General features: G+C 42.6%; 5 protein-coding genes across 19 annotated transcripts; 3 read left to right on the forward strand and 2 right to left on the reverse strand.

Moving 5' to 3' along the window:
* The first annotated feature begins 2,732 nt into the window (after nt 1–2,732).
* LOC136530284 (vacuolar cation/proton exchanger 2) lies at nt 2,733–6,912 on the forward strand. Of its 2 annotated transcripts, none has more exons than XM_066523059.1 (11): nt 2,733–3,412; nt 3,625–3,695; nt 3,827–3,855; nt 3,964–4,160; nt 4,250–4,462; nt 4,919–5,044; nt 5,191–5,307; nt 5,394–5,447; nt 5,590–5,706; nt 5,828–5,921; nt 6,333–6,912. In XM_066523059.1, exons 1-11 carry the CDS (start codon nt 3,065–3,067, stop codon nt 6,344–6,346), a joined length of 1,380 nt encoding a protein of 459 aa, XP_066379156.1. In that variant the 5' UTR covers nt 2,733–3,064; the 3' UTR covers nt 6,347–6,912. The 2 variants fall into 2 exon arrangements, with proteins under 2 accessions (XP_066379156.1, XP_066379163.1); XM_066523066.1 differs by having other exon boundaries at nt 2,734–3,412; nt 6,336–6,911.
* A 1,322-nt stretch (nt 6,913–8,234) lies between these two features.
* Nucleotides 8,235–12,228, forward strand: LOC136539712 (uncharacterized). The gene is made up of 2 exons (XM_066531685.1): nt 8,235–10,044; nt 11,715–12,228. Exons 1-2 carry the CDS (start codon nt 8,333–8,335, stop codon nt 11,719–11,721), a joined length of 1,719 nt encoding a protein of 572 aa, XP_066387782.1. The 5' UTR covers nt 8,235–8,332; the 3' UTR covers nt 11,722–12,228.
* Nucleotides 12,229–12,994: 766 nt separating this feature from the next.
* Nucleotides 12,995–14,949, forward strand: LOC136530268 (glucan endo-1,3-beta-glucosidase 5-like). Its single transcript, XM_066523058.1, has one exon. The coding sequence runs from the start codon at nt 13,123–13,125 to the stop codon at nt 14,635–14,637; it is 1,515 nt and encodes a 504-aa protein (XP_066379155.1). The 5' UTR covers nt 12,995–13,122; the 3' UTR covers nt 14,638–14,949.
* Nucleotides 14,950–14,994: 45 nt separating this feature from the next.
* LOC136530242 (protein STRUBBELIG-RECEPTOR FAMILY 6-like) lies at nt 14,995–20,694 on the reverse strand. 2 transcript variants are annotated; one of them, XM_066523056.1, is made up of 16 exons: nt 20,440–20,694; nt 19,158–19,290; nt 19,012–19,083; nt 18,858–18,926; nt 18,693–18,764; nt 18,528–18,596; nt 18,361–18,432; nt 18,189–18,254; nt 18,042–18,107; nt 17,638–17,972; nt 17,254–17,540; nt 16,497–16,765; nt 16,285–16,420; nt 15,784–15,914; nt 15,529–15,685; nt 14,995–15,442 (listed from the first exon to the last, which is right to left on the reverse strand). In XM_066523056.1, exons 1-16 carry the CDS (start codon nt 20,522–20,524, stop codon nt 15,302–15,304), a joined length of 2,160 nt encoding a protein of 719 aa, XP_066379153.1. In that variant the 5' UTR covers nt 20,525–20,694; the 3' UTR covers nt 14,995–15,301. The 2 variants fall into 2 exon arrangements, with proteins under 2 accessions (XP_066379153.1, XP_066379154.1); XM_066523057.1 differs by having other exon boundaries at nt 19,153–19,290.
* A 33,274-nt stretch (nt 20,695–53,968) lies between these two features.
* On the reverse strand, nt 53,969–57,990 carry LOC136539713 (uncharacterized). 13 transcript variants are annotated; one of them, XM_066531690.1, is made up of 6 exons: nt 57,706–57,990; nt 57,346–57,417; nt 56,626–56,689; nt 56,065–56,101; nt 55,058–55,942; nt 53,969–54,324 (listed from the first exon to the last, which is right to left on the reverse strand). In XM_066531690.1, exons 1-4 carry the CDS (start codon nt 57,971–57,973, stop codon nt 56,092–56,094), a joined length of 414 nt encoding a protein of 137 aa, XP_066387787.1. In that variant the 5' UTR covers nt 57,974–57,990; the 3' UTR covers nt 53,969–54,324; nt 55,058–55,942; nt 56,065–56,091. The 13 variants fall into 13 exon arrangements, 5 of the variants coding, with proteins under 5 accessions (XP_066387787.1, XP_066387785.1, XP_066387786.1 ...); XM_066531688.1 differs by having other exon boundaries at nt 57,346–57,463; XR_010779743.1 differs by adding an exon at nt 57,073–57,167 and having other exon boundaries at nt 55,058–56,101; nt 57,346–57,982.
* Between the last annotated feature and the right edge of the window lie 13,030 nt (nt 57,991–71,020).

A 71,020-nucleotide genomic window follows, 5' to 3' on the forward strand; every position in this document is an offset into this window, starting at 1 on the left:
AAAAAGATTCTACATGGTTTTTTTGAGTTCTAGACATGTGTTGAGAATGAGATAGCAGATTATCATGCGTAATTTTACATCTTTACTAGTGTGGCCTTGAAAAGCATGTTTTATGGGACGGAGGGAGTAGATTTCAACAAACTTTTTAGCCCCCGGTCTTCTTTACTTTTCCGAGGGGCCAGGGCAGAGGGCATCGTCAATCATGTGCACTAGTGTGACATCCCCATGTGATGACCCCTGCCCATCATCAATCAATCCTCTCGCTTAAATAACTAAAGTAGTAATGGCATTGTTCAATTCAGCCTGAGTCATGGATCATTTTAGACATCTAACTCTGAGTGTGGGCCACTAATAATATTTTGATATACAGCATATGTGTGGAACTCAGGGTCTGATTGGTTACCAATTTTTACCCAATCAAAATTATGGTAAGCCAAAACTTAGATTTGCCAAAATCAAGGCTACCAAAGTTAGGACAAAAAACATAGACGTGCATTTGGTTGGCTACCAAAGTTAAGGCTTGCCAATTTTCTCTTTTATGCACTTTAAGAACTTTCTAGAGACTTGCCAAAACTTTGGCTATAAATATTGGTGTGTCAATTCTTTGGCAATGATCCAATTGATGACTATAAATTTTGGCATGCCATGGTTTTGGCTGGGCAAGAATTTGGAAGCCAACCGATCAGCACCTCAGTATTATGGACGGTGGGTGCTCTTGGTGACAAATCTACTCATTGGTCAACTTCACGCTACATGTCTAAGGACTTGTTTGACTTCTTTGGAGGAGTTGGAGCACTTAGACTGTCTCCAATAGCCCCAATCTAAATACGAGACGCATTCAATTGTTTGGGTCACAGACAGCAAAAGAGTGTGTGGCCCAAAACTTTCCTTTTCCAATAGCGGATGCATCCTCCATCGCGAGGCCCGACTTCTGACTCTCATCTGCCCGGGCGGCACTCCCATGGAGCTCCCCCCCATCCCAATGTCTGATGAGTCTGCCGCCCTGGGCACCCCGGCCTCGGTTGCTCCCATCCTCGCGCCCGCCTCTGCCCTTGCGGCGGCGACCCCCTGTCCTCGGCAAAGCGCCCCTTGGTCCGTCGCCTCTAGCTCCGGCGGATCGATGGCCCCGCGGTCCTCCGCCCCCGCGCTGGCTCGAGCTTCGGCAACCCCATGGTAGCGACGACGATCGTCCCTCCACCTCCCCTCGCAGATCCACCGCAAAGGCCTGTCCCCTTCGTCACCAATGGCGGCGCCCGTCCTCCTTCAATCACGATGGCGCCACCGCCATGGCTACGCCTCCTCTCCCAGCGACGATGGGAGCCTCCAGAAGTTCGGTCGAGGAGAGAGACGACGGGGAGAGGACGCTAATTTAGGCTTCCTCTCTCCTTCTACGCAAAATAGGTGTTTCTTTTGCCTACTCTGTTAGACGCCATTTTTTCACTGTGCACGACGCATTTTTTGTTTGGGTAGTGGTATGCCTAGACCGTCAGAGACAGTCTTAAGAAGAAGCCACAAAACATTAGCTCTTCTCCAAACCTAAAATAACTTTAACTTCTTCACTATTCACCAGAAAATGACTTGTTCTCTCCTGCGACTCTTTCGTATAAGTTGCTATCTGAGTGGAAGCTGAAGCCAGAATAGAGCCTTACCAAATAACCCGATATTATATGGTTTCATGGATGTATTGTAGAAAGCTAATTTTTAAAAGGGTCAGTATCTAGGGACGGGGTGACCGAAACTAGGGTGTGTTTAGTTCGCGAAATAAAAATTTTGGGTGTCACATTGATGTGTCGGAAGGATGTTGGGAGAGGTTTTTGGATACTAATAAAAAAATAAATTACAGAACCCATCAGAAAACTGCGAGACGAATCTAATGATACTAATTAATCGGTCATTAGCACATGTGGGTTACTGTATCACTTAAGGCTTTTCATGGACTAATTAGGCTTAAAAGATTCGTCTCGCGATTTTGTCGAGAACGGTGCAATTAGTTTTTTTTTTCGTCTACATTTAGTACTCTATGCATGTGCCGCAAGATTTGATGTGACATTTTGGGGTGAAAATTTTTGGAAACTAAACAGGCCTAGGCCTTGTTTAGATCACCTCCAAATTCCAAGTTTTTTCACTCTCTCTCCATCACATCAATTTTTAGCCGCTTGCATGGAGCATTAAATGTAGGTAAAAAAAATAACTAATTACACAGTTTAGTTGGAAATCACGAGATGAATCTTTTGAGCTTAGTTGGTTCACGATTGGACAATATTTACCAAATAAGACGAAAGCGCTACTATTCATCGGGTTGTAATTTTTTACGATCTAAACATGGCCCTAGCTTTCAGCGTTTCACTCTGTGGGGCTAGAGTGGGCATTAGTGGAGGTGTGGAACACCACCAAACTGAGATGCAGGCATCATTGTCAGGAGCATATTTATCATTGATCAGATCCGCTCATCATCGGCGCCCCTCCATCATTTTTCACTTCTCACCGGGCTAACCCCAGTACACAACTACAGGATCCGCTCGCCACGTCATCGAGATACTGGGGCCCCGCGAGGGTACGCCTGCGGGTACGAAGAGAAAGAGAGAACCCCCGTGCTGGCCACGGCACCTTCTTCTCACCTTCTGCCCACGAACGAAAGAGCGGCGCGAGCAGGGCCGTCGGCTTTCCGCCCTGATACGTGGGCCCAGCAAGATCCGGGCCCGCCCACCTGGCGTACGGCCGGGGCCCCACCCCCGAAGCACCCAGGCAGCTTCGTCGTGCTCGTGCTCGTGCCGTGCCCGGCGCATCGGCGTCTCCTCGCGCATTTCTCCTCCTCCTCGCTCCTGCCTCGCCGAGCGCATTTCTCCCTGCCGTGAACGGAAGATTCGATCACCAGTTCGGCGCCGCGCGTCCGACCCCAACCCAACCGCGCTGTCCACCCGCCGCCTCCTGCCCTCCTCCTCCTCTCCGCATTTGGTGTGGTGATCCTGATCGAACCGCCTTCACCACCCAAGTACGTGCTCGTCGCGTACTCCGCTCTGCGGAGGAAGGCCGCCCGCCCGCCCGGCCGTCTCTGCGTTGCTGCATGCGCGGATCCGCCGGCGCGGTCCTTGATTCGAGCCGGGCCGCGGCCTCGCAGATGATGGTGGCGGAGAAGCCGGCGCTGGGGTTCCAGCAGGCGCACGCGGAGGGGGAGGACGAGCTGGAGCTGGCGTCGCCGGCGGGCTCGCCGGCGCCGCCGCCCCGGAAGATGCACTCGCTGGACTTCGAGCACATCGGCTCGCTCGCCGCCGTGGCCGAGTCGCTCGCCCCCGGGAGCAGGTGGCGGAGGGCGCTCACCAGCGTGCGCGTCGTCATCTTCCAGGCCAAGATCAACGTGCTCCTCCCCTTCGGCCCGCTCGCCATCATGCTCCACTATCTCTCCGGAACGCACGTAAGAGCTAGCCCCCGGCCCCGCACTTCGTTTCCAAATCTTACATTTTTTTTTCTTTTCGCCAACGAAGTGCACGTACATTTTCTACTTTCGGCGGCGCGTTTGAATCTTTACTGTCAAGTTCATTGTTCTTCCGCTGCATTTAAGTTGCAGTACGCATAAGCTGACGCCTTCCCTTTTCTGTTTGCTTCCATCAAATGCGGGCTCCACAGCAAGGATGGGTTTTCCTTTTCAGCTTAATCGGCATTACCCCGTTGGCCGAGAGATTGGGATACGCAACTGAGTAAGTGTCAACAAAAATGGTAACTTTAGTTCCCAGTTACTTCTTATGCTAGTAGCAATTAAGATTCAATTCTCCCGTCCTATATACATTTTCTATGTCCTAATGGATGCTACTTTATTGCTCATGTGCAGGCAACTTGCTTGCTACACTGGCCCAACTGGTATGTTCTTCGGTCCCATACTGTGTTATCTTTCCTACGCGAATCTTAGCTTTAGCATCTGCTTAGTATTCAGTAAAGATGTAACCTTTTCTTTTCATCTAATTGCAGTTGGGGGGCTACTGAATGCTACATTTGGAAATGCAACGGAAATGATTATATCAATATATGCACTGAAAAATGGGATGATTCGAGTCGTCCAGCAGTCACTCCTAGGATCAATATTGTCAAATATGCTGCTGGTTCTTGGGTGTGCTTTCTTTGCTGGTGGTCTTGTACATTCTAACAGGGACCAGGTCTTCAACAAGGTAGTCTATTTCACAAATCTGGTTTTCCTAAACAATTTTTATATTAAAGACTTGCTGTAGTTTCTATTGACTTGAATTTATCATTGCAGGCATCAGCTGTTGTAAACTCAGGACTACTGTTGATGGCTGTCTTAGGCCTTATGTTCCCAGCAGTGCTTCACTTCACACATTCAGAAGCACAGTATGGAAAATCTGAAGTAACTCTCTCAAGGTTTAGTAGCTGCATCATGCTTGTGGCCTATGCTAGCTATCTATTTTTTCAACTAAAGAGCCACCGCAGTATGTACAGCCCAATTGGTGATGTAAGTAGCTTAACACTAAATCTTTGCAAACATTGGAAACTGGAAAACCAAAAAAAAATGCATGCATAAGGATATGAGTTCATTGACTGCACAAAAAAACCTGGGTCACTTCTCTTTGTAATAAAATGATTATATTTGTCGGGGACTATGCTTTGTTAGAAGTCTGGATCAGGTTGATGTAGGTAAGCTGTAAAGGATGGAACATGATAAATGTAATAATGCAGTTAACAAGAAAGACTAGCAAGATATTTGGTTCTCCTGATTTTTCTTTTACTATGGGCACATCCATTTACAAAATGCAATCATCAGAAACATTTTAGTTTATCTTTATCTAGGACATTTATAACTACATCCTAGCAAGTGAGAACATCAAACATAAATATAATCATTTCATATATTTCATTACACTTTTGTGATATTCACACTTCAAATTCGAATTTCTACTTGCCACAACAGGAAGAAGAAGCCACTGAGGAGGAGGAGGATGAAAAGGAGATAACACAATGGGAGGCTATCTGCTGGCTTTTTATATTGACTATTTGGATTTCAATACTCTCAGGGTACCTGGTTGATGCCATCCAGGTACTGAAGAGCTTGCTGACAATTGCATTCCTCTGTTCTCTCCCTCTTGTTAGTAATAACTAGAAAAGAGGACCAAATATATCTCTATTTTACCTCTATATAAATTTCTATTTCTTGAACCATGCTTCTTCAACATGTCATAACAGGGTGCGTCTGAATCATTAAACTTGCCAGTAGCCTTTATTAGTGTTATTCTGCTTCCTATTGTGGGGAATGCTGCTGAACATGCGAGTGCCATTATGTTTGCCATGAAAAACAAATTGGTAATTGTTACTCCTTTCTTTTCACCTTTTGCAATTTTTGACAATAATGTGAATTCGTCTTTAGCCTCATTTTCCCATAATGACAGGACATTACATTGGGAGTTGCGATAGGATCATCAACACAGATCTCCATGTTTGTGGTAATAATACTTACTGCACCAGATACTACTACCCAGCTCTGGTTTTATAAATTCTTTTGTCATTAGCCAGATCGTGTTTTTAGTCAGTAGATATCATCTTTTTTTAATAATTTCCTCTGTTATTTTTTTCCACGATCGGCAGATTCCATTCTGTGTGGTAATTGGCTGGATGATGGGGCAAGAAATGGACTTGAATTTTCAACTGTTTGAGACAGCGACTCTCTTTATAACTGTACTAGTGGTGGCATTCATGCTACAGGTATGCTTACAGAAAAAATCAACATCTATTTCCCTTTATATATGAAGTTACTACCACGGGCTGTTTTGCATCCTATTTTTTAGTTCTAATATTTTACATTTTATTATATATGTTTTTCCAGGAAGGCACATCAAACTATTTTAAAGGCCTTATGCTCATCTTGTGCTACCTCATAGTTGCTGCAAGCTTCTTCGTCCATGTAGATCCTGATGCAAGTAAGTATATTGTTTATTGCTTTGTTAGATGCATGAGAGCAAATTGGATCAAAATTGATGGGTTGGTGGAAATGCAAGAACTTAACCATTTGGATTAAAAAAAAACAGTCAGACTATTGCTTTATTTCCTTACCATAAAGGACCATAACTGTGGAAGTTAATTATCCCATTTGTAACTAACATATTCAATATATGATATCGCTGTCAATAGACATGATCGTTTCAAATTAGGATGCTTTCGTTCAAATTCTGCTATCTATAACACAAACTCATCAGACTGAACTAAGACAAACCTTCAATTGCATCTGGTGGATTGTCTAGAAAACAAAATGCTTAATTTCAAGCATCTGGGTTATTTGCTTTGCATTTATTCATCTGCATCCCCTAACAATCTGCTTGGTTGGCCTGAAGCAGGTGAGAACTAAGTGACAAATCTACAGACAGTATATCTGTGAACTGAATGGAGAGGCTACGACCTAACTGCAGAGTTAGCAAATAGCATTGCCTGCGTAGATGAGGACCTGCCAGAGCCCTGAGTTTGGAAGCAACTTGTGCACCAAAGGGTTTAACTTGGGGCTCAAGATTACAAGGAGCTGATGCAGCTTTTTTAGGATAGCAACAGCATCCCAGTTGAGGAACTGTAACTTTATGTGATGATCACAAAAATTACCATTGCATTTGTTCAAGCTTCATGTGCCACAGTTTTTATGTTGTTGTGATGTTACTGCTGGTAGGTACAACGATATTAGACCTATCGGTAAGGTCGTTGATCTGATCGAGAAGCTTGCTAATGTACATTTTCAGGGTATGGGTCAGTAAACACTGAACTGTCTGGCAGGAAATTTTTGATTTTACATTGTATTTTTTGTTTTCTACAAAAAAGGTTTTTATTATGGCCGAGTCAACCGATGGTAACGTGTCGACCGCCTTTTGAAACAGCAGGATGTGTAAAAACGCCAGGTGCCTCTTGTCTTTTACAATGTGTAAACCAAAATGTTGTGCTTGTTCTAGAAGATTTATTTTTTATGCACGGTTCGTAGTCGATATTTTTACTAAGAAATGTTTGATCTTCTACAGTATTTGTTTGCGTAACTTTTATGCAGGGTACCTTTCATATACGCATGAAATAAAGTTGTGTTTACCAAAAAAAAAAAAAACTTTTGCGGTTATAGTATTTGGTTATGAGATAAGAGGCAAACAAATATGTTACTGCCCATATATCATTTTGACATGACGCGATTACGAAATTGCTTGGCTTGTATTCTTTTCTTTACAATAATCCATGTAACTTGTGTGTGTTAAATTTGTTTGTGGTTTGAGGTTGCAGCTTGCATAGAATAAACATGTCATTGTAATACCGAGTACACATAGCTAGCTCAGCCGCTCAGGTATAATTTCACTGGATGGAGAAGGAGAAAGCAGCGTGCTAGCGAGTATGCATGCAATAGAGAGTCTCGCACATGTCCCAAGAAAACTCCTCTCTCAACCCACATGACTCAGGCCCTATTTAGTTCCACCAAATTCCTAACTTTGACACTATACAAAAAGAAAATTTTCCGTCACATCAAACTTGTGGTAAGTACTAAATATTGACGAAATCAAAAACTAATTGCAAAGACGAACGTTTTGAGCCTAATTAGTCAACGATTAAACAACTATTACCAAATAAAAATAAAATGATACTGTAGCTATACTGTTGCTACAGTGTTTCAGGCGGCGCCAACTCGGTGCAACTAAACGTGGCCTCAGCCATCAAGTATTGTTTTTTTATTGTTTTTGGAGATGACCTCGCCTGGCGATCTTCTCCCGTTGAGGACGCCCTACGTACAAACATGTTTCCACAACTTTGCACGACCATAACGTGAGATGTTACCGTCATGAATGCAACATACATTAATGCTATGCATTTGTGCTGGTTTCATATTATGTTTTATGTTGCGAAAAGTTTTTAAAACCTTTGGACAATTTCTATATTTTTCTGGTTATTTTTTTTCCTTTTTGATGAAGCTAGATCTATCTTTTAAGCACCTAAAGATATTTTTATGAGCTCTAAATATATTATAAAGTATATCTCTAGATTTTAAAAAAAACCATTATCAAGTATTTATCATATTGTTTAACTAAAAATGATAAACAGCTCTTCAAAATCACTTCAAACCAATTGAATCGTTTTGATAGTTCATGCGTAAGATAGTTTTAAGAAAAAAAATCAGACTATAAATAATGGTTCAGAGCTCTAAAATAGATTGTTTTCCCCAAACATATAGAACGGCCCATCTGACCTCCTTGGCCCAGCTCGCTCGCTCTTGCGGTCTTGCCTTCGCGAGGAGTCGCGGCAGTCTCGTCATCAACGATTCCAAATACAAACCTCCCACAACTTCAGCAGAAACCCTAGCCCTAGATCCCCCACCATGGATCTGCTCCAGTCCTCTTACGCGCCGGACGACGCCTCGTCTCCGGAGGACTCGGCGGCCGCGTCCTCGCCGGAATCCTCGCCGCTCCGCCTTCCGTCCAAGTCCGCCGCCCCCGCCGTCGACGACACCGCGCTCGCGCTCTCCTCCGCCGCGTCCGCCGCCCGCCCGCTCGACCCCTCGCTCCACCTCGTCGCCTTCAACCCCACCGCCGACCAGCTCTGGGCTCCTATCCTCGGGCCCCAGCATCCCCACGCCCCAATATCCTCCGCCTCCGGCAACCGCAACCACAAGCTCGGCCACGTTGAGGACGCCGCGGTCCTGCCATTCCTATTCGACGAGCAATACAACACCTTCCACCGGTTCGGCTACGCCGCCGACCCCTCGGGCCTCCACATCGTCGGCGACGCCCAGCCGCAGGCGCCCGAGCCCGACACCGTCTACAACCTCGCCCCCTCCGAGCACAAGCGCCGCCGCCTACTGGCCAAGGCGGACAACCAGGACGAGCCCGCGCCCCCGGAGGCCAAGAACCCTGCCTCCGAGGAATGGATCCTCCACAACAAGCAGAGTCCCTGGGTTGGGAAGAAGGAAGCGCCTCCCGCGGAGCTCACCGAGGAGCAGAGGCAGTATGCGGAGGCGCACGCTGCCAAGAAGGCCGAGAAGGAGGCCCGCGGCGAAGGAAAGAGCGAGAGGACAGAGGTTGTGGTCAAGACCACCTTCCACGGCAAGGAGGAGAAGGACTACCAGGGACGCTCCTGGATCACGCCGCCCAAGGATGCCAAGGCCACCAACGACCACTGCTACATCCCTAAGAGGTGTGTGCACGAGTGGGTCGGCCACACCAAGGGGGTCTCAGCTATCAGGTTTTTCCCAAAGTATGGACATTTGCTGCTGTCTGCAAGTATGGATTGCAAGATTAAGATCTGGGATGTTCTTGGGTCACGGAACTGTATGCGTACTTATATGGGGCACTCAAAGGCGGTAAGGGATATATCATTCTCCAATGATGGAACTAAATTCTTGAGTGCTGGGTATGACAGGAATATACAGTACTGGGATACTGAGACAGGGCAGGTGATCTCGACCTTCTCAACTGGGAAGGTCCCATACGTTGTGAAGCTCAATCCTGATGAGGATAAGCAGCATATTCTCCTTGCCGGAATGAGTGATAAGAAGATTGTGCAATGGGATATGAAGTCAGGGCAGATTACGCAAGAGTACGATCAGCATTTAGGGGCTGTGAACACCATAACTTTTGTGGATAACAACAGGAGATTTGTGACCTCGAGTGATGACAAGTCTCTTCGTGTGTGGGAGTTTGGCATCCCTGTGGTGATTAAGTATATCAGTGAGCCGCACATGCACTCAATGCCATCGATTGCACTGCATCCCAACTCCAATTGGCTGGCAGCGCAGAGTTTGGACAATCAGATACTGATATACAGCACCAAGGAGAGGTTTCAGCTTAATAAGAAGAAGAGATTTGCTGGCCATATTGTGGCAGGTTATGCTTGTCAGGTGAACTTCTCACCTGATGGGAGGTTTGTGATGTCTGGTGATGGTGAGGGTAGCTGCTGGTTCTGGGACTGGAAAAGCTGCAGGAGATTTAAGACTTTGAAGTGCCACAATGGAGTTTGCATTGGATGCGAGTGGCATCCATTGGAAACTAGCAAGGTTGCAACCTGTGGTTGGGATGGTGTAATTAAATACTGGTAAGTTGATCACACAACCATGGATGCTCCTTTAAATTGGAACCGCTGCTTTTAATTGCTTTGTAACTATTCAGAGGTCTTTCTTCTTGTTATTAAGAGTAGTATTTTCTGTTAAGTACTTACTGAAACTCTCAGGCTCACAATGCATTTAGAGAATTAAGGTTTTACTGACTTAATCTCATGCATGGTGCCCTTGCAAAAATTGTGCTAAGATTTTTATGAACTTAGAGCATTTGATTTTGTTTCATATTACAGGTTATGATAAATATACACTCTTTTGTATATGTTTGATTTGATACTATATTAGTTTTGCTTTCATAAGAATTGCTTTAGTTAGTCACAAACACTGTAAAGTAGTAGGATACATACTTGATTATGGTTTACATGCAAAACTTGCACCCAGAGGCTAGATTACGTATGGTGGTGTTTTTATTTTTGTGTGCTCTAAATGTGGTTTCAAACACTGTTCTTCCATAAACTGTATAATTTCTTGTCTTATTGCTGATACTCGTGGTTGCCCTGCACTCTTTTGCCCAATACTTTATTTTCTAAGAGGTGTGAATATCTGTAGTTTCATGTGCTAGTGAAGTTGTGATGGTGGTTAATTGGTTGTAGTGTTATTTCTACTTATGCTATCATATTTCTTCTCAAAGGTGTGATAAACCTGGCCATGCATTTAGGGTTTACCCCTTGTAATATCTATTGCTGTTGCAGTGTGGTGTTGGTACAATTGACCAAAGGGATCACTTTTATGTTCCATATATTCTACTGAAAATAAATACATGTTATTTTCCATGATGTTTACAAGAATGGGAAGGGCGGGCCTGGTGCAAGCGGTAGAGTCTTACCGCCTGTGACCGGAAGGTCCCGGGTTCGAGTCGCGGTCTCCTCGCATTGCACAGGCGAGGGTGAGGCTTGCCACTTACACCCTTCCCCAGACCCCGCACATAGCGGGAGCTCTCTGCACTGGGTACGCCCTTATGTTTACAAGAATGGGTTAAATGGAAATTGAGCTAATGATGTGTAGTTGTTCCTATATTTACTTGGCCCTATGGCAGTTGATACTTACATCAAACTGTATGTTATTCATTGTTTGTTTCCTATGAGTGTGCTGACATGTAGAATTCAGCATGAATAATTTTATGGTTGAATTTATTATGTGTGAAAAATACATGTTTTATGTGACCTGCTTTTGTTACCGCTATAGAAAATATTTGCTTAAATGCCATATTTGCCAAAATTGTGGAATTAAGAAGTTGCGAAAATGCTTTGTTATCTACTCCCTCCGTCCCTAAATAACTGTTGTTTTCGTTTCCCGAGAAACAACTTTGACTGAATATATATAAAAAAATATTAATATTTATGGTACAAAATTAATATCATTAGGTAGATCGTTGAATCTATTTTCATAATAAATTTATTTGGAGATACAAATGTTGCACAGATTTTCTAAAAATACAGTCAAACTTATGGCACGGAAACCAAAAGCCACAGTTATTTAGGGACGGAGGGAGTATTGAGTAAGCTGTATCTCATTTGATGTGTTTGCCTGATCAACTTTGCTATCTTGTTGAACCTTTAAAACACTCTTAGGTTGCCATCTTTTTTTTTCTCTGTTGTCTTCTGTATATTTATGATATAGCACTGACATTCCTCTGAACAACTTTCAGGGACTGAAGTTTGGCAGAGAGATTGCTTGAGCTCCTGGGAAAGGTTTTGTAACAATCCAATTCACAAGGGCTGAATGTCATGAGATACTGTAAGTCAACATGCTCGACGAGAGAATCCCGGTTCGATGCAGGAGAAAAATGTTGTGTTTTTGAGGATACATATCTGGGAGAAGAAGGTGGTGCTTTTCTGCTACCTTTGGGTTGGTTCTGCCCTGCTAGATGTTCAAATGTACAATACTCGCACCAGATTCAAATTTTGAGTTGTATCTTTGCCACTAGCAACTTGTTTGCGGTTTCTGGTAATCCTGTTGGTTCCAACTTTTGTAGCATCTGAGGAAGTGTGTGTTGTGTAGTACTCCCTCCGGGCCATTTTATAAATTAGATCCCTTTTTAATAGCTGCAGCCAAGTGAACAGAAAAATAAATAGAGATTGAGCTGAGTCAAGTAACCTACAGATCCATGTTAAATGCTTGACGCCTTGATTCCTGAACAATTAAATAGATTGTAATTGATTCTGAATGTGCAGATATACATATATACTAAAAGTAGAGTATTAAAGTTCATAGTAAGATCTAGGGTGCACCATTGGATTAGAAAAAAGCTCTTTGATTCATTGACGTAATCATATTTTGACCATTTACTTGTTTTCTATTACTTTTTTTTAGAATATAAACTTATAATAATTAGGTAGTACATTTGAATACAAATGTAACCGTATTAAGTTTGTATTATAATAGCTAAATGTTATTGGTTAAAGACTGAAGTATGAACATGTGCTTGATATGCGTGGTTTTCGGTTGGTTAGTGCACGAATAAGGTCAAGGCCCTGTTATACATAAATCAGGTAGGTATAAAATTAGCTGGTTCAGGAACTGTTGAACTTGGGCCAGAAAGGTGACAAAACAGAAGCTCCTCCACCGTTGTTGCACTTGTACGTCGATGTGTTGGACTGTTGGTGTCTGTCTGGGCGGGCATGGCACCACGCAATCCCGCTGCTAAGACGTGGGAGGGGACCCGCTATCTCCGTCGTCGTTTCCTATCCTAGTAGAGATGCAAAAGAATGATTCCCTCCTTTTCCTAGCTTCCAAGGTCAAAAACCACGCGGGCTTACACTTGTCCATCTCCTTCCGGTATCTGATCCCTTCTTTTCCTTGTCCTCCTCCAAACTCATCATCGTCTTCCATCTTCACATCCATCAGTCCTCTTCTTGACACAAACACCATTTGTGTATATGCTTTCCCTTCTCGGTGCAAACACCATCTGGCGGTTCCGGCCGCCAACCCTATATCTTCGTCGTCATCAGTTCAGACCTGCAAACCCACCGGTGGCCGGTGCACATAACATACAGACAAACGCGGCACTGCGCAGCGCAGCACGTACGGTGGTGTGCCGGCCAGTGATCAATAAGATGGCGGCGGCGCTGCGTGCGCTGGCGGTGCTGCTGTGGGTGGCGGCGGCGTACCCGGTGGTGTTCCGGGCGCGGCCCGTGCAGGCGCTGGCGGCCAACTGGGGCACCCGCGTGCTGCACCCGCTGCCGGGGGACATCACCGTGCGCCTCCTGCGGGACAACGGCTTCGACAAGGTGAAGCTGTTCGAGGCGGACCCGAACGCGCTCCGGGCGCTGGGCCACTCGGGGATCCAGGTCATGCTGGGCCTCCCCAACGAGCTGCTCGCCTCCGTGGCCGCCAGCGTGAACGCCGCCGAGCAGTGGGTGATCCAGAACGTCTCCACCTACGTCTCCAAGTACGGCGTGGACATCCGCTACGTGGCCGTGGGCAACGAGCCCTTCCTCAAGTCGTACAAGGGCAAGTTCGAGGCCGCCACGCTGCCCGCCGTGCAGAACGTGCAGGCGGCGCTCGTCAAGGCGGGCCTCGCCAGGCAGGTGCACGTCACCGTCCCGCTCAACGCCGACGTCTACGAGTCCGGCGACGGCCGCCCGTCCACGGGCGACTTCAGGCCCGACATCGCGGGCCTCATGGTTAGCCTCGTCCGCTTCCTCCTCGACAGCGGCGGCGTGTTCACCATCAACATCTACCCGTTCCTCTCCCTCTACGCCGACCCAAACTTCCCCGTCGACTACGCCTACTTCCCGTCCCCGGGGGCGCCGCCCTCGCAGGCCAGCGTGCAGGACGGCGGCGTGCTCTACACCAACGTCTTCGACGCCAACTACGACACCCTCATCGCCGCGCTCGAGAAGCACGGCCTCGGCGCCATCCCCGTCGTCGTCGGGGAGATCGGCTGGCCCACCGACGGCGACAAGAACGCCAACGTCGCCAACGCGCAGCGGTTCAACCAGGGACTCTTCGACCGCATCGTCGCCGGCAAGGGCACCCCGCGACGCCCGCGGATGCCCGACGTCTACGTCTTCGCGCTGCTGGACGAGGACAACAAGAGCGTTGACCCCGGAAACTTCGAGCGCCACTGGGGTGTCTTCAACTACGACGGCTCGCCCAAGTACCCGCTCAGGCTCGCCAACGGCAGGGCCATCGTGCCGGCCAAGGGCGTCCGCTACCTCTCCAAGCAGTGGTGCGTGCTCCGCCCGGACGCCAGCGCCACCAACCCGGCCATCGCCGGCGCCGTCGGCTACGCCTGCGAGTACTCCGACTGCACAAGCCTCGGCGCCGGATCCTCCTGCGGGAACCTCGACGCGCGCGCCAACGTCTCCTACGCCTTCAACCAGTTCTTCCAGGCGGCCAACCAGCAGAAGGCCGCCTGCAACTTTAACAACCTCTCCGTCATCACAACCACCAACCCGTCCCAGGGGACCTGCCGCTTCGAGATCATGATCGACACCGGCCGCCACGAGCTGACTGGCAAGTCGCCGTCCGCCGCCCCCAGGGTGGCTCTGGCTTCATCTTCATCATCTTGGAGCGCCGTGCTACTGCTCGCCTTGGTCGGCCTTACTACTCTGGTCGCCTGGTGAGCGTGACACTGCAACGCAACGGCTAGAAACTAGTAGCTAGAAAGGCCGGCCCAATTCTTTAATTTTTCCAACTAAACGCTGATGGTAAATGTGCATTTGCCGTTGGGATTATTGGCGAAGGGTAGCTTCTGACCTTCTGTTACTAGCAAAGGGGATTCTTTCTGATGTACATATGCATGACAGAGATGTTGATATGCAATTTGGTTGGAATATGTGGACGTGTCCTCTGTTGATGTTTCCTGGATATATGGTTCGGATTTCAGAGGATATATATACATAAGACTAATTCTGTGGCAGTAGTAGTGCTACATCTTCCCTGATAATTTTTGGACAACGATCAGAGACGAAATCAGAAAGTTGGTTGTCTTCAAAAGATATCCATATACACGGCTGAATGAACCATATACTATATATTTTTTTTAAAAAAGGAACTTTCTTTTCACCCCTGCTTCAGGTTGCAGCAGCATTGCAGAAAGGTCTGGCATTGCTTTTATATACAAAACACACAATGACTCATAGTAAAATGGCATAGGTAAAAGTCACATTTCACCTGACACCGCCACATGTCACACCATCACAACTCACAACAATGCTAAGCTGCAAGTTTCTATGACCTGTGTGTCTTCTATAGTTCCTCATCGAACTCTAGGTACATCATTTTCCCCTAGAACGTGTGATCACCAGATTCATCGAACCGGCAAGAATTCCACTCGTTGCTTAGTGCTGTCCCCATGCTTGCTCGCTGCACAAGACAGACCAGTGACTGGACGACCTCCGACATTGGTGGCCTGAATTCTGGCTCAGGCTGTGCAATTGGAAATTGATCAGTCAGCAACACTGTACAAATCGCTGGAGATGCGAATAATAGCAACTAAACTTGAGATGGTTTACCTGGACACAGAGGGCGATTGCGTCTGCGAACCGAGAGAGTGATTTCGCATGGTACAGCCCCTCTAATGTTGGATCAACCATCTGATCTAGCGAGTCGATGTCGTGCAGCTGCGGTGAAGCCCACCAGACTAATGATTGCTGGGACCTTGGCCGAGAGCTGAAATAGTTTCAGTCAACAGTTATCATTCAGTCTAAACTCACTGTCTCATCTTGTTACAGTGTAAGTAACAGCGCTGTAGTCCTTAGCTTGCTCACCTGTCAAATGCTTTCCGTCCAGTCAGTAGCTCAAGCATGACGACACCAAAGCTGTAAACGTCGCTCTTTTGAGAATACTGACCGGACATGGTCACCTCAGGAGCTCTATATCCCGAGTTATCATCTGATTCCTGAAGATGTCAACATGTAAGGAAATTTTTAGATAAAGTTTGCTCATTATATATTCAATGCTAACTTCAGAACTTTTTTTTAAAAAAAATACTAACTTCAGAATGCATACTATAAGAATGATAAAAAAACTTCATGAATAGAAACTGAAATCGTCTGCTTTGTAAGGCAGCAAACACTGTCCGTTTATCAGAATAAGGTCTGATAGTCTGCTTTTAACACTGATTTATCTTCCACAATCTATTCCAACCACTGTGAACAAACAATAACATTAAATTGTAACTTCAAAATACTTGCATCAGAGGACATTTATCAGATTCACATATTTTTTACACCTGTCACCTGTAAAACAAAAAATGAACAGACTGATACCTGGAGTTCCTGGTTGGGAATTAGGTCTGCAAACCCGCAGTCTGAAATATGTGGGTTAAGATCATCATCCAACAGTATGTTAGATGATTTGAAATTCTTGTGGATGATAGACGGCGAACAAGTTTCATGTAGATACCTGAAAACAGCACATATTCAGTTCAAGACTCCCACCCCCACCACCAAAAGACACATGATGAGTCTGTCTGACTTACTCTAATGCCCTCGCCGATCCTAGAGCAATCTTTACACGGTTATTCCAAGATAATGGTTTGCTGTACCCATCCGACAGGTGAAGGAGGTCATAAAGAGATCCATTCTTGTAGAATTCATATGCCAGCAAGCACTGTCCGTGCTCCGAGCAGTAGCCATCCAGCTCTGAGAGGTTTGGATGATTTAGCTTTGCAATGCTGCCAACCAGCTCGACGAAGAAGTCAGATGGGCCTGGTATGGCAGAGAAATTGATTTTCTTCACAGCCAGAATCTGGTGGAACAAGTACAGACCAAAAACTGAGGCTAGGATGGTTTAATAGAAACATCAAGGTAAATTTACAGTCTCTGTTACTATAACATGATAAAGTATGAGCCAAAATTGTAGGAAAAAATATCAAATTTATCTTGAGATAAGAAATTAGAAACCCTAAATCCTATAACCAATCCCGTGAAGTTTTTGTACTATGTTAGCGCTTGCATACAGATTTGCATGGTGTGTACAGTTTGTGAACTCCAGTCTGAATATGGGTATGCTACTGCTTACATGAGCTTAAGATAATCAATTTTAGTTAAGAGCATAATCACTGATACTTCAAAGTTATAAAGTAGTATGGATTAAGAATCAATGCTGTTAGGTTTGGTAAAATAAACAAATTCTTTGATAATGAAGGTTGAAAATGTGTTCTTCACTCTGGAAAGAAAATGGTCAAACAAAGGTTACTGAGCATAGGTTTTAGAAAAAAAGGTTACTGAACATACCTTCTGATCACAAAGCTGTGCTCTGTAAACACGGCCAAAACGGCCTTCACTGACCAGATTGTCAGCACTGAAGCTCTTCGTTGCTATCTGCAGGTCTGCCACTGTGTATGCAGTTGCCCTGATGCAAGAGACGTTTACTTTCTCTGCGGCAGGCTTGTTAGTGGGATCATTTTCGTCAAAGGACTTGTGAAGCTCAATTTTTGACGGTGGTTTCAAGTTCATCGAGACATTCTTCTTCAGTTCCTTTGCAGTGGGCGAGAGTGAGATAGCACGGATGGGCCTCAGCTCTGAACAGCAACCATTGTTCAGAGAAAACAAATAAGCAACACCTAGATTCTATGTTAAATATTTTTTTCTTACTAGTACATGGTATGGTAGACTTACGTTTAATTTTCCTGGAAGCAAGAGGGCTGAGATGCTCATTCTTTTCAGGATCACATCCCTTTTGACGCCTCACAGATTTCCTCTTGATCAGAAAGAAGGCAACCAATGCACCGACAACCACCAGAGAGATCACAATTCCAGCAACTGCAGCACCTCCTACTTTGGAGCTTTTGCCATCACCACCACCATTATTGGTATCACTTTCTCTCGATGGACTATTGTTATTGTTACTATGACTAGGAGTTCTAGAAGGTGATGGTTTCGAAGGTGGATTGTATGACGGAGGTGCTGTTGCAGCTGATGCAGGACTGTTGCTAAAGGAGTTGCCACTTGTCCTACAATAGAAAGACTGAATTACAATACCAATCCGGTAACCTGGAACTGTGGTAGCGAAAATTACTTACTGGAGATTGCTTATGCTCTTCAGCTTATCAGGAATCGACCCACTGAATTGGTTATTTGCAACATTTCTGCACGTGATATTGATAATTGGATCACTAATAAAAAGATATTTGTGTAAACAGCAGCATGTGGTAATTGTACCAACTTACAGGTCCGTCAGAGGGAGATCAGTGAGGACATCTATCGTACCAGTAAATTGGTTGTCCTGCAAATAACTGAGGATATAGCATGTCATCATTGTACTTTGAGTTTTCCGTACTTATTTGGATTGTGGACAACAGATTTATAATGATTAATGAAGAACAAGGAGAATGTCCTCACAGTGTGCTCAAACTTGTCAAGGAGTCGAAGCTTTCAGGAAGATTTCCAGAAAATGAGTTGTATGAGAAGTCCCTACAATAATTTTACCAATTATTATGGAAGAGATAATATCATATGGTAGCTCACTAGTAAAATTTCTGTTCAGATATAACTAAAAAGGCACTCACAGTGTTGTTAAGTTGGTGAGTTGGTCGAACATAACATTGATGTCTGACAGCTGATTATGACCAAGATTTCTGAACCAAATAGGGTGGTATAACATTATATTGTGAGATATAGTCAATGTCCTAGAAAGAGACAGTACGAAAGACCTGTAAACATAACCTACTTACAAATATTTAAGTGCAGCCATTTGGGAAATGGAGTAAGGTAAAGTTCCAATGAAGTTGTTATTCTCAAGATTTCTGCAGGCCAAGTGTTCTGTCAGCACTTAAAGAATGATTGACAAAGGAAAAGAAAGGCAGTCCTAGAGCTGTGAAGGTCAAATAATAGCTTACAGTCTCTCAAGATTTGGTGGGAGATTATAAGGGATATCACTTCCTCCAAGATTATTGTTGCTCACGTCACTGCAAAAATTATAACAGATCAAAATTACAGCGCTGTGTACCATCAAAACACTGAAAGTGTGTGAGAGATGATGATTCCACTAACAGCTCAGACAGTTCAGTGAGGAGATTCATGTTGTATCCCAGGGTCCCTTTTAGTCTCATACCAGGCAGTTTTCTGAAGGAAATTAGCATGTCAGATGAAACGGAATTTTATGTCAGAATCAAGTCGACTTCTCTGTGTCACCTCACATTGTTGTCACTCTGGAACCGGAACAAGTAACCCCGAGCCAAGACTGGCCACATGGGTCGCCGTTCTGTGGTACCCAGTTTGTCAGCTGCGACGACGAGTTCACGGTTGTGTAGAATGTGTTGAGGGCACTCACTGAGTAGGCAGAAACATCAACTCAGATAGCGTGACAACAATAATTCCGGTGGAAATATCATGATTAGTGTTTATTCGTCAACAAGTTGTCAGTTTTCAGCAATCAATCAACAGTACAGCCTCTTGACAATGAATATGAAAATTATTAATACTAGGTTTTCCTTTCAAAAAAGTAAATGAAACTAATACAAGTATTATCCTAGTTGTACCTTTTCATCATCTGAGACTCCTAACAAGCATATACAGCCAGTACTACTCTGAAGTCAAAAGTAGCAGTCCTACTTGCAGTACCAAGAAAAAAGGTGCCTTGAATAACCGCAACATTCGCAAAATTAAATAAACAATTGGGCATGTTTCTTTCTTCCGGGTTAGCCGGATAGGGCAAACAAAGCTACTAAAACGCCGAGGACAAAATGGAGAAACACTCGGCCAAACCTGTGACACGGTATGTATCAGTCCAAGACCAAATTCCCAATCATCCGAAGCTTAATGAAACTTAGGCCCCGTTTGGCTTACCCCAGAATCCGGCTTGTTTGGTTTTTTTTCTCAGCCTTCTCTCACGACAATTCAGCCAAAAGCGTGTTTTTCAAACAGTTTCAGCCAAAATTCAGCAAGCCAACCTAACCTATAGAAGTTTGGCCTTCTGAAGCGGAGAAGTCAAAGAAAAGGAATTGGAAAGAACATTAAGAAGACAAGAACTGAACAGGTCAGCAATAATTTGGCGTTCCCATGGGCCCAAGGTTGGATAAAGAATTCGTCACAGTGATTTTAAACGCTAGAGTAACTCGAAATGACCGTGTTTTCCCCGGTCCGTAGCAAAGAAAGGGGATGCTCTCAGAACAAGCTGTAGCAGAAACGTCTGTGGCATACTCGCATCGCATATGAGATAGAAAACGAGCAACGTTTATGCACAACACTGCTACTGCCTCCAAACCAGAAGCAGATTTTTCTAGCAGTCTGACGGCAGACTGAAGAGGAAGAAGCATCACGAACAGTCCCATCCATTGATGCCCTAAGAAACATATAGAGAGAAGTCCGAACAGAACAGAACCAAGGGGGCAAAGGCAGTGTTCTTGGCATGCTAAACCGAACACATATATGCTTCAGTTGAGGAGAGATGGGAGAACTAGGGGAGCATGAATCGCGAACCGTCGTCGGAGTTGGTGTCGGCGGTGGCCCCGGTGAAGACGGAGAGCGAGAGTAGCGCCGCCACTCCGGCCACGCCCAACGCCATGCCTGGAGCTGCTCTGCACTCAGTGGTGTTCTCGCTGGAGTATCCAAGGAAGAAGGTGAAGGGAAAAAAAAAAGTTATCTGCCTCTGTTCACTTCCCTTCTCTCTTCTCCCCTCCTCTGTCCGCTCTTCCCCTGTTTGTTTGTCAGTGTGACAGTGTGTGTTTTGTTTTCTCCTCGCTTTCCCTCAGCGCGCTCCCGTATATATATACGTCCACAATCTTGTCAGCGTCAGAGAGGTAATCAGGACGACAGAGGTGCCCTTGGAAAGGACTTGTTTCACGGACGTTTTTAACTTTTTTTTTTGGTCACGGACGTTTTTAACTTGTATTTACTGCTTTTCCAAAAGTACAGTACAGTATAATCTGGGTCAATTTAGAAATATATTTGAAAAAAAATATAGTTCCATCGGCTTCGAGTTCATTTAAGGTGAAGAGGACAGAAAAGCTTCTAAACAGGTAGCTAAACAAGCTCTAAACGAAACAGGGAGCGCGTAGTATTTTGGAATGCGGCTCGCACATGTTTCCCCTGTGCTGTCACGTTGTGCGCGCATTGTCACTGCTAGCCTACGGCTACACATGGAGATGGAGGCCGGCTGGTGGAGTGGCGGTGGTGGAGATGCATGGATGACTCTCTGCCGTCGGCTGGATCATGTCCGGACGAACACGGACCCGGTGGCTGCTAGTAGCAAGATTGCTATAGCCAAGGGAGTGTACTACTACATGTAGGAATGAATGCCTTTCGGCGACCTGAGGCGGTCACGATGTTTGTGATGACGAAAAAACAAGAGCAGATGCATCAGTCAGATTTGCGTTTGTGTTGCTTGTGTTGTGTGTGACTGTAACATCACCAACACACCACCAGCAGTATTTCTGCACCATGCCCATGGACCATGCATGGTATGGGCCGGCGTAAGGACGTAGCGTAGGTCCCGAATTACGAGTCATTCTAATTTTTTTAAGAGTCGAAACATCTTAATTTTTATCAAATTTATATAAATAATAAAATAATAATAGCATTTATAATATCAAATAAGTTTCATTAGATTCTTCATTAATTATATTTTCATAGTACCTATTTAATGTCATAAATCTTTGTAATTCTTTCTATATAAATTTGATTAAACTTAAGATGTTTTAACTCTAAAAAAAAAAAGTTAGAATAACTTATAATTTGATGGAGGGAGTACTACTCAAGGTCACACTAAAAGCAGTATCTCTGCCTAAACGGCCGCTTAAACCGGCCATATAACTTATGATCATAATTAATCAAAATCTATGTATATTAAGTGCACAAAAGACACCCCGGACCTTATTTGGTTACACTAGAATCCACGTCAATCCATGTGTGTGGGACTGAATTAAGATCGAACTTAGTTTAATTTATACTCCAATTCACCCTAACACACATGAATTAAGGTGGATACAAGTGTACCAGAACAAGCTCTTTAAGGATTTGTATTCCACGTCTTTAGGTAAGATGTTGCCATTATAGTAATTGGTAATATGTGTGGCATAAATTAGCGGTTTAAGGATACCTTTTGGCTTTGAGGGGGCACAAAACTTTTTTCCCTTTCATTCATCCGCTTATCGTGTTACTTCGAGGTAGGGAAATGGGAAAAGTTTTTTTTTTTTTTTTTTTTTTTTTTTGCTAAAAGACGTCCATTATTGGACATTGCAATAGCTAGTGACGACTAAAGCCAAGTGAAACGACGGCAGCATATAGCACGTCGGCGGCCTTTTCGTTCTTGGTGACTTTTTGCCTCTGCTCTGGCTATGATCCACCGACAGTGTTATTTAGCTCACTCTTGTCCTTGGTTAGATTCAAGAGTGACGCGTCCATGCGAGACAGTAAAGGCAGAATAACCGTTTTGGTTTCTGAACTATTACTCAGTTTTATTCTTGAACTTTTAAAACGATCGTTTTAGTCATTAAATTCTACTTTTAGGCTCCATTTCATCCTAGAACTATGAAGATGATTATTTCAATCCTCAAATTTTATATTTTGGGCTCAATTTCATCCATAAACTACAAAAGTACATTTTGGTCTTTAAACTTTTATTTTTCAACTCGGTTTTATCTATCCAAAAAGAAAAAAAAATTATATTTTAGGCAAAATTTCATCCATAAATTATCAAAATACATTTTGGCACAACTTCGTCCTTTATCCAACACCACCCACAGTTTGAGATGGACAGTCATCGTTAGGTACTATTGTTCCTAGCGTCGTCCCAGCTACCAAATCGGATTTATATTCATATTCTAAGATGAATATAAATATAGATCTAAATATTCTTAAATATGAATTATTTTTAGCCAATGGATAAAAATATTATTTTATACACAAATGGTTATTAGTTGAGCCTAATGCTAGAAGTAGCTAAGGAAAAAAATTATAGATATGCTATTGTTTCATTATATCCATGTATTCTTAAGGAATAAATAGCGTTCGAAGCAATTGCAATTGCTCCCACAAAAGTCATCTATAATTGGATATATATAAACAATACCATTATAGTTGGATATATCGCTAGTGGTGTTGAAGCTGACCAGATGCAACAGCACAACGTTCCACATAGAACGATAGACAAAGTTGAGTTTGAAAATAAAAGTTTAAAGTCCGAAATGCAAAGTTTGAAGACTAAAATTATCATCTTCATAGTTTGTAGGATGAAATTGAGCCCAAAATACAGAGTTTGATGACTAAAATGATCATCTGCATAGTTCTAGAATGAAATTGAGCCTAAAAATACAGTTTGAGGACTAAAATTGCCGTTTTAAAAATTTAAAGATGAAAAGTAATAGTTCAAGGACCAAAATGACTATTATGCTCACAATAAACTAAGATGGCCAATGCTACAGTTCTCTTTATTTATTGAAGGTAATAGCTTAAACAAATCTGAGCCATTAATTTTTTAGATTTTTAGATTAATTAATTAATTGCCTAGAAAAAGAAAACAACTTAAATCCTCAAATTAAATTATGGGAGACACATGAGTAGGCGCATGGCCTTTTATTGTTTGTTCCTTTGCATGCAAAGCCTTCCGATCGTGCAAACCCATCAACCAAAGACAGCCCCGCGGCAGGCAGAAATATCCCGTGATTACACATTTTCCCTTTGATCACATTATAAAAAAGTTACACAGTAAAGCGCGATGTCGTACACACGTCTGTGTATATCACGTTCTACAAAACGCACCTGTATATATCACGTTCCAAAAAGGTTACCACTATATTATGTACCCTACACACCTCTGTCACGTTAAAAAAATAATTGCTAACTCTCCATCACGTTGGAAAAAAGATCGTACCAAACTTTCCAAAAAGAAACAGACAGCATATTTGGACACTTTATTTCCTTCCAAAATTAAAAATAATTAAATATACAATTTTATTATTGCCTCCTATAAAGTAATGTATGGTAAAAGATATCCAGATCGAGAGCTCGCGGTTATTTGGGAGTGCCACAACAAAGCCCAACTAATATACATTAGTCTCTTTTTGCCCTTGGTGGTTCGCTCTCTCAACGCTTGCTATTTCATTTCATAACTTGTGCTTGTGTTGTTGCTTGCCTAACAGTAGCTTTCTTAGCTTGCTCCTAGCTTGTTTAGTTAGTTGCCTTGCTCTAGTATAAGTAGTGTAGTTGTTGCTCTCCATATTAGCTATCTAGTTGCTAGATGGTAGTTCTAGTTGTTTGCTTGGTTGTGTGCTTAATTCTTGTTGTTACAACTAGACTTGTGTAGGGCTTGCTTCGTGGTGTGTCGGCTAGCACTACTACAAAATGATTTTGCGAGGCAGGCCAAAATATTAACGGAGGCGGGCATATCTAGCGACCACCTCCGTAAAAGATTTGGAGAACTCTAGGAAAATGCCCGTCTCCCAAATCATTTATGGAGACGATTGCCTCCGAAATTATTGATTAACGGAGGCGGTCGTCTTAGTACTCTGCCTCGATAAATCGATTTAGAATTATCAAACAGTCTCTGTTGTTGACATAGTCTATACGAAAGTTACAACTCTCAATAGAATCTACAACTTTATAGTTGAAAAGCTTTTTATTTGAAGTTGTTTCGAGTTCCAAATATGTGTTCGAAGGTTATAGATTTTGAAATTTAAAATCTAGAATTCCTAAACGATCTTGAATGTCCACATAGTGAATACATAAGTTGTAGTGGCCGACCTGAGCTACATGTTTACTATTGACAAGTTTTTATTTAAAGTCGTTCAGAGTCTCAAATATGTGTTTTAAATTCACATATTTTTATATTCATTTTTTTTGAATTTTTTAAAATAATCTCGGATGGAGATACATCATAAACTAAAGTTGTAGTACTTGATAAGATTTAAAACTTTATAGTTAAAAGTTTTTTCATTTGAGTTCATTTAGTACCCAAAATATCTAATATAAGATTATGAAATATTGATATAAAATAATAACATATTATATATAGACATGAATGAGTGTGTGGTGGAGTAGTAGAGATGAGGTAGTGTTGAGTGTTAGGTCATAGGTTCAAATCCTAAGAGTCATAAATTTTTTGGTTTTTTGGTTTTTCGGAGACCGGTAACGGAGGCGGACGTTTTAAGGCGTCTGCCTCCATAAATGGCATTGATGGGTATGGCGTCTGCCTCCGAAAAGCTTGATTAATTAACGGAGGCTTTTTGACGTAGCGGTTGCCGTGCCCGCCGCATTTAATAGAAAATGTCTGCCTCAGTTAATGAATCCCGTAGTAGTGTAGGCAAGTAGTAGTTATTAGGATCTATCTCTTTTACTAACACACTTGTCTAGTGTTTTGAGCTTTTAGAAAACTTAATTAGGTTATTCATCTACTCTAGCCATTCATAGATCTTTCAGTTGCTCTAAATAGTTGTACCTTTTCTTTTTTTTTTCTTTTTTCTTTTGGTCACTGTAAAACTCTTTCTCCAACGTGCTCAGCACGTTTAAAAAAATTGCCCAAATTTCTGAAAGCCTTTTGTAAGATTTTACTTTCAAGGTATGCAATTAATTGTTGGCACAAGCAACCAGCATAGTTCATTAGTTCAAGATTGTAATCCTATTTGAAGTTATTTAGTTAGTGACTTAGTTGCATCATTTGGTGTGACATCTTGATCTGATCAAACTGTACCGTTCTGACAAAAAGGATGCATGGTGGTTGAATTCCAACAAACTACTAGCCTTAGGGTACTGCAGGCTGCTGGTGGTTATGAGATTATCAGGTTTGTTAGGGCTTTGAATTCATTTCTACGTGGCCTGCTGATTCTCTCTCTCTCTCTCTCTCTCTCTCTCTCTCTCTCTCGTCATGCTGATTCTCTTTTAAGTATCCTTGGTTAATTGCTTCCAAGAGGAATCCATCAGTACCGTATGCCCTTATCGCTTTTTGCTGAAGCAAAATATTTGTACTTGTACACATTGTCTTTGGTCGAGGTCACTTCATTTGCGATGGGCGACCAACCAGCTGGTTAAAGTCAATTGAACTATTGCAGTAGTTGTAGAAACATGACAATATGACATGTCTCCCTTTTATCATGACTAGGTAGTGTGTCCGTGCGTTGCTACGGGATAACTAATAATTTATAATAAAAACACACGGATCGCACGATAAGATAACAATACCATAAAAATTAAATACTAACGTTAAAGTGACAGTTAATCCAAAAAGCATAGTTTGTGAAATTAATAGTCACGGAGAGCGGGCCGTTGCAGGCTCACAAACTCTACTGTATAGACTTTTCCGTGATGCGGCTAGGATCATGCTCGTGCGTTGCAACGGGAACAAGATAATGCCACGATAATTTAAATTTGATCGTGCGTTGTATTGTTAAAAAATGATTTCGACCGTGACGTTCGCAACAATCCGTTTGTAGCCCATAGTTATAATTTTGGATGGAGACATTTATTTAAATACCCATGCATCTCCTACTCACAACAATCACAAACCATATTTGTAGTTACATATATAGTTTTTTAGTTTAGTGCCCATACTTTGCCTAAATACCGGCCGCTCCAACAAATCACCCGACCTCTCACAACCCGGAGGTGAAAGCCTGTAGTGCCATGAAAATTAATCACTCAATTTATGCTCATTGATGCCTCCTTATGTACTGTCGTCATTCTATAAAACCATGGAAAGCCTCATGAAGGAAGCCTCATGTTAATGACAAGAATAAGCCTTTTGCAGATGATGGCATTCCGAAGGAAGAAAAAGATTGGTATCAAACAATCCCTACTAAACCTCGGGCCCAACACAAGGCCTTAACCTAAGCCTAAAAGCATTGATTACTTAACTATCGGTCAACAAGCTCGTAGTATATACTTGATAGGACAATTACTTAACAGGTTCTTCTGAGGACACTTGCATAAACATTGCAGTTACAAAAGCTAATAAGAAAAATATAGTTTAACAGTTTAGACTTTATAAACTCTACAGGGGAACAAAGAAGGCAATGGTCAACCTGTTAGACAGTCGCAGATGATCGCCTGGTCAGCGAACGTCATGTCCTAAGCAGTTGTGGTGAGTTACGCAACGGGTTGCAGGTCGGTTGGCTTGGGCTATCAAACATACAAGTAATAACTTAATGAAATATAAGAGAAATCCGTGAAGCATTAAATTGATTAATAGTGTAAGAACCTGCATGTCGGTTGGCTTTGGCTATCAATCAGATTTGAGCATGGGCAAATTCCTTGAACACAGTAGATCGCGCACCATTCAGACTGCATTCAAAGCAACTTGTATCAGATCACCTTATTCATGATCGTATAATCAATCAGATATGTTGGCTAAGGCTAAATTAATGTGATTTATGATTATATGATGCCTGAACTTATGTGGAAGGTAAATGAAGTTGAGATGAATAGCGAGTTCATTTTTGTTAAAAAAAATGTGCAGCTATTCACTTCGCTATTGTCAGTTGGTGAAAAGAGCAACTACTGCAACCAAGCTGTGAATACATAAAGATGAGCAATTGGGCAATCATTCAGAAATTTTAAAGAAACTAATAAATGATGGTGTGAGATCGAAAACAATTGATTGAAATAGAAACACAACAGATCTACAGTTGGACTTGGAAACTCTGCTAACAAAAATAATCTACAAGCCTTTCCATGCTCTATTAAACTAAAACTAAAATTTAGATGGATATGCCAAAATAAGATGTCAACAATGACGTTCACGTACTTAGATCTTAGCTGATGACAAGATTGTGACAATATTAGAAAGGAAAACACAGTGTTTGGGTCTTAGCTGATGACAAGATCTTACCTAGAAAGTCATGGTTACACAAACTGAAAGTTGATCCATCGAGGACCAGTGAAAGACAGCAAAATTGAGAGAACTTCAGAAGATTAACAACCTAGTGAACAACCGACCTGCATGACCAAATTAGTTGGTGAAAAGACCAAATTAGATTAACAGCCTAGTGAACAACCGACCTGATCGCGATTCACAGCCTTTTGTCAAGACTCAATACAAGTTAGCGATGGCAGGTTAAAAAAACATAGGGTTAAGGTCTCCAATTTGACCTTTTGTTGCCTTCAGTGACTTCGCAGTCGATCAGGGCACAGAAAGAGATGAGATCATGGATTCATGGTAGAGATGTTCCGGGCTTCCGGCCACTCACTCTGACCAGATCGACGAACAGGAAAAGGATGCGCCGGACGTCATAGAGAGCCAAGCACAATGATGTTACCATGCACGATAATGTCACCCAGGCTATTAGGCGTGATGGCCGCACTCCCTCGTGCAGTCAGATCCAAGCCAGTAGGGTGTTGCCGGATCATGAACAGTAAATGAGGGAGAAAAAACCTGGATTGAACGATCGTCGTCTTGCAGCGGAGTGTAAGATAGGCGACGGACGATCCCGTTGCTGCTGCTTCTCCACTATCGTGCAGGGACGAGAATGGCGGCGGCTATTTTTTCGGCGAGAAGATTGATGATTGCGTGAGGCCCGTACCCTCCAGCGTCGTAGGCTGATCACAGAGGCCGGTCGCAAAGGCTGGTCGTGGAGGCCGATCACGGAGGCCGATCGCGGAGAAAGAATGTCGCGGAGACGCACGATGGTGATTGGGTCATGGAGACGCACGACCGGCGAGAGGGGCGGCGTGTGGACGATTTGGATTCCGACTCACCTGGATCACACATGCGACGGGCGAGGACGGCCGCGACTCGCGACAGTGAGGGCGATGTTGCGGCCACGGCATGGGTGCAATGGTGAATGATGCCGGCAGGCACGAGGGCGACGTTGGGCCGTGGCTCGAGATGATGAGGGCAACGTTGACGACAACGGCGCGGGTGAGATGGCGAACGATGCCGACCGGCGAGGGCGACAACGGAGGAAGGCCAAATCCAAATCGCGAGGAGCAAGGGCGGGTGCGGAGGCGATGTATAGGAAGGAAAAATTCTACGCGAGAGGAGCGAGGGCTTGCGTGGGTCGACTGCTTTGATTGGAGAGAAGATTAGGTTTCCTTTTTAGGGCCGATTGATTTGATTGGAGCGGAGATTACGTTTCCTTTTTACTGATGCCGGGCATTACGATATCGTGATGGCAGGAGGCGGGAAGGCAGCAGGCAGGATGATGGATCTACGTTGGAATGTCGCACCAAAAAGTGTCCACGCTTTGTTCTTTTTAGTTGTAGGAGAATAGATATTCTTCTCTGTTAAATGAACTTAGCGGTTCTGTGCCAGTTAATATAGCTCCAAATAATCCAATGACAAGTTTTTGTGATTGGATGGCAAATTATATTTTATACAAATAATTAAAAGGAAAATTATCCATGGATCCTCATTGTTTGGTATTCAGTAGCTAATTAGACATATATTGCACAGTAAGATGTGCTGACCTGACAATGACAAGCTACCCTTCGACCAACTTGTCCAAAGTCAAGTGCTCAAAGTAACACAAATTACAGCAATGCAAACTGAAAATGCAAAGAGCTTGAGCATTGAAGAATGTGCATGGAAGTTCTCTAAAAAGGGGACATAACTGTTTCCTCCTCTTTGATTTCTCTCTTTGCTTAGATGAACATGCTAATATTTTCATGAATAGTAGCATCATACCTGCAAAAATGGTATCTATCAATGGCGTGACGAAGAGATCAGTCATTGATTTTTTTCTAGGGAATAAAGGCCTACTAGTCAAAATCTTTGCAAAAATACAACAAATGCTCCACATATAAAATTATAGCAGGCAGCGATACCCAGCTCAAATTGCATATATTATATTGTTTAAAACTAAAAATTAGATATATTAGAGAATAGAGGATGTATGAGCACTGTAAAAACTCAGATTGCACACATTACATTGTTTAAAACTGAAAACTTGATAAAAGATTTAAAATTGAAACTTGGAAACTCATACTGCAAGATGACCAGGAGATAAATAGCACAACACTAAGAAAATAATGACGGTCTGAAGTTTCATGGACACAGATAAGAAAAACAGAGAATGTTCAATTATGCACATTCAACATTGTAACTATTTTTTTAACTCAACATTATAACTGAATTGAAGCCACATACTTGATAATACTGCATTGCTTCTTATGTGTTCATTTTTTAAACAAAATCAACATGTGCTATATTGCAAACTGACTGTAAGCTTATATGTTTCTATCCAAAACCAACATAGATTGGGGTTGAAAATCTATTGCTTCCAGCTAAGAAGGAAATAAAAAATTAGCACATAAGCGGACAAGCAGAACTTGAATCATATGTATACTTTGCATGAGTACACCTTAATAAATTTCACATGGTTACCAATAATAACTCAGTAGACTAAATATTTCATAATCCTAAGCTTAGGTTAGCATCTAATACCTTCAATTTTGACACACACACCGCTTTTAGTATGGACACCGAACCATAGATAAACATAGAAATTTTATTGTGATTATAAGAAAGGAGCATAACCGTTTATCTCTTGGCCATTTCCAAGAGCAAATTCATATGTGTCACCACTGTCATAGCTAGAATAAAAAACCGATCCATCAGTGAGTGCCCCTGTCGATGGGGAACCCTACGGGCCCCCCATAGACCATACTGCAGGGAGGTAGGCCTTAGTAACAAAGCCTACGGCCCAATTGCCAAGAAGAACGCGGAGCAAAGCAACATGCAAAACCGAAACTCCAACTCAAACTATACAAGGAAAGGCGCCTGAAGCGTAGCTTAGGACTCTGACCTTGTATCCGAATAGGACACAAACAACGCCTCTCAGCGCCTGGACTATAAAGGGCTGGTGAGGGTACCCATTGTAAGAGGAGAACGCATACCCGATACTCAAAGCAATACGACGTAAACAGGCTAACGCCAAAACTGGACGTAAGGTTATTACTCGACCAAGTCGAGGGCCTGAACCAGTATAAATCATGAGTCTCTTTGCGTAACCGCCGAATTTCGCTATTCGCCGAAGCCCGAACAACTGTCCCGGGTACCCCCGTGGCAGGCTATCGGTGGTAAAACATCGACAGCTGGCGCGCTAGGTAGGGGCTTTCGATGATTTTTTTCTCGAGAGTTCGACGGACCTCAACCTCAAGATGACCTTTTCGGCGGGAACAACCTTTGTCTTCGGATCCTGGATCTACAAGGCTGACGGTGATGGCAAGCTTCATACCCGTCTCCGAGAAGAAAAAGAGTTCGATGACAAAGTTCAATACAAACTCGCCGAGAAGATGACGAAACTCTCAACTTCGGATACAACTCATAATAAGGAAGAAAGCGGATACGAAACCGACTCTGAAAAAGAGATACAACCCGATTCCAAGACAATCTTCACGACACAAGAGCCAAGCCTAATTGGACTCGGAGACACAACAACGATCGCGAAGGGATACGACCTGTACAACTCAAAGAAGAACTTGGGAACTTACGGACTGCGCAACGCGGCATCAGTCTATCAACACTTTACCCAAAACAAGATGAACTCAGCAAGAAGAATACTCCTGGAGGGAGCACAAGAAGGGATGATCATGACAGTGACCCGGCAAGATTGTGTGGTGCATTGGCCAGGTTCTTTCACCTCAAGCAAAGTCCAAACTAGCACGCGCGTTGAAGAACTACCTTATCAAGAGGGAAAAGAACTCGGATCCAGTTCAGAAGCTACAGATAGCTCAACCAAACGAAGGATGGAATATCGTACAAGAAGAGCTTGGAAGAGGTATACTGTATACATGGCGGAGCAGTTAGAACAACCTTTGGAACCACCACAGATACCAGATATAAAATCTTCAGACGAATCAGAAGGCAACATCTCGCTAGATGAGAAAAGCGACAGCAACAAAAATGATGAGAAAAGACTAGCAAGGCTAAAGAAGAACAAACTAAAAGCTGGAAGGAGGAACCGGGCTAAACAAAGGAAGCAAGTCTGGAATAAATACAAAGCGGAGCTAATGGAATACAATAGAAAGAAGGCGGAAAAAGAAGCCACAAAAATACAAAAAGGGAAAGAATTGAAGAATTAACAAAGGAGTTGTACACCCTCACAAATAACGGGAAAGCAAAGGAAGACCAGAAGAAAGAAGTCGGGGGATCAGAAAAACAACCCGGTGAAGAAATTCCACAGGAGCCACAAAGGGAGCAGCCACCCAAAAAAATCGAATTTTCAAAGGATAGGACCAGTAGAAAGTGCTGATATCAATGGAAGGAAGGAAACTACTCAAAGCAACAAGAAAGAGACAAACCAAAATTGAGCCAACGCTACCAAGAAATATCAAGAAGATTTGACAAAGAAGATGACTACGGAGAGTCTGAGTTAAAAGAAGACAGGTCTTATTACAGAAGGGTAAGATCGCCAGATTACAGAAGAACGGAACCATATGACAGATTCCCTTGTTTCGCAGGAAGACTACAAACTTTAAAGCTACCGCACAAGTTTAAACCAGCAAATCATTCCAAGTATGATAGCAAAGTCGAACCAAGACAATGGCTTAGGGTTTACTCCCAATCTATTGAATTAGCTAGAGGAGACGATGACATCAAGGCTCTATTCTTCCCAATGGTCCTCGAAGCAATGCCGCTACAATGGTTTAACAAATTGAGGCCAAGATCAATCAGGTATTGGGAAGACTTGCAAGAAGCTTTTTGCAACAACTTCACAGGCATTATTACCCATCCAATGACTGCAGTTGAATTGAAAGGAGTAAAGCAAAGGAGAGGAGAAAGTCTAAGGAAATACTATAGAAGATTTGGAGAATTTAGGGCTCAAGTCCACGACATTACTGATAGGGAGGTGATAGAGGCCTTTGCAGAAGGAATTTGGGCAAACTGGCAATACAAGGACTATTTCAATGAGAACCCAAGAACAAATGAAGACTTCAAGAGGGTTGTTGAGAAGCTAATTTCGTCAGAAGAAAGAACTCGGCACAAATTTGCTAGGGACAACCCAGAGAATAGAAGACCTGATTACGGACAGCAAGACAAAAGACCAAGGCAGGACAATATGGTGGCAACCACAGACAACAAAAGAAGATACAATGGCAATGACAATGATAGCAATGGTAGCAATCACAATGGCAACTACAACAATAGCAACAACCATAACAACAGCGGTTACAACAGTAATAGCAACTATCAGAGTAACAACTACCGAGGAAGAGCACTGGAAAACATAGAAAACATGCTGTGTCACATACACCCAGGGGCCAGACACAAGTTAGTTGAATGCAGCACTTTTCAGCGGCAATTCATGAAGAGAGAAAACAGGAATCAAAATAACTCGGAGCTAAAGCAAGAAGAATTCAAGAAGGAGGAAAAGAGAGATGAAGGAGATTATCAAGAACCCCAACGCCAATTAGTGGTGATATTTTCATGTGTTCCTAACACATGAAGCAAAAGACAAGAGAAACTAGCTCACTGAGCCATCATGGCAGCTGACCCAGCCATCCCAAGATATCTAGATTGGTCATAGTACCCCATCCGGTTCATAAGAGAAGACCAATGGACCAGTGCAGCAAATGTAGGATGCTACCCGCTGGTACTAGGTCCGACTATCGTAGGAGTAGCCGTAACTAAAGTACTCATCGATGGAGGAGCCAGGCTTAACATAATTTTCGTAGATACTCTCAAAAGGATGAATCTGGATTGTGAAGGTCTAATGACACCCACAAGCACACCATTCTATGGAATAGTACCCGACAGAGCAGCTATGCCCCTCGGACAGATAACTCTACCCGTCACCTTTGGCACACCAGACAAATACCGGATGGAATTCATCAAATTCGAAGTTGCAGACTTTGAATCATGCTACCATGCAATACTTGGAGACCAGCTTTAACAAAATACATGGCAGTACCACATTATCCATACCTACTGCTCAAGATGCCAACAACAAAGGGCGTATTATCATTGAAAGGAGATCTAAAGAAAGCACATGATTGCGACATACAAGCAGTACAAATATCTGAAAGATTACAAGATATAAAGGAAGGAAAGGAGATTGCAATGCTGGCCAATGAAATGAACCCAGATGAGATTAAGATACTGGCTAAGAAGCCAAGCAACTTCGCACCACCAAAAGAAGCCGCCACCAAGACTATTGACCTACTGACTGGTGATCCAGAGAAGACGGCAATCATCAGTGCAAATCTCGACCCCAAATAGGAACTCACGCTCACCAACTTTCTTTGGGACAACAAAGATATTTTCGCTTGGAAGCCAGTAGACATGCCAGGGGTCCCAAGGGAGTTGGCTGAGCACATAATTGATGTAAACAAAGGGTCCAAACCCGTTAAGCAGAAGTTACGAAGATTCGCTCTAGACAGAAAAGCAGCAATCAAAAAAGAGATCACCAAGCTCATGGCAGCAGGATTCATCAGAGAAATAATCAACCCGGATTAGCTTGCCAACCCGGTCCTAGTAGAGAAGAAGAATTCAAAAGAATGGTGCATGTGCATCGATTACATAGACCTCAACAAACATTACTCAAAAGATCCATATGTCCCACCAAGGATTGATCAAATCATCGACTCGACAGCAGGATCAGCTCTGTTATCCTTTCTAGATTGCTATTCAGGCTATCATCAAATATCCTTAAGAGAAGAAGACCAAAGCAAGACTTTGTTCATTACACCCTTTGGGGCATATTGCTATAAATCAATGCCTTTTGGGCTAAAAAATGCAGGGGCAACATATCAAAGAGCAATTCAAACTTGCTTAGGGAGTCAAGTCGGAAGAAATGCAGAAGGATACATTGATAATGTAGTAATCAAGACAAAAGAACCCGGATCATTGATAGAAGACCTCAAGGAGACTTTCAAGAATCTAAAAGCATGGCAGTGGAAGCTAAACCCCATAAAGTGTGTTTTTGGGGTACCATCAGGACAACTACTTGGGCTTCTAGTCAGTAACCGAGGAATTGAAGCAAGTACAAAGCAGGTTAAAGCCATCATGGATATGAAACCTCCAAAGAAAGTTAAAGACATACAGAAGCTTACAGGATGCATGGCAGCACTCAACAGATTCATCTCCCAACTAGGAGAAAAAGGGCTACCTTTCTTCAAATTATTAAAAAAGGCAGGAAATTTTGAATGGACAGAAGAGGTAGAAGAAACATTCCAAAAGTTAAAAGAATACTTGGCATCATCACCAGTAATGACACCACCAAAAGACAAAGAGGACATGATGCTATACATTACAGCAACCAAGAACGTTGTTAGCACAACAATTGTGGTTGAGAGAGAAAAACCCGGACACGCATACAAAATGCAAAGACCAGTCTATTATATAAGCGAAGTACTAATATAATCAAAAGTGAGATACCCACATGTGCAAAAACTACTTTATGCAGTGTTGATATCATCAAGAAAGCTGAGACATTATTTCCATGAACATAAGATTATAGTGGTAACCAATTTTCCACTTCAAGACATTCTACGCAACAAAGATGCAACAGGTCGGATATCAAAATGGGCAGTAGAACTCGGTGCTCTCAACCTAGACTTCAAACCAAGAACAGTAATCAAATCTCAAGCATTATCCGACTTCATTGCTGAATGGACAGAAATTAGTCAAAAAGAACCCGAACCAATACTTGATCATTGGAAAATGTATTTTGATGGTTCCCTAAAGTTAGGAGGAGCTAGAGTAGGAGTACTATTCATATCACCAGAAGGGAGACAGTTAAAATATGTGCTATAAATACTTTGGCAGGCAACTAACAATGAGGCAGAATACAAAGCATTAATACACGGTCTAAGAGTTGCAAGCTCACTTGGGATCAAAAGATTACTTATCTACGGTGATTCAGCTGTAGTAATCAATCAAGTCAATAAGGATTGGGATTGTACAAAAGATAATATGGATGCGTACTGTGCAGAAGTCAGAAAATTGGAGAAAATTTTCCAAGGGCTCGAAATCCATCATGTACTAAGAGATTCCAACGTTGCAGCAGATGTGCTAGCCAAATTAGGATCAAATAGAGCAAAAGTACCACCCGGTATATTTGTGGAAGAACTCACAGCCCCATCCATCAAACAATTTGGAAACACAGAAAAAGAGAAGGAGACAACAGATCCAATGGAAATAGATCAAGCAGAAGAACCAGACCAGTCAAGACAAATCATGGTCATACAAAGTGATTGGAGACAAACATACATTGATTTTATCAAAGAGAAGAAACTACCCGAAGACAAAGCAGAAGCAACTTGGGTTGTACGAAGAAGCAAAAACTACGTTCTGGTGGGGGATAAACTATACAAAAGAGCAGCATCATCAGGAGTACTGCTTAAATGTGTTCCGACAGATAAAGGAAAGAAAATCTTGGACGAAATCCACTTAGGATGCTGTGGAAATCATGCAGCTTCTAGGACACTAGTCGGCAAAGCATTCAGAACCAGTTTCTATTGGCCAACAGCACTCAAAGATGCAGAAGAGCTCGTCAGAACATGCAAGAATTGCCAAATGTTTGCTAGGCAATCACATGTGCCGGCTCACAACTTAATATGCATACCGCCGGCTTGGCCGTTCTCATGCTGGGGGCTGGATCAAGTCGGACCACTCAAAAAAGCAAAAGGAGGCTTCGAATACATATTTGTGGCAATCAATAAATTTACAAAGTGGATTGAATACAGACCTTTGGTCAAATATAGTGTAGAAAAGGAAGTGGAATTCATACAAGACATCATGCATAGGTTCGGCATGCCCAACAGAATAATCACAGATCTTGGTTCACCATTTACAGCAAGAGAATTCCAATACTGGGCAAGAGATTGTGGGATAGAAATTGACTTTGCATCAGTAGCACACCCGTAGGCCAATGGACAAGTCGAAAGAGCAAATGGACTCATATTACAAGGTTTAAAACCAAGATTATATGAAGATTTGAAGATTATGGTGGAAAATGGACCGATGAATTACCAAAAGTAGTATGGGGTCTAAGAACCCAGATCAGCAGAGCAACTAGATACTCACCGTTCTTTCTGGTCTACGGATCAAAGGCAGTACTACCAGCCGACTTAATATGGCTATCTCCAAGAATAGAACAATATGAAGAAGGCGAAGCAGAAGAAACAAGGCGGTTAGAAATTGATTCAATAGAAGAAATAAGAGACAGTGCAATCATACAAAATGCAAGATATCAGCAAGGGTTACGAAGACATTATGACAAAAGTACTCAACCTCGATCACTAAAGCTAGGGGACTTAGTACTACAACTAATCCAGAAGAAAGATGGACGACACAAACTACTCAGTCCATGGGAAGGACCCTTCATCGTGAGGATAGCAACAGGACTCGGCACATACGAGTTGATGACTCTAGATGAAATACCTGTAAAGAACACTTGGCATATCATCCAGCTCAAAAGATTCTACAATTAAGTACAACAGATTGTACTCAAGTTTCAAGAGAAATAAAACAGAGATTATTCAAGAAGAACAGCTTCAAATATGAGCCCTGACCAACGGACAGAACCAACCCGTAATCAGGTTGGGGAAAAAGGGGCTTCCCTGTTAACAGCCAACCCGGAAACAGTTGCGCTACATGGGCAATCTTGTCACTCAACCATATGTAGATGGTCTGACTGACGGCCAACGGCCAAATAGCTTCTTGGGTAAGGAGACCCAAGCTAGCATTTGTCACTCTACCATAAAGAGATGGTACGACTGATAGCCCTGTCCAACGGACAGAACCAACCCATAATCAGGTTGGGGAAAAAGGGGCAGCCCTGCAAACAACTCAACCCAGAAACGGTTGTTGCTATACGGGCACAATCGCTTACCCCAAGAGCTGGTATGATTGCTTACTTACCCTGCAAACAACCAACCTAGAAACGGTTGTGCTATACAAGTCTGGTCGCCTACCCCAAGAGTGGTACGATCGAATACTTCGCCCAAGAAGCGGCACAAGCACTCCAACAACTCGGTCGCCTACCCCAAGAGTGGTACGATCGACTACTTCACCCAAGAAGCGGCACAAACACTCCGACAACTCGGTCGCCTACCCAAAGAGTTGTACGATCGACTACTTCGCCCAAGAAGCAACACAAACACTCCAACAACTCGGTCGCCTACCCCAAGAGTGGTACGATTGGCTACTTCGCCCAAGAAGCAGCACAACACTCCAACAGCTCGGTCGCCTACCCCAAGAATGGTACGATCAACTACTTCGCCCAGAAAGGGACACAAGCACTCCAACAACTCGGTCATCTACCCCAAGAGCGGCACGATCGACTATGTTGCCCAAGGAGGGGCACAAACACTCCAACAACTTGATCGTCTACCCCAAGAGCGGTACAATCGACTACTTTGACCAAAGAGCGGCACAAACACTCCAAACAAATCGGTCGCCGACCCAAAGAGCGAAACAAGCTATGGCAAAGCAGAAAAAAGCCACAAGGAAAGACAGGGCAAAACTTGTCCATATTATTCAAAGACATCTAAGAAGAAAAGAAAGATAGGACGAAGCCTGCTCACATCTTAAAAATTTAGAGACAAAGTATATTACAAGGACATCAAAAGAAGTGTCTTGAAAACTTAGCCATTACAAAAGCTTCAGTAATCCGCTCAAAAGGAGCACCAGGGGCAACAACCCAGACATACGAAACCACATTGTTGATGCACCGGTAAAAGCCACCCTTCACAAAAATTATAAAACCGGGAAAAAAGCACCGGTAATCCCTGTTCGACAAAGACCTGAAGGAACAAGAAGAAGTTCCCAGAACTCCACCATGAAGTACTCAGAGGCTTATCAATCTCAAGATCGCCGATCCTAAGTCTTTTCAGTACTAGCAAGAACATGAAGTCTAACAAAACAACAATTTATACCGAGTTGTTTGCACGAGAGCCAGACAAAGCACTCAAAAACAATTTGTCAGGACAACAATCTACAAATACCGAGTTGTTTGCACGAGAGCTAGACAAAGCACTCGAAGACAGTCTCTCAAGACGACGTTCTACACATACTGAGTTGTTTACATGGCGCAAACGAAAGCCAGACAAAGCACTCCACCTATCAAAGAGTCATTTCACGACAAATGGAAACAACTCGTCTACTCAAAGCTACGGATACGTACCATGAAGCAACTGCTCAAAAGAAATCTTGATCACTCACACAATTCATCTAACGAATAAGTAAAGCAGAGACATCCACACAGAGAAACAAAAGAAGCCACATCAAAAGAAAAGGAAAAGAGAAATTGGGGAAACAAAGTTTATGATGATCATAGAAGAACACGACTACTACATACATCAAATCAATAAGACAAATCTATGATCGGACAATCTGCCCTTTGATATCCTTTACGCCAACATCAAAGCGAGGGCTAATGACAACGCATCCAGCCATCATCAGTTCCTCGCCGGAGACCCGCTACCCACAGATTCGACATCATCGTCATCTTCGACAGCAAGGGCGTCCCAGTCGACTTCATCTTCGGCGGCGAGCGCCTCCCAATCAACCTCATCTTCACTGTCACTACTAAGGACGATCAAATCCTCCCTTGTCGAAGTAGCATCAGCAGCAGAGAGGGGGACAAGAGTGACCACAGGAGCAGCCGAGGGATCCTCCTTCTTCTGCAGAGGGACAACCGACACTGATGTCCCAACAAGGGGAGCCTTCCCCACCACCGGAGGGGCTAGCAATGAAGGCAACGACGAAGACCTTCCGCTCGACGACTCTGCCACGGCCGTCCTCGGAGAGCGAACAAGCAAAGAACACGACACCTTACGGACACTCTGCCTATGGATGAACTTCTTCTTCGTCATTGTGGCTATGGCGAAACAATTGCGGAGTGGCCAGTTAAATAGAGACCAAATCACCATTCCAGACAGTTCAACAGCCTCCTCGAGATAAGGATGGAGTTAAAACTTTCTTCATAAAAGGCACAAATCTACACAATGGTACAATCCAACGAGCAGATTTCAGACTTATCCATCCAGCACCATGACAGAGTTTTTAGATTACTACAAGAACAACCCATCAACCATGAAGAAATGAAGGGCCACCTCACAAGGAACAAAAGAACTCGGTTATTAAAGAAAGAACTCGAGAGCCTCATGAATAACCAGGATTACAGCAGAAAAATAAATGACAACTCTAAAGACAAGATTCTTTCCATTACAAATGGCTTCAAAAATAGAAGATTACACATCTTACAAGACCCAATGAACTCGATACTACAACAAGCAAGGTAGCAAAAAGGAGCCCTGACACAACTAGGCTCTGGAACGACTACGTGCTCCAATTTGCTACTCGGTAGAATAAATTGCGCTCGGCTACACTGTTTTCTTCAAAGGATGGACGTAGTGCATCCAAGGCAGAAATCAGCAGCATGATGGGACAACAAAGACCAAGGGAAGTCGGCAGGCATCTGTCTACCCAAGCCCGACGTGATGTAGGATCAGGTGTTGATCTGCACTGGACAGTCTCAAGACAGACGATGAGGATCAACCCAGAACTACCGGATGAAGGAATAAAGCCCACATCACAAGACTTCCTCCAGCTACAACAAAATGTACAAGAACTACAAAATACGCCCGGGGGCCGCTCTACTTCACACACTATCATATTCATAACTACAGAGACTTCAGAACAGGCAACAAAAGGCTCGATGAATCGAAACAGCACTCCGGAAGGGCATTTATAGGAAAAAGAAGCGGTGCACATGGACTAGGAGCACCAACAGAAGAAATCTAACAAAGGACACAATGAAAAGATAGAATTCAATGAAAGAGGACTCTGGCGTGAAAGAACGACACTCAAGGACAAGCATATCCAAGAGAATATTCCACAAGCAACAATACAACCCGTGAAGACATGCATTGAATTCTCCAACAACCAGAATGACAACAGCAATAAGTAAACTAAACAAATAACTCGGAGACGTATGAAGGATCACATACAAAATTACAGTGTCAAAGGATTACAGTTGAAAAAGAACTCAGACAGAGAAAAATTGTACATCTCATCTATCAAAGACAAATACAAAGGTTACATACGGCCAAACAGGATCGGATAAACTCAGACATAAGATAGAGACAAGATTCTTAAATATTGCAACAAGAAACCCAGTGGCGGTAGCAGCGGCAGCCTAGACGCAGAAGAACAGATAGAGTAGCATGTTCATTACCAAGCAAGCATAAGCCCAGGGGCTGCTCAACCTCACACACCAGCATATCTACGAATGAAGAAAGAATTGAAGAAGAAATTTTCTACTTAAGGAAGAACCACAACCAACAAAGAAGGTATTTATAGCAAACCAGAGGTAAACAAGGCTAAAGATCACAAGAAAGAAAGAGGAAAAGAACAAAAGAGCAAAGCAACAAAGGTGAATAGTACCCAAAAGCAAGATTCCTGACAAAAAGTAAAAGAAGACGCTCACTCATGGCTATACAAGACCCATCCGTGACCACCAAAAGACAAAGATCAAAGGAGTACAAATCGAGACCCTTCTTCTGGCTTCTTTTCAACAGAAAAGAACCCGGAGAAGGCTCGGGGGCTGCAAGTACCTACCACAGAAAAACATATTTTCAATTTTTTTGACCCTCCAGCTTTTTTACCAAAAAACAAGAGGCTCGGGGGCTACACTCAATGAGTGCAATTTTTGCAAAATTGCACTCACTGCACTCAAAGGAAAAAGAACCCAGAGGACATCAAGCAAAAGTGCACATCAACCAAAAGAAGAGTCAAAGAAGACCATCTCAAGATTTCACTTCAAGAAGGACCCGGATCAAGACTTCAACAACTCGGCCCTTGAAGCTCAATCATGAAATGCTCGGGGGCTTGTCGATGGGGAACCCTACGGGCCCCCCATAGACCATACTGCAGGGAGGTAGGCCTTGGTAATAATGCCTACGGCCCAATCGCCAAGAAGAACGCGAAGCAAAGCAACGTGCAAAACCGAAACTCCAACTCAAACTATACAAGGAAAGGCGCCTGAAGCGTAGCTTAGGACTCTGACCTTGTATCCGAATAGGACACAAACAACGCCTCTCAGCGCCTGGACTATAAAGGGCTGGTGAGGGTACCCATTGTAAGAGGAGAACGCATACCCGATACTCAAAGCAATACGACGTAAACAGGCTAACGTCAAAACTGGACGTAAAGTTATTACTCGACCAAGTCGAGGGCCTGAACTAGTATAAATCGTCTCTTTGCGTAACCGCCGAATTCCGCTATTCGTTGAAGCCCGAACAACTGTCCCGGGTACCCCCGTGGCAGGCTATCGGTGGTAAAACATCGACAGCCCCCTGTAGCATATCAAGCCTTTTAGCTAAATGATAGAGAAGAAAAAAGAGGAAAGCGATGATGTAGGTGAAGTATCAAGTAGTGCTTTAATCAGACATGAAAAGTCAAACAAGATACTGAATCTACAAAGATCATAATGCCAAGCAACTAGCACACTTCTTAATTGGTTCGAATTAAGGCATATCTATATATATGTAGCACCCATGAGAAAAACCCTTTCAAGCTACATCACTGAAAAATCAATGTGTAAAATAAAGTAAGGCTAAAAATATATAGATCAGATACAACCACCTAGCCAATGAAGCCCAAAAAGAAGACCAGACCTAAGAAATAATGTTAAATGAAAGAAAATTCAAGTATCCATGGTCTCTTTCAACAAATTAACATTCAAGAATTGTAGATAGGTATATATATTAGTTCAGTTGACCTAAGTTAAAAGGATAATTTTCTATACGCCCTTGTTCCAGATCCCTAAAATGCCACTGAGAAATGCATGCTCATATCATGCTCTACCCCCTTAATCAACTGATTGTTGTTGTGTAAGCTGGGTCAGTTTGATAAATACTACTAAAAACTACCGGTGACACTTGCAGAGCAGGAACAATACACAATAATATTTGCCCTGTTATGAATTCCATTTCAGTTAACTACAGCAGAACTTTCAAAAATTAAACACACAAAATTGTTCAAGCTTACAGTAGCACCACTGCACATTACAGAGGCAAAATTCAGTACAACAAATTGAAAGTGACATGTGAGCATCCTTTAAAATAGATATACTTATGTAATACTATCATGTCAATACAATGTCAGTGCATAGACTGCTGGATACAAAATTCATTAGAGCCCAAAGAATACTTCTGAATGAATATTCATCATCACAAACTGAACCTAAAAAATAATCTAATTTGCTAGGGGCTGAACCACATGCATGTCAAAGCTAAATTTCCTAAATAATGCGCATACAAGTAAATTCTTCAGGATGCCCCATTCATTCCTAAGCTGAAAGCAGGGGCAGTACTGATTTTTTGACTGGACAATGCGCATAAAAGTAAATTCTTCAGGAAGCCCCATTCATTCCTAAGCTAAGAGCAGGGGCAGTACAAGTAAATTTTTGGTGCAGTGGCAGTGTGCCACCAAGGATAGCCGGTGGGGACATGAAGTGGTTGTCCATTAAGCGATCTAAACATGACAATTTGATTTTGGAGAAAAGGGTTAACTTCTATCTAACATGTTATTATCTATAAAATATTTGTCCAATGGAACTTACAGAAATGTCATGGATAGAGTGCTGGTTTTGATGGCGTTGCCGCTGCTATGTCCAAGCTTCCAGTTTGGGTAATGAATGTTGTTCCTGCAAATCACAAAAAAAAGAATGTTGTTCCTGCAAATACAATAGAAAATAGTCTTGATGTCATCTATGAGTGTGGTTTGATTGGAACATACACTTAATGGCGATGTTAATGAAACCTTTTTTTCTAGAAATAAATTGATACTTCGTAACTATACAGTCAGATATACAAAATAACTACATGTTGCTTCTTAATATAGTTTCAGGTGCCTTCTCTACTTATCCACGAACATAACATCTGATACATGGTAATGGAATCTTCAGCACGCATTGCAGTAGCCGTCGAGAAAGATTTGGGATCTAAGGAACACGTAAGTGAACCGACACCATGGGACGAGACTAGGGATCCGCGCGGACAGAAGGGATCTTGGCTCCACGGCGAGCGATCCGCGAGGAGAGAAGGAACGCAGAGATCTCGACGAGGGAGCGGGTTTACCTGATCTGGATAGCCAATTTATAAATACTTACAAATCGATGGCATTGAGGTCGTCCTTAATTAATTTTTAAAGCGTTGTATCAAAATTAGATATGTCAGCTAGCTTAACTGCAATTGAGACACATTAATGTTAGCCATTTGCACTAAATAGAGAAGAATTAGATAAGGGCATGAGAGTTCCTAAAATAACGACTAAGTAAAACTGGGATAGGAAAACTGATTCTTCAAACTAGCAATTAGTCATCCATACAGTGAGAGAGCAGGACTTTGTTTCGAAGCCTAAATGACATAACGCAAGAACCCAGTCCAACCAACAATACCAAGTGACAGGTATGAGCTAAGTTTAGTGATGGATTTGGGTAACAATGAAAAAATATACAGGAGACTGACACATACAATTTAATATTTCCATACAAAAACAGTAGGGTTAGATGATAGAGATGAAGCAAACAGCTACAATGCAAAATCATTGTAAACTTGGTAACCTGTTTATAAATCTGTGGCGTTTTTCTTCTTCATACATACCCCTCACTAGCCTTATGTGGAATCGACACATCCAGACAAACCCTGCTGAACTAAACATATCCACGATCTTGTTCTCTGTAACTTGCAATTCACATACACACAATTGGCTTATCTGCTCTGGAGAAAGAAAAAGAAATTAGAACAATGACCACTTAACCAAGCACTCTCTGTACTGTATATATCTAAACTCAGAAACTATGTAGCTTCTCATGTTTCACCCCTGAAATGAATTTTTGAAAACTATTAAAATTAATGCCGTGAAGGGCGGGCCTGGCGCAAGCGGTAGAGTCTTACCGCTTGTGACCGGAAGGTCCCGGGTTCGAGTCGCGGTCTCCTCACATTACACAAGCGAGGGTAAGGCTTGCCACTAACACCCTTCCCCAGACCCCGCACAGAGCGGGAGCTCTCTGCACTAGGTACGCCCTTTATTAAAATTAATGCCCTATATATTTAGAAAGTATTTTTGGCTTTCAGATTGTTTTAACCACTGACATTAGAAAATGCAGAAGGAATAACCAGGATACAAAGCAAAATTCTCCAAAGGTGCAATAATGTGAATGTCTAAACATTGAACCAAATCAAACAAGAGTTGAATGACTGGCATTGACTATCCCTTTTTGCTAACTGAAGCTGAGAACTTGTTCAATGACTATTGTCGTGTTCATAATTCTGAACATGGATCATCAACCAAAACCAAATTAAATTGCACAAATTTGTACAAACGAAATCCCTATTATTAGCTATGATGGTAAGAACACGGTACTGCAGTCCATAATATTTTTTTTGTTCAAGTAATTGTATGTGAGTTCATTAGAGTGCATCTCTCTACTGAGATGGGTTTCATGTTGGCAAAAAAACAAGAAATCAAATAAAGTTCAAATTCAGATATTTATCCACTCATGACTATTGCAAAGCTCCAGTCAGCCTCTAGTTGGCCTGGAACAGAGATCACAGCTTTTCCATGCCTAGCTATGGGATGCAAGAACACTAACCCTGATGAAGACGTGTAGTTTCCGTGTCACAGAGACCCGTTAATGCTATTGACCTCTCTCCTACACATGATACAATATGTTCCTCTTCACAAACTCATTTATACACGTCTTTTCTATCCACTTTCCCTTGCCACATGGCAAATGTGAAAAGCATAAAGTGCATGTCAGCCTGTGTAATATTGACACATGTCATGAGCTTTGTGTCCAATCTGTGTGAAGTAGCATGGGGTCTGTCTAGATGCCCAGGTTTTGTCTGCACTGCTGAGCTAATTGTTTATTTAGGTGAGTTCTCTTGGCCTTTTATCATGATGCAACTGTGTTCCTAAACATTTAGTCTAGACTTGCAAAGTTGCAAGTATGTCACCTTCATTAGTTTATTTCATATAAAAATATCTGAGAGCTGGTAGTAGATTTTGCTAAAAAAACATGTATAATCACCTAGCCTCTTCAGCATAATAGCTATAACTCAATAACCTATTATCTTTTATATTTTTTTAGGATGCAAATGTGTTTATGCATTTAGTTGAGATTTGCTTTGGATAGCAGGTCCATCTCGAAATACTCTTGTTCCTTTTTGATAGAAGAGTATGGATGATGCTCCGATTGCTAAACTTATTGATTGTAAATAACCTTTTAAATTATCAAAGGCACCATATAAGGAATAATAGTTTTTCCTTTTAGTATCCATGTACTTTCCTGTCATTTAAACACTGGCATTAAGCTTCTGCTTTGTGATTGTTGAGGCTGACTATTGCAAAGAAATGATAGTGTAGGGTCTTTCCTGTCAAGTTCGTTGCACGGTGGTTATGCTATACTGCTATTTCTTATACGTCAAAGGAGTACTTGGTGAAAGCATCCTTGGTGGACACAACAATATTTTTAGTTGTATAATTTGTCCATTACTTATGCCTAATGTTTCATATCAGTAAGGCAATTTTGCTTGTGCAGAGTGTAAAAACTATAAGGCATGTGATTGAAGGAGACAAGTAACAAAATAGATGACAACGGGAAGGGGTTGGCACACATGGTGGCAGCAGCGAGCGATGGTGTACGAGGCGTTGAAGAAGCTAGGGTCCACCGCGATGGAGTCATTGGAGCATTTGCAGATCGTGAGGGCGTGCAGGATGTGCGAGGCCTCCTCCACGAGCAGGATGTGCTTCCTCTAGTTTCGCTCAATGGAATGCGGCGTCGTGGCTAGAACAAATAATCACAAACTCCTTTGTAAATGATAAGATCATAAATACCCGACCAAAGCTTCAAGAGCAGCAACTTCTACCCTCATTAGGTGCTTTATTCAATCCAAGCACGAGTCATATGTTGAAAAAGTCATAGGATGGTTCAATTGCACATTATACAAAATTTCCACATTTCAGATAGAAATGCTGACACTTTTTAAGGAGGGGTATTTGGATGAGCTTCTCATTCATTAAACAACACCTTTGACAAAGCAGTATGCTGCTACTTTGCTAGTCGTATCACAAGCGTTGCAAGCTAGTTACGAGGTATATAGAATATAGACGAAATCAAAAATCGGCAGCCTCGGTTTCCTATGGTTAACCCTCAGGTTCAGTCGCAAAACATCTAGGAACGATGGAGATGGAGACATAGGAGGGAGGACAAAGCGGTGAGGGGATTCAGGTACCTGGTGGTGATGCTCCAGCGACCCAGATCTGAGAGAAGCTTGACCTCGCGCCGCGGATCCATGGTCGCCAGCTTCCGACGAGGTGGACGGGGCGGAAGCGGATGGGGCGCACCACGGGGATGAAGGATGCTGCACCACTGCGGGGAGGGAGGAGCCACGCCGCGGGCATGCTACAGGGAGGGATGGAGCGCGGGGTGCCTGGAGGGGTGGAGCTCGTCGCGGAGGTGAACCGGAGAAGGCGGGCACAGCCACCTACGGGCGGGCGTGGGCGTAGGGCGGGGGCATGCGGCGGCGGCGCGGCCACCTGTGGGCTGGCGCGGGCAGCATCGGCACGGCCACCTACGGGCGGGCGCGGGCAGCGTCGCAGCTAGCTCCGGGCGGGCACGGGGGGCGTCGGCGTGGCCAACTGCGTGAGGGCGACGATTGGGGCGCTCCGATGCGGAGGCGGGCAGATAAATCACGGGATCATGGCTGAATCACGGAGCGCTTTCCTTTTAGCTATTTCCTTTTGAATGTTGTCGCAAGGGGCGGGTGTTGGAGCGAGGCTGCGGGGGAACGCAGCAGGTAGGACGATGGACCCACGTTGGAATGTCGTACCAAAAAAATGTCCACGCTTTATTCTTTTTAGTTGTAGGAGATATATGCATGTTTGGTCTTTGGGTGAACTGGTACTGTTCATCGTCTGTGCTAGGAGAAAAGAGGGCGTAGTACTAACATGGTTTGGAGTGCAAGCAAATTTTGAGCCACCAGGCTTGTCCTAGGATCGGACGACATGTCTATAGTTCTTCAGCTTTGGTATCCAATAGACGGATGACATGCCACCAACGGAATCCTACCTTGGTCGAATCAAATAAGGTCAGTGTTGACCTCCACATTCAACCGTTATAAATTGTAAATTGTTTGAATTAGCTTTGTGCCTAGTGAAATTTCTCTAACTTTAATTAAGGTTATAGAAAAAGTACAAACGTCTACAAAATCAAACTAGATTTATTAGATGACATATATTTTACTCATTATAGATGTCAATACATTTTCTATACATCATCAAAAAATTAGACAAGTTTGATTTAGGACAAAACTAGAACTACCTACTATTTAAAATAGAGAAAGTAATAAAAAGTAAGTTCCTGAGTTTTGCTTACTCGAAAGTCCTAGTAACTTGTCCAAGATACAACAGTGGAACTCATCAATATCTATATCTAATATTTGTATCTATATATATCTTATAACAATTATTAAGGGACTGTTTAGGAGAGCTCCATCTTCCCAGAGAATCACTCCTAATCAGCCAAACGCTCAAAATACCAACTGATTCAGGTGAGGATTAGGAGAGAATCACTTCTCCATTTATACTAGGAGCTGGGAGCTAAAAAAAACCTGCTTCACCCTGCTCTCTGTTATATTTTGGTGGAGATCAGCAGCGAATCAGCTCTCCACCCTTCTCCCTCTTAGAAATCCAATGTAATCACTCTATCGGAGAATCAAGGAGCGGAGCTGACGGTGAGCGGAGCTCTCCTAAATGGGGCCTAAAAGGAATAAGGATTCTTAGACTGTCTCCAACAACACACGCAAAACGCGACCCAAACGCAAATTGGATTGTGCACAGTGTTTTTACGTCTCAAAATCGCAATCCAACGGAGGACGCATTCAAGCCACCCATTTTGCGTAGCAGCGGTGTCGGAAGGCAAAAAAGCATCGTCGATTCTCGACGGCGCAAAACACAGAGAGAGACGGAGGCCGATGGAGGTCAGTGGGAGCAGGGACAGGCGGCGTCGGAGCAGCCCGCGGACGACGACGGCGAGGCGGGACCGCGGCGCCAGCAGGCCCGCGGACGGGGGCGCTCTGCCAGGCAGCACCGCGGACGGGGGCGCTTGGCCAGGCGGCACCGCGGGCAGGGGCGCACTCGGCTGTGCTCGCCCCGCACCCGCTGGATCTGGGCAGCCAGCGCAGGGGCAGCTCGCGCCGTCCATGCGAGGGACATGGGAGGGGAAGGAGCTTGCGCCGTCCATGGGGCCTCGCCGGAGGTTCACGTGGACCTCCGCCGAAGTCGCCGGTGAACGTTGGGCACCACCGCTGGCCGGGAGGAGCAGCTCTGGCGCCGCCACGCGTCGGTGGTGCCTGGCCACCGTGCGTCGGTGGTGCTGCGGGCCGATGAAGGGTGAGCGCCGCCCCGCGCCGGTGGCCGATGAAGGGGCGCACTCGGCTGTGCTCGCCCCGCACCCGCTGGATCTGGGCAGCCAGCGCAGGGGCAGCTCGCGCCGTCCATGCGAGGGACATGGGAGGGGAAGGAGCTCGCGCCGTCCATGGGGCCTCGCCGGAGGTTCACGTGGACCTCCGCCGAAGTCGCCGGTGAACGTTGGGCACCACCGCTGGCCGGGAGGAGCAGCTCTGGCGCCGCCACGCGTCGGTGGTGCCTGGCCACCGTGCGTCGGTGGTGCTGCGGGCCGATGAAGGGTGAGCGCCGCCCCGCGCCGGTGGCCGATGAAGGCTGGGCGCCGCCGCTAGCCCAGGCCCGGACGCGACTCTCCTCTTCGCGAGACGCAGCGGACGGAATAGAAACGAAAAGGAAGAGGCGGTAGGGCTCGCGAGGTGTTGCGCCCGACGGTTGGAGAAGTGAGTTTATGGGTCACGGACCCTTTCACAGTGCGCAACGTAAAACCGGGGAATGCGTCTTGTTTTTGGGTTGGAGCGTTGGAGACAGTCTTACGCACATCATATTTTACTTTCGACAATCCGCCGTGCTCCTCCGTGTCCCATCAGTGATCCAGGCTTTCTGTTGTGTAGAATTTATTTTTTAGTTGTTTTTGTCATGTTTTTTCTTGTCATACGTCTTTTTTTCCTTTTTAATCATACGATTTTTTCTTCCGCCAGCAGCTAGTTTTCTGAAGAAAACTAAGAGTAGAAGGGAGATATAAAGATAGTAATAACAGCAATAACAATAATAGTAAATGTGGAAAACAAAGAAAGAAAAAAAGGCAACATCGTGGGCCTTCGAAACTTGACTGAGCTGTATGCGAGCTACTAGTGTAATCTTGGCAAAGCTGCCATGTGAAAAATTGAGAGAGGCCACCCATCATAATTATCAACAGACAGATCAGACCCCTAAAATATCAGCGATTCAGTCCTCCGAACTTGAATAAGAGACTAGAATTACATATTTTGTGGGTTTTCAAAGATAGGGAAATATTTAACTTTACAAATCCATAGTATCAAAATTAAAGTTATGGTATAGCTAGAAACAAATATGTTAATTATTATTGTATATTGCACTTTTGATATCAAAGTATGGAGCGTTTCCTTGGATATTAACTCTTTCCCGTACTCTTGCGAGTTAAAGTAGTGTGTCTAGGCACGATAAAAAGTTCATTCCCAATAGTTTTAGAATGCATGGCATAATTATTAGATAAATCTCCAAATCTCCCGTGCTTGAGTAAGAGTAATACGTGTCCAGGTGTATGATCATGTACGTGCCCATGTGCATGATTATATGTAGTTTTGGTGATTTAGATGACAACCCGATCATAACATATGTGTTAAGATATGTTAGACATGCTCCAATAGGTCTAGGGATGCAAGGGAAAATGTGGTTCGGATCCCGACCAAGAAACTGAGTCAAAATAAAGAAATTAGCAAAAATGAGAGCCCGATCGGACTAGTGGCAATGGCACGAATACTCAACATGCCAGACGATCGACTAGCGAGTTAGTGGCACTGTGCTTTGGCAGAGCTCCCAAAGCAGCTTCTAGGCTGAATCTAGGAGGAGCTCTGCCAAACCGTTTTTTAATGATAAGTGAATATTTAAAATGAACTAGGAGGCCGTGAAATGAAAGAAGTAGCTTCTTCTGATTCATTCCATGCATATAGTTTATTCAAGAGAATCATAGAGAATTATTTTTAGTCAAAAAACCACTTTTCTTAGAGAATCAACTTCCATAGAGAATTTGGAGCAGGAACCAAACAACCCGTAACAACTTATGCAGAGACAATTATGTGCTAGCGTCTATGTGGAAACTTATATCGTAGATGTTCTCCAACTTATTATAAATAGTTGTTGCAACATCTATATGGATTAGCAACATGTTATGAATGTGTTTAGAAAAAAATTCTATGAATATGTCATAACATGTGATTGGTGGTGTGTATAGATCATAAGCAAAAAATAAGCTACAAACCTAGGGCGAACCATAAATACAACCCCTACAATAATTCTCGATCGTAACAAGTTGTAAATTGGGAGGAGGGCCAACCATAACCAAAACTCTTGCACCGTCTCTTAATCACAACGAGCTGCATTGGGGGAACCATAGGGAAAGTTTGGGACTGCAGTGTGGCGGCTGCGCGGTGTGGTATTACAAGAAAATTGAATATTTGACACCCAATCCGGGCGCCCGTGAACATTTGACATCCAATTCGCGCGTCGTTGAAAATTTAACACTTTGGCTGCGAATTCGTTGAAAACATGTGTTTTCTTCTCCTTTTCTCCATTTAACATTTTTTCTTTTTTCTTTTGCTTTCCAAGGCAACGTACCTTGGCCTTATCCATCCATTTCTTCTAAGAAACGAACGCATCTCTCTCTCCCGTACTCATTTTTCTTCGGCTCTGTTCGTCATGCCGCCGCCGCTCTTCTTTGTTCTTCACGCCGCCGCCGCTGGGTGCCGGAAGAGGCACAGCCGCTGGCTGGGCGCGCGGGGGGCCAGGCTGGGCGCGGAGCTGGTCGCCGATGCTGGACGAGCCGGCCATGCGTGCGCGCGGACGGTCGCTGGTGCTGGACACCGGCGCTAGCCAAAGCCCGCCGTCTTCGGCTCCGCCGCTGATGGAGGCCGTCGGCGCAGGCCAGAGGCGCCGCAATGGTTGAGCAACAGCAGGCTAAGGTACTTTGGTCATTCAGCGTTGCCTTGGAAAGCAAAAGAAAAAAGAAAAAATGTTAAATGGAGAAAAAAGGAGAAAACACCTGTTTTCAACGAATTCGCAGCTAGAGTGTCAAATTTTCAACGACACGCGAATTGAATGTCAAATATTCACAGGCCTGCAGATTGGATGTCAAATATTCAATTTTCTCGTGGTATTACGACCATGTCCTCCCACATGCAGCACAAGAAAGGTGAGCAGTAGTTCATTCTCGTGGTGGTTGCGTCTCATGCGCCGAAAAAAATCATTGATTCTTGTGAGGCGTTTAGGGATTTTTTTCGATTCCTGCAGTGGAGCAGTTGCAGATCTGATTTTAATCGTAAACAAACACACCCATAGTCACAACATCTGCTACGGATTCTAAAAAGTAGCAACCCTAATCAATAAGCACGAGTATACATGGCTAGTATTTGATGATTAGTAGCAACCTTAATCAATATAGATGCTATAATCCTAATCAATATGCACAAGTATGTTTGAGAAACCTAAAAAGAAGCAATCCTAATTAATGTGGATGTTGTAACCCTAATCACTATACATGAGTATACTAGACCCGTGTTTGATAATTCTACAAAGTAGCAACCTGATGAGAGTCAGATAGGGCAAACTCATATCCCTAATCAGCCTCTTGTGGCTTCTAATCAATATGCTCGCTACAAACCTAATCAGTATGGGTTCGCTAAAAATCGGAACAGATTATTCAATATTCCAACCGTTTGCATTGGTCTCTTGAGATCTGACCAGCTCATCTTCCAGGTATGTTCACTTCATCACTTGCGACGCGATCAGCTTAGAACATCTCCGGGAGTTTTATAAAACAACTTTGTATTTTGATTTTTTTAGCAAAAAAAAAAGTCATTTTCAACAGTTTGGTAAAGAACTTCTTAAAAATAACAAGTTATCAAATATCCTCTCTAACTTATAAGTATCTGTAGTCGAGAGGAATTCTATATCCGCTCCTCATCCGATGTTTTTCTTGGACTAAATTGGATGCATGAGTAACTAAGAAAATAAAGGGTTACAGGGTGAGAAAGTGGTAAGAGACAAAGAAACTATTAAAAGAAATTTGGTTAGTTAGAAGTAGTTTGGGGTTTCCAATGCAAAATCGTTTAGAAAGCTAGTATAGAAAATTATTGGAGAGGAAAATAAATTATGATCGCTACTTATTTTGTTAACTCGTTAAATGTATTGATTTAGCAAGTTAATTATAGAAAACACTAGGAGTTACATCTATCTATCTATATATAATGATTCTGATCAGAAAACCCTCAGGTGCTTGCAAATGTGACAGGTTTCTATATGTCAATGTTTGTACGAGTGGATCTTGAAGGTCATTATTGTATATTAACTAAAACAGCCAACATAGTTCTATGTAGAAAAACTCAACAACGGGCGAAGGGCGTATATATCGACAGCCATTTCGCTAGTACCACGATTTCCGATTCAGAAGCTACAGGATTTAAACGGAGATGCAGCCATCCTGAAGACCAGATCAGACAAGAGCATGAATAGCACACGTCCACACCAAAAGTAGGGCAGGGCGAGGCACTACATTGCTTGTGTCCTAGCAAGTAGCAGGAACTACACAAAACAATGGACAAGATTGCGACGACCACAACGAAATCAATGGTCAGAAAAAGTAGTTCGCAATTCCTTCAAAAAAAAAAAAGTAGTTCGCAAAGACAGCAGCATGTGGCCCGCTATAGCTCTCCAACAGTCAGTCCAAGGAACAAGCAGACATCATGCTACAGACGGAGACGGGCATCACAAGATCTGCCCCGGAGAGGTAAACACAACACAGTGGAACAGAGAACTGCAGCAATCTTTGAAGGACTCCAGGCCAGTGCTTCCAGCTACATTCTCCCTAACCACCAAAACTACGACGCTATGCAGTGACAATAAGCTCAAGAACAAAGCAACCCATGCCGTAATGCTCCAAGGAATATATTATCAAAATGCGCTTGCAGAAACACTATTGATGAAAGGTGGCAGCAAAGAGTTGAACTGGTAGTGCCCAGCTATGTCGAACTCAAAAACTGACTCGCATTTAACAGTACACCATGATGCAACATAGATAGAGCTACTTAAAAGAAGATCTAAAAAAACAGACATAGGGTCAACCAACTCAGCTTCTCGCTTCTCTTCTGTGGTTGATGAGTGATGATCCATGCGGAAAGCACTTGGCAGTCGGTGTGGGTGCTGCGGCAGTGCGGCACTGCCTTCTTCCCAACCAGTGTCAGCTAGAGCAGCCGGATCCCACACATCAGCACCTGCAGGAGCTGCATTTCGAATGAACAAAAAGCTTATTAGGTTCCTCGTTACAACCTCTGAAGAGCTTATGAATTTCAAGTGCAGCAATAAAACAACCAATCCCTTTTGAGCCTCCTGAAATGATATCCAGGTGGGCTCCGTCAAAGGCGTCAACCATAAAAAAACAAGAGTCAAAAAACAACCAACCCTTTGACCATAAGTATGATCAGAACATATAGTAAGTTATGCCCAGTTCGAGGAAAAAAAAAAGACAGGTATAGGACACAGAGAAAGGGCTAAAGTGCTATTTTAACAGGAAACTTGTACACAGTTGATTGCTATGACTATGATAACTAGAATGAATCAACATAGCATAAATGTTATGTGGCTGCTAGGATTGAGAGAAGAGAGTCGAGGGGAGCGGCGGCGGCTAACGCGCTACAGTACCCGCGGTGCTACAGTGTCGCGGGTACTGTTCACGGCTACGGTTGCGAGGGGTGAGAGTCCTTCTTAATTCTTGCGTGATTAGATTGATACATCTCCTCTCCTTATATAGAGAGGTTTACTTGACTCCTAAGCAAACGATCCTTATCTCTAATTAACCCTAACACTAATGGGCTATACATCCAGCCCAGGCCCAATAGACCCCTGCCATACTCTAACAATAAACTCTGGATAGAAATGCATCACTCATTCAAATAAATTCAGTAATAACTAGTTGAACATAAATAAGAATTATAAGATACAGAAAGAAAAGCTCACATGGAGCAGCAACCCCATTCAGCACGAACAGGTGCTGCAGGGAGCGAAACAGGTGGAACCTCTCCTGCACCCCATTGGTCAACTACTCAGCTCCCCAGTTATCAGAGGAGGGAGCATCATAATCAGCAACTGCAGCATAGTCAAGAGCAACAGGAGCCTCCTCTTCTTCCAGCTCGTTTGTTTCCACTGGATCCCAACGAAAGAAAAGATCAACCTAGAAAAGGAGAAACAACCCCAACAGATATGAAATAAGTGGACAACAAAACTGTTGCTTAAGATCATCAAAGTTTACTATGACTTCCCACTTATGTCCTGGGAGAACTGTGACATGCATCTGTACAACCATTCTTTCAAGCAGCCAGAAGTCACAACCAATGCTCTACTTAGTACTTACCCCTGTTGTTGGCAGGAAATGCCAGTATGAACATAGTCCATGGGAGAATCAGTGTTGCAGAAGGCAATGGTGGGGGATGTTCCCAAAAGCAGACTCGATGGGCTATGCACAAATAAACTTTACAAGGTGGCTCATGTCCAAGAGTCCATGGTACAAAAGCTCGCAATCAAAAGAAAGGTACATGATGGACAGTCTTGGGAATCGAACAGGATGAGAAGAGATGGTAAGCTGAATGAGGTGGTAGCTGTGCATCACCAAACTAGACTTCTAAGCCTTCCCACCCTTCGAAGTGGTCATATAAAGCACCATTATTTTCTTACAGCCGAGGTACTTTCCATCAACTAATACTGGCATTGTCTTACCTTCCTTGTGCCAATGGACATCAGCAAGATGTCAGTGTTTAGCTTTCAACACATTCTTATCCCAGTGTTATATTATAGACCTTAAATATTATGTGGAAGAAGTGTTGATACACTTCCATTTTCTAACACCTGAAATGGATAGAATCAATTTAAGAAGATTGCCAAACAAAAAGTGGAGTATCAAAGCCAAAAGTATTCCATGAGACGGTGAAATATCTGTTTGCGAAAAGGCCAGTGAGTCAGTAACAAACCAGTGAGATGGATCAAATTTTGCACCTTTAGGCAATCCTGTATCAAAAACACGATCATCAGAGGATAACACTGAGATAGCATCTTACAAACATTGTGCATCAACGTTGATTTGTAGTTAATGAAACACCCACAACTAAAGCCCCATACTATATGCAAAAGTAAGACCATTTCTGATAATAGGTTCATAAAACATTTAACAGGTCATGAGCTGGATCAAATGAATGAAAGTTAATGTGACATTTATAAATTATTTGCATCTAAGCAAGGAACATAGGCAGAGCTGCTTTTGCTAAAATATATCACAATTCAATTGCTAGGAGCAAAATTAACTTGTGGTTCCTCAAAATTGGCTAAAGAAGTTCAAAAGGAAGGGGATGGAAGTTTGGGTTAAATTAAATCAAATTTGGGGGTAAAGATAAGTTCAAAAGGTAGCTATTCTAGCCAAACTGCCATGCCTGTGATTTGTCTTAAATTAATTAAATAACTACGGCTAAAGATATTTCCATAGGATTTTTCTAGTATGTAAAACAGCACATCCTGGGAGAGGGGGTCTCACTGACCCTGCGAGTGACCTGGAAGGATCTTGCTGGATGGAAGCTAGATTTTCTTGGCGGATTATTGAGACTGTCAGAAGGAAAATAATTGAATGCGCAAAAGATAAGTATGAAGTTCATGTTTCAGCAACACAACTTGGAATTGGATAAAATGCACATATAATCTGAAAAGTGGTGACATTACTCAATGTCTTAATGTAATAAGGTTGAACCAGAGTGACATTGGCAGTGCTAACTAGAAGTGAATCAGAGGATGCCACACACATCATGGTTTCAAAGGCGACTAGGCGTCCAGGCGAGTGCTAGGCGACAAGGCGCCACTGTTCCCAAGGCAAGCTGGGTACGCCCGGACGTCTAGGCGACGCCTTTGAAACAGGGGCAGACATGATTAAGCATGTTCTTACTTGTGCATTTATCCACAAAGATAAAGGAAGACAAAAAAACAAGTTTTACCTATTTCTAAATTTTTCTAATGGAACCTTTAGGGAGTACTCCAATTATGCGTTAGGAGCCGAACTTGTATTTATCACGCCATTAACCATAAGTTGCTGCATAATTTTCAAAATGGACCTCAATGAAAATAAGGACCAATAGAGATCAACTGCATTAATGTAATATAAATTAGCTTAGTATAGTGGACCTGTTCAGTAACAGGGACGTAGATGTAACCTTCGGCAGGAGTTTTTTTTTTTTTTTTTTGAAAGTCACCGGGGGATGAAAACTGACCTGAATAAGGTGCAGGGACAAGGGTTAGAACCCTGGCCGCCCGGCTCAACCACAGGGAGCCTTGCCACCAACCTTCGGCAGGAGTTAAGCTTACAATTTAGTCCAGAGTTGTTGCTACCTGACTTATAATAATGAATCAAGAAATCAAGTGTACTATAGCACAATTCCACCTGGGTTATAGTAATTCAACAAACGCCTTGTGTGCATAATAACAAACTGGAACCACACAGACTCAATGCCTCAACCGAATCATGAATAGCAATTCGCACAGATAAAGACTAACTTGCCCCTGCAATTGCAGTGAAGACACGAAGCAATAGTACCCCGAACTATGGAGGTAGAGGCGTACACACACCTCACCTCGACCATCTGGACGGAGCCGCCGAGCGGGCCTGAACGAAGAATCCGGCGAGCTGGGCGTTGTCAACTCTGAAAGGTAGGTTGCCACGAAGAACATCAGATCCTCTGAGAAGCCTTCCTCCTCACCGCCGGCTTGCACCTCCGCGGCTCCGCCACGGTAGTGGCCGCGCGCACGGGCGCGAGCGGCCTCCAGCCCGCCGCAGCGGAGCGGCGGCCGGCGCCTTCCATGGGGGATGTGGGCTTGGGCCTCAGATAGCGCGCATGGCATGACGCACGTGGGTTGTGGACTATAGTCTTATAGGTGTGTCCATCCCATTTCACGACAAGACCATCCGGGCTCCGTTATTTTTTTTTTGTGGGCCGTGGAAAGTCCAAGCAGGTCCGAACTCCTGGTCTGTACCGTCCACCCAAACGGCCAGCCCAACCTTCTCTCAGTTACCTCAGGTTTGGACTGGACTGAACTGGAGCATGCTGTTTGGGTCTGACCCAGCAGACTTGTTCTTCTGTTGCTAAAAAAAAAATGACTTGTTCTTCTAAAAAACAAGCAGACTTGTGTATTTTTTTATTTCAGCCAAAAAATACTAAAATATTGGGATGGTATTCAGGGCTTGATTAAAAAAAGTAAATTTGCATGTAAATTTTTAATAAGTTTAGAGCTAAATTACTAGGGCAGAACAACCGTTTTGGTCCCTGAACTATTACTCGAGGCTCAGTTTCGTCCCTGAACTTCCAAAACGACCGTTTTAGTCCTCGAATTATACTTTTAAGCTCAATTTCATCCTAGAACTATGAAGATGATCATTTCAATCCTCAAATTTTGTATTTTGGGCTCAATTTCATCCATAAACTACAAAAGTACATTTTGGTCTTTAAACGTTTATTTTTCAACTCAATTTTGTCTATCCAAAAAGAAAAATTTATATTTTAGGCAAATTTTCATCATGAATTATCAAAATACATTTTAGCACAAGTTCGTCCTTTATCCAACACCACCCACGATTTGAGATGGACAGTCATCGTTAGGTACTATTGTTCCTAGCGTCGTCCCAGCTACCAAATCGATTTTTTATTCATATTCTAAGATGAATATAAATATAGATCTAAATATTCTTAAATATAAATTATTTTTAGCCAATGGATAAAAATATTATTGTATACACAAATGGTTATTAGTTGAGCCTAATGCTAGAAGTAGCTAAGGAAAAAATTATAGATCTGCTATTGTTTCATTATATCTATGTATTCTTAAGGAATAAATAGCGTTTGAAGCAATTGCAATTGCTCCCACAAAAATCATCTATAGTTGGATATATATATATAAACAATACCATTATAGTTGGATATATCGCTAGTGGTGTTGAAGCTGGCCAGATGCAACAGCACAGCGTTCCACATAGAACGATAGACAAAGTTGAGTTTGAAAATAAAAGTTTAAAGTCCGAAATGCAAAGTTTGAAGAGTAAAATTATCGTCTTCATAGTTTGTAGGATGAAATTGAGCACAAAATGTAAAGTTTGAGGACTGAAATGATCATCTGCATAGTTCTGAAATTGAGCCTAAAAATACAGTTTGAGAACTAAAATTGCCGTTTTGAAAATTTAAGGATGAAACTGAGTCTCAAGTAATAGTTCAAGGACCAAAATAACTATGGCAATCATCATGTTCGCTTGTTAGTTTCAGCCAGCCCAAATCAGTCAGCCAACAGTATTTTTCTCTCACAACAAATCAGCACCAGCTAGCCCAAATTAGCTCAGAAACTAACCAACAAACAGGTCGAATTACTAAAGATAATGTGGTATGTCATTTGGCATAAGTCTAGACCTAAGGTAATGTGATATGTCATCTGTGGTAAGCCTAGACAAGTGTCATCCACTTTGATGTGACTTAGTAGGCCACTCATGCCATTCGCAATGGCGTGACTCACACTAACTCGGGCCTGGTTTAGATGGTAAGTTTTTTCACTCTCTCTTCATTACATCAAATTTTTGGACACATATATAGAGTATTAAATGTAGATAAAAAAGTAACTAATTACATAGTTTGATTATAAATTACGAGACGAATCTTTTGAGCCTAGTTAGGCCATAATTGGACAATAATTATTAAATACAAACGAAAGTGCTACAATACCAAATACTGATTCCTAACCTCAATCTAAACAAGGCCTCGGAACGTATCAGCTTGTCTAGCTAGTCACACCAATACATGGATCATGATCGATGTTATCGGTCGCCCCACTGGCATGACTAGGCTAGTTTCTAGAATATTGTACTTCCCTTCATTCTAAATTATAAAATATTTTAACTTTTCTAAATACATTGTTTTTGCTATTTATCTAGATACGGTGTATATCTAAGTGGGCCTGCCTCCGCCGCCTACAGTCACGCAACGCAACCATCTGCACCTACAGCAACGTAGTCGCCCTCGGCGATCGTCCTCGCTGACGGGTTGCGTTCCGGGCAACAGGCGACCGATCCCAGACTTCATCGCCTCCCTCAAATTACCGTTGCAGGAGTGCCTCGTCACCTGACCTCCACAATTGCGCATATCGCGTCGCGATCACTCCTCGTTGGTGCCAAGACGAAGCGATCTGCTCGTCGCAAAATCGGCTTACCGCGATCCAAAGCCAGAAAAAGAAGCCAAACGGGTCCTCTCAACAAGTGGCAGCGTTAGCCGGCGAACGCTGCGCAGACTCCCGATGAGTCCATCGCGACCAAATTCCATGAGACGTTCGCTGAGCCGCTTTCCTCCTCCAAGCGCGCTGCTATGTGGGAGTTGATCCCGAAGGCAGGAGTAACGAGGGGACGGGTGCTGAACGTTTCGGACTAAGCTTACCTACCCACGTTTAAGACTTAAGTCGCAAACCCGCTATGTAATATCAACTTAGTGTTGTAGGGCGCCTTTAGGGCAACTCGCCCTTTAGGCTCGTCGTTTGTAGTCCATCTCTTTTTTTTAATGAAATACGTGCTATGTACATTCTCAGAAAAAAAAACCCCAAAATGTTTTATAATTTGGAATGGAGTAGTTTTTTTTGCTAAAATAAAATATTCTAGAATTCACTACGCCAGATTTGCACAGTAGGAACGAGGACATTTTTACTGTAGGGGCGGCTGGGGTTGGGGGCGCCCCTACAGTGGGCGTCCTCGTGTTCCAGCAGCCCAGCCGCCCCTATAGATGGCACTGTAGGGGCGGCTGGTAACCTGAGCCGCTCCTACAGTTGGGGCTAATCTGTAGGGGCGACTCAATCACCAGCCACCCCTGTAGTGACCATTTTGTAGGGGCGGCTGCCACCAGCCGCCCCTGCTGTTCTACTGTAGGGGCGGCTAAATCACCAGCCGCCCCTACTGACGGCGCACGAATAAATAGCAGCCTACTAAGGGGGAAGGTGGACATACTCTTCTAAAAAAAAGTTGGGAGGCTTTTGGCTCGTCCTAAAAATTGCTCTACTAAGGGAAAAGGTTTTGATCTCAAATCCTTTGATGAAGAGGCTCTAAAAAGGTAAGGAAATGCTTCTCCAACTCTTTATTTGAAGTTTAATTCGTTGGTTAATGAGTAATTTGATTTTTGGTTTTCTCTTTCTTCCATGGAGCTTGAACTAGTTATGAGTGAAATTGAACTCTAATTTTCACTATACTAGGGTAATTAGGTAGGAAAGTAAGATTGCACCCTTTGTTAGTATATCTTTGTTAATTTTAGTGTAGTATTAGTGAAGTTTGATGCATGTGTCATGAAACCCTATATCTAGATCTAGATCTAGGATTTTGTTTTTTTATTCTTTTTCAATTTTTCTTTATGTGACTAGGGTTTGCATGTAGATGAATGTGTAAGATTTTAATTGTTGCTAATGTGTAAAATATCCTCTACCATGGCTACTAATTATCATTTAATATTTATTTTGATTCCTTTCTATAATGTGTGTTTTAATTAGTTATGGATAAATAGGCCATTAATTAATTATCCTCTACCATGAAATTGGAATGGAGTTTGCATGAAAGGTAGTGGATGAAATATTAAATGTTGCTAATTGTTTTCTTTGAAATTGTTTATTTGAACCTATTAATTTATATTTTAAAATATTTATGCATTAATAGTCAATTAATTAACTATCATCTACTACCATGGTGCGTGCCTTAGGTATATACAATTATTCTCGAGTAATATTCTTTTTTTGGTTGTTTTGTTTCTACAAGATGGACTACAGGAACTCTTGGATGTACGGTTCGTTAAGACACGATGCTCTTTTCCGTGATGAGGTAGACAAATTCATCAAAGCCATAGAGAAGCATGCAGCGATGTTGAAAGAGAATAGTGACACAATTATTTGTCCCTACAAAGATTGCAAGAACCTTATTGCATTTCGAGATGTGAGTACCATCAAAGAACATCTGATTAGGAGAGGATTTGTTCCGGACTACACAGTGTGGATTCATCATGGTGAAACAGTGGTTGTTGATGATAACGACGATGATCTAGTTGATGAAGCTGAAACCCAAGCATACTTGTTCCGATTCACAGACGATCTTGAGAAACAAATGGATCGTGACTATGGCAATCAACAAGGTGGTGGCTTTGGCAATGAACAAGGTGGTGATGATGCTGGTGGTATCAGTAATGATGGTGAAGCACGTGAGGGGATGCAGATGACGGTGACAACTTGGATGAAATGCTTGGGGCCTTTGGACCAAAAATATTAGAAAAGAGTAAGAGAGGTCTAGAAAATCTTGAGAGGGTGACAAAAGCATTGAAGAAGACTATGTATGATGCTAAGAAGGGCTGTCCAACATACTTCACACTGCTACGTTTTGTACTTGAGCTACTCATCCTGAAGGCTAAGTACGGCTGGTCGGACTACAGTTTCAATGATCTGTTGTGCCTCATGTCACGGTTGCTCCCACAGCCGAACGCAGTTCCTGCCAACACATACCAAGCGAAGAAGGTTATAAGTCCACTCACATTGGGGGTTGAAAAAATCTATGCATGCCCCAACCACTATATCCTTTTTCGGCGTGGCACATCGTTTGAGACTTTAGATACATGTCCTAGGTGTGGGGCTAGTCGGTACAAGAACAATGACCTTCAAAGTGGGGTGGAAGCCTCCACAGGAAAGAGGAAGAAGGGTGGGAAGAAGGTGGTGCAAGAATCTCAGCTCCCAGAGGAAACTCCATTAGGCAACGATGCAAATAAGAGAAGAATTCCTGCCCTGGTTATGTGGTACTTGCCAGTGACCGACCGCTTGAGGCGTATGTTCCTAAACCCTAAGGAAGTCGCACTGATAACATGGTGGGATGATGATACGATCGCACACCCGGCCAATTATAGCTAGTGGCAATCGTTCGATGCCAAGTACAAAGCAGAATTCAGTGATGACCCACGGAATGTATGGTTCGGCTTGAGCACCAATGGAATGAATCCCTTCAATAAGAGGATGACCGACCACAGCACATGGCCAGTCATCTTGACCATGTACAACCTCCCAACGTATTTGTGTCAGAAGAGGAAGTACCTTCTCCTCACCATTCTTATCTCCGGCCCCCAAACAATCAGGCATTGATATAGACGTGTTCTTGGAGCCTCTGATGCAAGAAATAGAGAGGGTATGGAGGTATGGGGAGCTGATGTACGATGCGTTCCGGTGAGAGGACTTCATATGCAAAGCAATAATATTTGTTACTACTCATGATTACCCCATGTTGTTTGCCCTGTCAGGACAGTTCAAAGGCAAGACTGGATGCTTAGTCTATTTGGATGGTACTAAATGGGTGTTCCTAGATAGATCCAGGAGATAGTTTACATAAGGAACCGACACTTCTTAAAGATAGGTCACAAGTACCGCGGCAAATTGTACCTAAGATACTCTGGCAACATCCTAGAGGATGAACCCCCTCTAGAGAGATGTCGTAATGGAGAACATGTGTTCAGAATAGTCCAAAACATACACGTCGTCTATGGAAAGAAGAATCTGGATGGAACGATCAGAGATAGAAGCACACCTCCCATCAAAGGCGTACCATTCAAGAAGTAATCGATCTTCTTTCAGTACCTACCTTATTGGCCAGACTTGGAGGTCCCCCATGCCATTGATGCGATACACATGCAGAAGAATGTCTTTGAGAGTCTCATGGCTACCTTAATGGACACGGGCAAGTCAAAGGATGGTCTCAGATCACGGAAAGACATGATGCAGCTGAACATGATGCGGGAGCTTTGGCCGGTACAGCAAGATAATGGCAAGTACAGTCTTCCTATGGCTAGCTTCAACCTAACCCTAAAGGAGAGGAGAGCTATATACAATTTCCTTAGGGGGTCAGAGTGCCGACTGGGTTTTCAGTGACCCCGAAGAAGCCAGTGTCGATGAAGGACCTATCATTAACATACTGCAAGGCTCATGATTGTCATGTGATGCTGACAGTGTTTCTACCAATTGCAATCAGGGCTATAAAGCTAGAGTTCCTAAAGATGGCCATCATCCGCATGTGCTACTTCTTTTCGAAGATCTCACAGAAGACAATTCGTAGGCAAGAGCTGAGTGACCTACATGAATTCATGGTGGAGACCCAGAACCGGCAAGAGATGTGTTTACCTCCTGCTTTTTTTTGATATAATGGTACATCTCATGATTCACCTGGTTCATCAGATCGAGGCGCTGGGCCCTAGCTTCTTGCATGAAATATGGTCCTACGAGCGGTTCATGTTGGTTCTAAGCCAATACGTGCATAACCGAACACACCTAGAGGGCTCCATAATAGAGGGTTACAATTCCAAAGAAGTCATCGAGTACTGCCAAGAGTGGCTAAAAGTATAGAGAGGGATTGGTAATCTCGATTCTCGTCACAAGGGAAGGCTAGCTGGGAAGGGCACAAGTGGTAGGAAAGTGTTCCTCGATAATGATTACAGAGAGGTGAGTCGGGCGCATTACAGTGTCTTGCAGAGTATGGCAGTGATGCAACCGTACATTGATGAACACATGGCTATCATTATGGCCAAGAGGAATGGCCGTTCAGATGATTGGGTCATGAAACAACATAAGCAACGCCTAACATCATGGTTGAAGGACCAGAACATACAGTCTGGAGAAACCATAGATTCTATTACCATTAGTCGGTTGGTGGTCGGGCCATCAAAATAGGTGATATCTTGGAATGCTTATGACATCAATGGGTACACATACTATACCAACACAAAGGACATGAAATCTATGAATCAGAACAGCGGCGTCCGAATAGAGGCTCTCGACGGAGTGGGGCAAAAGGTGCTGTACTTTGGCATAATTGAAGATATATGGGAACTTGACTATGGAAGGGATATAAAGGTGGCCCTGTTTCGATGTCGTTGGATCAAGCAACATCAATTAAATGAGATCGGACAGAGAGTCGTCGACCTCCAGAATGTAGGCTACCAGGATGACCCTTGGGTGCTCGCTGAACGAGTCGCGCAAGTCTTCTATATGCCCGACCCACAAAGTAACCTCCCCCCAAAGAAGACAAAGCGCGTGGTGGCCTCTGGAAAACAACATATCATCGGAGTTGATGGCATGGACGATGTTGAAGCTTACAATAAGTGTGATGAGATGTCGCTATTCACAGACTTTTGTAAGAAGATCGAGGCTATGGAAAAGAACCTGCCCAAAGATGCATTGCCATGGGAACGAAAAGGTGTCAAAAGGAAAGTTGTCACGGTGGGCTAGCTTGTTTATGTAAGTGTGTCAGTGTTCGTAAGACTATATTCATGTATGTGTGTGTGAGACTACATTTATGTATGTGTGTGAGACTACATTCATGTATGTGTGTGTGAGACTACATTCATGTATGTTTGTGTGAACAATGTGTACTAAGAATTTATCAAATTATCAAATTACCAAAATAAAAGTTGTAGATCTCCATGAGTTATTCAACTTTGGTATTCATTACTTTTTCAGTTGAAATAATTTGGGGGTCCAAATTTTGGTTCGAACTTGTCATTTTTTCAAATTACAAATTTGAAAGGTTCAAATTTTGTCAAATGACAAGATGACTAAAATAAAAGTTGTAGATATTAATGAGTTGAACAACTTTGGTATTCATCACTTTTTATGTTGAAATCAATTTGGGTCTCAAATTTTGGTTTGAACTTGTCATTTTTTAAAATTTCAAATTTGAAAGGTTCAAATTTTGTCAAATGACAAGATAACCAAAATAAAAGTTGTAGATCTTGATGAGTTGAACAACTTTTGTATTCATCACTTTTACATCTAAAATCATTTAGGGTTTGAAAATTTAGTTTGAACTTGTCAAATTTTAAATTTTAAAATGTGTAAAACATTGTCACATCCAAGTTTGATCAAACTTAAATGTTGAAACATGATTTTAGAAATTTTTAGGAAAAGAAACCATCACATTTGGAGTTAGTATGAGGAAGAATAACTAGTTATAAAGTTTACCCACAGATTAAAAAGATAAATCATACTGTTATAGATGATCCTTACATGATCATAGTGAAAAGTGTGATTTCTTTTTTTAATCTGTGGGTCAACATTGTAAATAGTTTTTCTTCGTCATACTAATTCCAAATCTGATGATTTTTTTCCTAAAATTTTCTAAAATCATTCTCTATCAATTTATTTTGTTGGTTTTGTCAATATATACATATGAAAAGTTTGAGCAATTTAAATTTTGAATTTCAAAAAAATACAACTTCAGACAAGATTTTGGTACCCCAAATAATTTTAGCTGAAAAGGTGATAAATACCAAAGTTGAATAACTCGTCAAGATCTATAACTTTTATATTGGTCATTTCTTCATATGATAAAGTGGTAACGACATTGTTCACAAATGTGACACATCTCTCATAAGGTTTTATAAACTATATGAGACATGCGTAAGATTAGTGAACAATGTGTGCTAAGAATTTGTCAAATGAAAAAATGATCAAAATAAAAGTTTTAGATATTCATGAGTTGAACAACTTTGGTATTCATCACTTTTTATGTTGAAATCAATTGGGGTCTCAAATTTTGGTTCGAACTTATCATTTTTCAAAATTTCGAATTTGAAAGGTTCGAATTTTGTCAAATGACAAGATGACTAAAATAAAAGTTGTAGATATTAATGAGTTGAACAACTTTGGTATTCATCACTTTTTATGTTGAAATCATTTTGGGTCTCAAATTTTGGTTCGAACTTATCATTTTTTCAAATTTTAAATTTGAAAGGTTCAAATTTTGTCAAATGACAAGTTGACCAAAATAAAAATTGTAGATATTAATGAGTTGAACAACTTTGGTATTCATCACTTTGTATGTTGAAATCATTTTGGGTCTCAAATTTTGGTTCGAACTTATTATTTTTTTAAATTTCAAATTTGAAAGGTTCAAATTTTGTCAAATGACAAGATGACAAAAATAAAGGTTGTAGATCTTCATGACCTCTACAAATTTGATGTTCAACTTTGATTTTCATTTGAGATCATTTGGTGTCTCAAAATTATTTTAGTACTTTTGATTTTAATTTTTTTAAATTTAAATTTTTTCCCATTTTTAAAGGTTCAATTTTTCAATTTTAAACTGTTGTAGTTGTCTTAGTTATTGTATATGTAAATATATATATAAAAAATAATTATAAAATTTTGTTCTATTTATTTATTATTTACATTTGAATAATTCATTTTAATTTAGATTTTTGAAAAAAAAATTCAACTGTAGGGGCGGCTTATAACCTCAGTCGCCCCTACAGTTTATCTGTAGGGGCGGCTTATAACCTCAGCCGCCCCTACAGTGCTTTGAGGTATATCAGTGACTGTCGCTGTGGCCACCCGTTAAGTGTTGGGCGAAATCTCCTGTGGACACCATCAGGCTGCCCAATTTCCTCGGCGGCTAGGGTTCCCGTGGCACGAAGGAACCGAGGAAGGAAGGGGAGGACCGCAGGCATAGGAGGCGAGGATCGAGGAGGCTAGCGTTCCCATAGCACCGAGGAGGCGAGGACCGCAGGCACAGGTAGGCTCCCGACATGTCTCCAGCGCCCGACCCCCTCCCTCTCCCTCTCCGCTCGCCCAGATCCGGAGCGTCGTCAACACCGTCTCCGGCAATCCGGCAGGACCGAGGGCGCCGGCGATCTCCCCACCCTCATCGTGCTGCTGCCGCCCAGAGGATCTTCATCGGTCCCTTCGTTGTCCCTTCGTCGGATCTTCATCGTGCCGCTGTCGCCCAGAGGAGGACCTTCTGGCCCACCGCCGACGCCTTCTCCACGTGAGTATCCTCGCCCCCATCCCCATTTTCCTACCTCTTCGTTTTCACCGAATGTTCCACCGGATTGTGCGCACACGCATAGAAATCCTTGACTGCTTGAGTAAGCCACATGGCACCCAGTGATGAGAAGATACAGAGATAGGCAGGGAAACTGGGAAGCCACACTTGCTTGCTTGCTGTGATGCCGCTTATGACGAAACATTGTGTGAAATGCAGCAGCAGCAGTGAGCCCGATTCAGATGAGGTAGCTTTTCTCTGCATAAGTTAGCAACTACTACATCATATACATGTGTCTTCATAGAGGCTTGTCCTTCTGTTTGATAAATTGGTTTCTTCATTTTTTCGATCCTTCCTTACTTGGCAGTGCTTCGTAGTAGTGGTCTAATACTATTTGTTCCATTCTTTTCATCTGGTTTGATGTGGTAATGTCAGTCACTTTGGTGGTTAGTTAATGTTCATATGGTTAGCATCTGTGCCAACATAGAAACAAAATAGGCTTATGGTGCTATGCTATGCTGGAATTGTTGAGAGATTGTGAGGTGATGCTATTGACATCACCATTTTTTTGTGTCCAAAGATTAGTGAATGTATATAGTCTGATCACAAAAGAGACTACACTTCATCATTGATCACTCAACATTAGCTTATGTTGGCTTAGTCCGTAGCAATGCTGCTTGTTTCTTGCATCCTGTCTTTGCGTGTTTAGACTTTGTGTTTCAAATGAACACATCAAATGCATGCTTTGCCACTGATATTGTTGTCTGTAACTCAATACTGGGGGAAAATGAAAATGGACAGAAATAACTGACATAGTTAATTTCTTTGTCAATGAACTAGTTTGGGTAAACAGACTATTTAAATTTGATGGTTTCTTTGATATGCGTCCTATTCTTGTACACAGACTATAGTTTTTTTTTCAAAAAGTACAGAGTCACAGACTATAGTTAAGAAGAGATATACAGAAGTACTTTTTAGATAGTGTTGTACTATTTCAGAGTGCTTGGTGAAAGAAACAACTGACATAGTCACTTCCTTTGTCAATGAAATAATTTGGGTGAACGGAACCTTACTTGGTCCCATATTTAAACTTGATCGTATCTTTGATATATGTTCCAGATGTTAGTGAAATTAGTAGATCATATTTAAACTTGTTCTAAGAGATGTTAGTTGTTCTAACATCTGGTCCCATAGTAGATCATATTTAAACTTGTTCTGAGAGATTAGTGAAATTAGTAGTACTAGTAGTACAGTACAGGGCATGGCTTATTGGCTTTTTCAAGAACCCCAGCAGATTGCAGCAGCTAAGCAAGGACCCCATCTGTTCAAGTGTTAACACTAAAATAATGATAAATAGGAGGAAAGATGGAAAATCAATTGGTTTCTTTGAAGTGTATATAAAAATGATCTGTAACAAAACATATCAAGTGATAGTTCACCTTGCCGAGCACTGCTTTCTCCATAGATCCTTTCACAATACGCGCAGAAAGCACATCTTTCCTTGACAAAAGCTGAGCGGTGATAATAGGGGTGCTTATCTTTTTAGCAGCATTGATAATTTCCTTGATTCGAGGAACACCAAGAGTAACATCTTTTTCTATGGTTAAGGAAACAAGTTGTGAATGTTGGCTCTCGATTTCCCTGCACAGGTAAGCAGCTAGCTTACCCACACAATCACACACACACTCACTCGGCTGAAGGTTGAAGAAGAGGTGAGAACAGCACACACACACAACACCAACAGCAGCTCGGCTGCTTCTGAAAATGTGAATGGCTGAACTAACTTTCATTGCCTTTGGGTGTAGTATATGTACAAACTACAAGTACCATATAAGGTACAAGGTACAAACTACTCCTATGTCCTCTAGGACATGGCTGATATTAGCCCACTACTTGTACAATCTTGTGCTAGATGGCCTATTGCCATTCTTGCTACAGTCCTTGTACAATCTTGTACTAGATGGCCTATTGCCATTCTTGCCACAGCACCAGCGAGTGGACAGCAGAGCTGACCAATTTCTAATCCTAATCTGCGGCAATCAAACAAAAGAGAGATTTGGGGAGCAGCAGATTATGTCTTATAGTGAAAGGCGTTAATGTAGTGGGCTCGGCTCTGTTTCTGGACTTTCTATGTCAAATAATGCATTTAATAAAGTAAGTTAGATTTATTGAGGAATAAAGGTTCTTTGAAAAAAAATCCTGAAAGTTCGATAGTACTCCCTTCATTCCAAATTATAAGATGTTTTAGCTTTTCTAGATACATAGCCTTTGCTACGCACTTAGAGATATAGTATGTCTAGATGTGTAGTAAAAACAATGTATCTAGAAAAGCCAAAACATCTTATAATTTGGAATGAATGGAGTATCTTCCAGAGATATTAACTCACAGATGCGCTTATCTGAAGTAGAAATAAAAACTAAAAAAATAAAATGAAGCATCTTAATTCAGCAAGTTTAAATGCCACAGAAATCAGTAATATTTTCCTGAAGCAGCAGTAAAAAGGATACTCATGCTAGCTACTCCTGCAAAATGAAATGTTTTCAGTGTCATCTGAGTCCCTGGCTCTCCAATACTTTGAGCTCCAATTGCTCCAATAGATGCTCCTGCTTCAATCTTCTTTGACTAATAACGAGATAAGCAATCGTCCAAGAAAACCTGAGCCAGAAAAAAAGGAAATAAATCATCTGATACAAGGATACAAGAACAAAATGCACAAACTGACAAAACAATCGTTTGAGAAGACTTAAAAGTTAAAACTACAACTTAGCCTATGTAACTGGATCACCAAACAAACTTTTTTTTTGCCTCAAGTCCTCAGAAAACTAGAGATGAAGACAAAGCATAGGAAAGTTGCTAGTCAATGATATCAGGTTAGTGGTTGGTTGATTATATCAGGGTACAAAATGCTTACATAGGAAGAGGTTGTTATTTATTTATGACCAATGTATGCTAGACTGATATTGCTTTAACATAATAATAAAAACATAACAGCGTGGCAAGAAAAAATATCAGGAACAGCAGGGAAGAGTTACTCATAACGCCACAATACACTTGCAAGAATATAAATTGTAAATGTTGAATTTACACAGAAACCCAT

Source organism: Miscanthus floridulus, chromosome 2 (assembly GCF_019320115.1).
Source record: "Miscanthus floridulus cultivar M001 chromosome 2, ASM1932011v1, whole genome shotgun sequence".
Lineage (NCBI taxonomy): Eukaryota > Viridiplantae > Streptophyta > Magnoliopsida > Poales > Poaceae > Miscanthus > Miscanthus floridulus.

Excerpts from the sequence above, each read along its gene's own strand:
- LOC136530284 (XM_066523059.1), top strand. The coding sequence starts at position 3,065 with ATGCGCGGATCCGCCGGCGCGGTCCTTGATTCGAGCCGGGCCGCGGCC. Across the intron at positions 4,161-4,249 it reads GGGACCAGGTCTTCAACAAG|GCATCAGCTGTTGTAAACTC; the intron begins GTAGTCTATTTC and ends TTATCATTGCAG. Across the intron at positions 5,308-5,393 it reads TTGCCATGAAAAACAAATTG|GACATTACATTGGGAGTTGC; the intron begins GTAATTGTTACT and ends CCATAATGACAG.
- LOC136539712 (XM_066531685.1), top strand. The coding sequence starts at position 8,333 with ATGGATCTGCTCCAGTCCTCTTACGCGCCGGACGACGCCTCGTCTCCG.
- LOC136530268 (XM_066523058.1), top strand. The coding sequence starts at position 13,123 with ATGGCGGCGGCGCTGCGTGCGCTGGCGGTGCTGCTGTGGGTGGCGGCG.
- LOC136530242 (XM_066523056.1), bottom strand. The coding sequence starts at position 20,524 with ATGGCGTTGGGCGTGGCCGGAGTGGCGGCGCTACTCTCGCTCTCCGTC. Across the intron at positions 18,597-18,692 it reads ATGGCTGCACTTAAATATTT|AAATCTTGGTCATAATCAGC; the intron begins GTAAGTAGGTTA and ends TATTTGGTTCAG. Across the intron at positions 18,433-18,527 it reads CTCACCAACTTAACAACACT|GGACTTCTCATACAACTCAT; the intron begins GTGAGTGCCTTT and ends AAATTATTGTAG.
- LOC136539713 (XM_066531686.1), bottom strand. The coding sequence starts at position 57,973 with ATGCCATGCGCGCTATCTGAGGCCCAAGCCCACATCCCCCATGGAAGG. Across the intron at positions 56,690-57,345 it reads TGTCCCTGCACCTTATTCAG|TCTCAATAATCCGCCAAGAA; the intron begins GTCAGTTTTCAT and ends TCCTTCTGACAG. Across the intron at positions 56,102-56,625 it reads CCTTCCAGGTCACTCGCAGG|GATTGCCTAAAGGTGCAAAA; the intron begins GTCAGTGAGACC and ends TTTTTGATACAG.